General features: G+C 41.3%; 1 long non-coding RNA gene across 2 annotated transcripts; it reads right to left on the bottom strand.

Annotated features, from left to right (window-relative positions):
- Positions 1–19,317: 19,317 nt before the first annotated feature.
- On the bottom strand, positions 19,318–59,876 carry LOC142070882 (uncharacterized). Of its 2 annotated transcripts, none has more exons than XR_012666800.1 (3): positions 59,708–59,876; positions 59,514–59,575; positions 19,318–19,441 (listed from the first exon to the last, which is right to left on the bottom strand). It is a non-coding gene; the product is annotated as an uncharacterized LOC142070882 (long non-coding RNA). The 2 variants fall into 2 exon arrangements; XR_012666799.1 differs by having other exon boundaries at positions 19,335–19,664.
- Positions 59,877–72,089: the final 12,213 nt, after the last annotated feature.

Here is a 72,089-nt window from a genome sequence, read left to right as displayed (position 1 = left end):
GAAAATGGGTGGTGGTGGTGATGTGGGGAGATGTTTGGGCTGAGCCTAAATGACCTTAGGCTTTTTTGTTTGTTTTGGTCCTGAAGTGAATACAATGCTTAAGAAAGGTGCTGATTATAGCATAGAAAACTGACCTGCTCTGTTCACAAAACAGATAAATGGTGAGCAGTGTCAGAGCAAGCTTCCATTCGATGCTGCCTGCTCTGGAAAAAACAAGTTTAGCAATTAGATAGTGATAGAGTTGGTTGAACCGTGTGTGTGGAGCGGGGGACTGTAAACATCTAGTAAAAAAAAAAATTACAAAAGGGTTGGTCAAAACATTGATACATATTTTCCTGAAATTTTAAATTAGAATATCTGGTCCAGTTGTAAAATCCTCAGCTTCTCTATCAATACGGTAACAAGTATTTCAACAGCAATTTCCCAGGGTCTGGGGCGATTTAAAAGGGCCCGGGGAAAAGTTCCTGGTAAGCTGAGCGGCTGTGCAGCAGTCTATTTAGCGCTGCACAGGCACTTAGGGAACCCACCTGGGGCCCAGCCCCCAACCTGCTGCTGCCGGGGTGGTCCGGATCTGCCACTGTTGGGGTGACCGTCCCCCATCCACAACTCTGCTTTGGCCTGGATCTGCTGTGGCCAGGGAGCCCGAACCCAGCCATGTCTGGAGCCGCCCAGCCTGGCCCCCGGCCCAGCCCAGCCCCAAGTGAACCAGAGTGCCCGGAACCAGGTGCGGATGGGGCAGCCCAGCCCACGCCGGACCCAGGTGCGGCCTAGCCTGGACCAAGGTGTGGCCAGGGTGCTCCTCCCCCAGCCTGAACCCAGCCCCAGCCCGGACCTGCTGGGGCTTGGGGCAGGGACGCCTATCCTGCAGCCCCAGTCCCAGAGCAGCTGCAATGGGGAGAGGCGTCTCTCCCCCTCCCAGCCCAGATGCTGCTGTGGGGAGAGAGAGCTGGGGGGAGTCCTTTCTCCTCACCATAGCCCCAGAGCACTCGCCTGCACCCCAAACCTCTCAACTCCACCCCATCCCAGAGCTGCAGCCCCAGCCAGAGCCCTCAAACCCCTGCACCCCAACACTTTGCCCTAGCCCTGAGCCCCCTCCGACACGCTGAACTCCTCAGCCCCACCCCCACCACATGAATTTTGTTATGTACACCAATATGAAGGTGATGTGTCATACATCATCTCCATATTGGTGCACATAAAATTAATTCCGCACATGGGTGGGAAAAATTAGAGGGAACATGGCAGCGGCCGGGAGCCCCAGGTCTTTAAATTGCTCAGGTGGGCTGCAGGGCTCCTAGACGTGTGCAGGGTGGTACCAGCAGTGGTGGCAGCAGCAGCCGGGCGGTCATGTGGAAGCCCTGGCTGTGTTGGAAGAGCGTGCACACCAGTGCAGCTGGCAGCTCGCTGGGCACCAGCCAGTGCAGACGCAGCACCGCCCAAATGTCAGGCGGACCTTTCCAGGAGGCCCATTGACTGTTCTGCCCTGGGGCCCGGAATTGCTGCTGGCAGGCCTGAATCTCCCCAGCTATTATGAACAGAATTCTACTCGAGCATCTACACAATTGAGTGATGATATTCCACACCTCCTAAAAGAGAGGGTTCCAAGTAACTAACATCTCACCTCCAAACACCATACCCTTGGTACTGTTTGGACCCAGAACTGAATCTAAACATTCTTGCCTGTCTGTCTACACTTTTCATGCCTATAAATTTCCACTGACGTCAATGAGAGATCTGTGCATGGGGGATGAGAGGGAGTGCGGAGATGGAACTCCCAGCGTGGTCATTAAAAAGGGTTGTTGTTGTTTTTCCTGCCTCTATGGAGTGCAGTGGAGTTGTGACAGGCTAATGGCATCTTTAACTCCTTCTGGCTTCAAGGATTACGTAAAAAGATGAGTCTTTTCATTTATAAACTCTTTTTTCGCCATTTCCTTTCTGAAATCCTTTTTTCCCTTGTCCATAGTGCTACAGGTTCTATAGATTTTGCTTGTTTGTCATGGTCTTTCTATTGTGCTCACTGGCCTTACTGCCTTACTTACATTAAACAGTGTTGCTGAGCATGGGGGGGGGGGAGGTGCAGGGGCCAGTTGCCTTAATGGTAGTGACTCACAGGGGGAAGTTAATATTTGCATTATCACAGAAACTTTATAGAGGACCACATGCAGAATCCAGCTGATACCATACTTCCTGATGGAGGGCACTGCACTTAAATAGCCCGAATGCTTAAAATGCATGAAGTGAATACATAAAGTATTTGAAGGGAGATTATATTTTATCATGGGTCATATGGCGAAGGTCACTTCAGAGAACACGGTTTAAAAAAAGAATAGGCTTAAAGAACAATATATTTTATCTTTTTTAATAAGCTGTTTTTGACAAAACCTATGCAGCATGTGAAGGGAGAACCTGTTATCATTGCTAAGAAATGAGCCACAATCCTTGATATTCACTAATAAGACAAACTTGTCAGGCTGTCACAGAAGAAGCACGAGACTTTGCATACAGCCAGTTAGCCTCCTGTAAGCTCCTTAACTACCTTCTCTACAGTGCTGCACACTCAAGATTAATAATAGGCACAGGAAATGTAAATGGAAAATTTACCAATCGATTACAGTGCTGAGTGAATTATGCCATAAACAAAATGAAATTCTCTAAAGCTCCAAATTCCTGGAAGGCCTAAACTAAACCAGGGGAAAAAGAATGAAAACAAGTAGCAAAGAAAATAATTGCCTTCTGTCAAAAGCATTTTCTCAATCAACAGCACATTTAACGTTTTTTTCATGTTAACTGGAAATGTTAAAGGTGTTTCAAATGTGGGAGGGGATAAGAAAGGCAATATTGTTATTCCCTAAAACTGAAATTTAGAGCCTGCATCACTGTGTTATTCCAGATTTCAATGGATTTACTCAGTGATTAATCTGGTCCAAAGGTTCTTAAAAAACCTGGGGAAATGGTTGTAACTGGGATTGTTAATCATCTGTATATTTCATGGCCAGCTGAGACTCTATCATCTTTAGAGTATCCATCAACGGAACAAAAAAATATGACAGCACATTTGTGCCATGCAGTGAAAAGATATTTATAAATTCTAGAATATATGTGTGACACTTTCTTTCCAGCAAGAAAGAAGCTGATTTGCTTTTATGACACCTTCTTTTTGGACAGTCAGACTTTGTGTAAGGTGAAATTTACCTCTCACATAGGGGCAGTACAAACATCCAACTTACATCTAACTTAATTGGTTTGTAGGCCTTGTGCTGGCCCTCTCTTTGGGGGAATTCCACCCTTAGGACTGGGTGAAGTCAATGGGATTACTGATCTGCTTAAACCTAGGGTTAAGGTCTTTGCTGAATTTGGTACTAGTGAATAAAGTTGAAAACTCCTCCATAAATTAGAAGCATTTTTTTCCTTTTTGCATTTTCCAAAGTAGTGGAATTACTGATAGGGTTCCATGAGAATGTCTCAAGATGGCAAGGAATTTTTGAAATTCAGGGGGATGAAATCTCATACATTTTTGGCAAGGTTTCATGAGGCAAACCCCAGAATAATTGCACAGTTCCTCATATAATGAGAACAGCACATACAAATGGCACAAAGATTTTCATGTTGATGGGAATCTTTTGGCAGATAAAAGGCTATGAGTAAGACAGCCTGAAGGAATCGTCTCATTACTTACAAACAGAAGCATTGCTAAGAATCCTATGCAAAGTGGTGTTACCAGTTGCATCACAAACATTTACTATAGTTGCTTGTCCCTGCTGCCCTAGAGTATACTATAAATAATATCAAGAGATGATATGTCTTTTTATTCACTAATTTCATGAGCCATTTTTACACGCAATGTTAAATGTAATTTAAAACATGGAAACAAGTATTCATGGGAAAAAAATCACAAAGGAAAAATGATAAAAGATGATGTGTGCATTTTGGGTTGGTAATTGTCCAGGATATACCATCTTCCTCCTTTACGATCCCTAAACATTGTGGGCCAACATTATAGGCCAGTGAAAGTGGGATCTGTCCAAACAGACAGTTACCCTGGTTGGACTTGTAATGAAGTCCATGGAGTTCCAACCAGACTAGTCTCATGGGTTGATCCTTTTGCAAAATGGAAGGGCCACCTGTAAGAGTTCGCCACCTCAGTGGCACTACTTAGGTAGGACTGAGCTTGACCATGTCTTTGTGATGCAAGATTTCAACATGATGATAATTTGCTGACCCTGAAAGTTATTTTAGGACCTGCAATATCTTTAGCCCCACTGAAATCAGGATGATTGTGGAAATGGTTAGAGAAGCCATCAAAGTGTCAGCATGGTGCAAACTTACTTTATGAGTCCATCCAGAGGTAAGGATGGATAGATACCATGTGGGCAACCATGGACAAGCTATTGAAGTAACAAAATATGTTCCTGCTGCAGTCTTTTCATTGTTCAAACTGGTACCTATATAGGTGGCAATGCAAAGGTCTTACACCTTATTAATCCTACAGCCTAGCTGAAGAACCAGGAAAGAAACTCAGGATCAATTTTTTTTATTCAGAGATCTGTCTCCCATGTGGACGTTTGTTATCTTCCTATATACCTATATTCTATGTACCTCCATTGGCATCTGTGAAATTAGCCTTCATTTATCCTGCTGTAAGTGAGAAGAGATTCAAGCCTTCTATCTCTAAATAAGTGCATAGTCTGAGATGGTCACCCCACTGTCACATTTTATTAGTGTGTCAATGGCAAACCTGTATGTCTCACATTTTGTAGACTTTGTTTTTTTTAACCTAGATCAATACTTAACTCCAGATGTCTCATATCATTAGAGATATAAATAGAAAGACTCCTTTGTTGATTTAGTTGAAACTGGAAATCTAATTTTCAACTGCTTTGCATATTTTTTTAAAACCACTTTTCTATCCTAACCCATGATTAGTTCCTCTTCCACCTGGGAGATATATACTTTAATGAAATAAAATGAATATGAAAATCAATGTTCTATTTACTGCCTTTTTCCAAGGTAATCTACATTCCTTTAAATGGATACTCAATAAAACATTGAAACATCACTTTGTGTATACAAGTAGGCTTACAGTACTTACAAGTAAGCTTACTTACAAGTAAGCTTACAGCCTAGATACTGAAAATAGACTAGTACAGTGTGCTTATAACTAACATGTAATAGATGTACAGCAAGTAGAGTTTTCGTTTTCACTGGAGCTTTTCAGCATCTACTGTTTGTTATTATCTCTGAGTTCTCAAAGGTATACAATAGCACAGCTGCAGAGTTCTCAGATATGGAAAAAAAATCCTCCAGTTCCACATCCCAAGATCCAAGTCAATAAATATTTTAAATGGGCTATTATTAGTTTCCTAAATCTTGCCTATCATGTGCTGCCTCACTATGGGACCTCAGAATAAATGTCAGGAATAATTAACCGACATTTGGTGAAAATCCCCAAAGAAAGAAATTTTTGTTCTTTAAATCTCCCAGCAGGAATTTCAGAAATCTTTCATTATATTTCCCTTTTATTGCTCAGTAACAAGAATCTGATATGAGTCTGCCTAGAGCTGAGCCCTGTCTTTCTTTACAAAACATCAGGGGTGTAGAAATATAATTTTTTTATCATTTTCATTTATTTTGCTCTGATAATGGTCCAATTCCTGTTCCCATTGAATTCAGTGGAAAAAGGGAGCATGGGGTCCAAGGGAAGAAACATCAAGCTTTAGGATTATTAGGAAATGATCGTGTGTGTGTGTGTGTATGTGTGTCAAATATATATATATATACATATATCTACGTTATATATACACGTCTAAAAAGTGCATTGCACATTTTCCTTTCTCCAAGTATTTACTTGTGCTATTCCTACATCTGACTTGTCCAGTGCAATTTTTTTTGTCTGAAACCTTTTTCAGTGAAAAATGCAGATTATACAGCTGCAAAATATTTCACAAATATGTGTCATTGTTGCCAAATTGTTCATGTTGAAAAAATAGCAAAAAATTCTAAAGAAGTCTAAATATTTCAATTTGATTTTTTTTAATTAATTTAATTTAATTAATTAAAGTTTCAACTTTCTGGTTTGCCTAAAATTTTGATAAATTTTCATTTCAAGTCAACTTAAAACATTTTTTTCAGTTTTTTGGAACTGCCAGTAAATGACACAAAGACAAGCTGGATGAGGTAGTATCTTTTATTGGACCAGCTTCTGTTGGTGGGAGAGACAAGCTTTCAGGTTCTCTCTCACCAACAGAAGTTTGTCCACTAAAACATATTAGGTCATCCACCTTGTCTCTGTACTATCCTGAGACTGACACGGCTAGAACAACGCTGCACACAGTGAAATAATCAGTTACTCAGACATCTCTAGTCCATTGCATTTTGCTAATTTAAATTTGACAGTTTACCGTCATACTTGATAAATAAGGAAAAAAACTAAAGTCATGAAAATGAATTCAAATGAAGGAACGTTTCCCATAATTATATACATATTAGGCTTTCATTTGGGGAACCAACCAAAATTAGAACTACAATTGTTTAATAAATGTGAAATTTCCCTCCCTGCAAATGACCAGAACGAGATCTGGACATCACTTCAGCTCTGAGATTTAAGTGATGCCTATATTTTGTGTTGGCTCCTGCAGAGGGGTGAATTTAATCCACAGTGAATATAAAAACTTGAATCTCACAGAGAATGGTTCACAATCAGTAACTAGAGGTTAAAAACCATGTACATACATTCAGGAAAATTATTTTGAATAGTGAGTCCGTTCTAGGAGATGGTGATTTGGTTACAGAAAAAGATGCTAAATTTGTGTGATAAATTATCAGTCGCAAATTATTCACTTAGCTCTAATATTCATATTTTTACAATCAAAATTTAAAAAATTGAAACCCTGAGGGGCATATATATATATATATATATATATATATATAAACTACATAGTTGGGCCTTTAGCATATTTAGCAGCTCTGAAATCTGCCTTGCTCATGACATTCAGTATATGTTACATTCATCTGTAAAATAATTACACCCCTTGGAAACATGCATGCCTTTATAATGAGCTATGAATTCTTACTGCAAGGATATGAAAACACCCATCATGCATAAGGCAGCCAAAAACCTCATTCCCATTTCCATTCTGGGCATTAATGACTATCCCAAAACTAACTCTGTAAGGTGACCGGTTAGGCCCTGAAAGCCAGGGTACTATTTATGAATAATTTTCTGCCGACAATGTTTTTCCCTCTGTGCATTTCATGGCTTCTGAAACTGTGACTCTGGAGAAATTTCTTATTGGATAGTTATTTATTCACTTGTACAGCAGATAATGACCATCCTATGAAATAATTAAAAGGCGGCTAGGAAGAGAAACCATAGAATCATAGAATCATAGAATATAAGGGTTGGAAGGGACCCCAGAAGGTCATCTAGTCCAACCCCCTGCTCAAAGCAGGACCAATTCCCAGTTAAATCATCCCAGCCAGGGCTTTGTCAAGCCTGACCTTAAAAACCTCTAAGGAAGGAGATTCTACCACCTCCCTAGGTAACGCATTCCAGTGTTTCACCACCCTCATAGTGAAAAAGTTTTTCCTAATAGCCAATCTAAACCTCCCCCACTGTAACTTGAGACCATTACTCCTCGTTCTGTCATCTGATACCATTGAGAACAGTCTAGAGCCATCCTCTTTGGAACCCCCTTTCAGGTAGTTGAAAACAGCTATCAAATCCCCCCTCATTCTTCTCTTCTGCAGGCTAAACAATCCCAGCTCCCTCAGCCTCTCCTCATAACTCATATGTTCCAGACCCCTAATCATTTTTGTTGCCCTTCGCTGGACTCTCTCCAAATTATCCACATCCTTCTTGAAGTGTGGGGCCCAAAACTGGACACAGTACTCCAGATGAGGCCTCACCAATGTCGAATAGAGGGGAACGATCACGTCCCTCGATCTGCTCGCTATGCCCCTACTTATACATCCCAAAATGCCATTGGCCTTCTTGGCAACAAGGGCACACTGCTGACTCATATCCAGCTTCTCGTCCACTGTCACCCCTAGGTCCTTTTCCGCAGAACTGCTGCCTAGCCATTCGGTCCCTAGTCTGTAGCTGTGCATTGGGTTCTTCCGTCCTAAGTGCAGGACCCTGCACTTATCCTTATTGAACCTCATCAGATTTCTTTTGGCCCAATCCTCCAATTTGTCTAGGTCCTTCTGTATCCTATCCCTCCCCTCCAGCGTATCTACCACTCCTCCCAGTTTAGTATCATCCGCAAATTTGCTGAGAGTGCAATCCACACCATCCTCCAGATCATTTATGAAGATATTGAACAAAACCGGCCCCAGGACCGACCCTTGGGGCACTCCACTTGATACCGGCTGCCAACTAGACATGGAGCCATTGATCACTACCCGTTGAGCCCGACAATCTAGCCAGCTTTCTACCCACCTTGTAGTGCATTCATCCAGCCCATACTTCCTCAACTTGCTGACAAGAATACTGTGGGAGACTGTGTCAAAAGCTTTGCTAAAGTCAAGAAACAATACATCCATTGCTTTCCCTTCATCCACAGAACCAGTAATCTCATCATAGAAGGCGATTAGATTAGTCAGGCATGACCTTCCCTTGGTGAATCCATGCTGGCTGTTCCTGATCACTTTCCTCTCATGCAAGTGCTTCAGGATTGATTCTTTGAGGACCTGCTCCATGATTTTTCCAGGGACTGAAGTGAGGCTGACTGGCCTGTAGTTCCCAGGATCCTCCTTCTTCCCTTTTTTAAAGATTGGCACTACATTAGCCTTTTTCCAGTCATCCGGGACTTCCCCGGTTCGCCACGAGTTTTCAAAGATAATGGCCAATGGCTCTGCAATCACAGCCGCCAGTTCCTTCAGCACTCTCGGATGCAACTCGTCCGGCCCCATGGACTTGTGCACGTCCAGCTTTTCTAAAAAGTCCCTAACCACCTCTATCTCCACAGAGGGCTGGCCATGCAGGGTCTACAAACACACAAGAGAAACTATTCCATAGAAGCACTATGCACAACCTAGAATGGGCAATTTTTGCAGTCTGTGTTTCTTGAGAAGAGATTAAAACATTAGTCTTGCATTTATTTTAATCTGCCTCAGAAAGCTGCAGTGACCACATTTAGGATGACTAAACAGGTTTGTAGTAAATCTCTGTTAGCTACAGGATATGCATAGCTTGTACCTGGGGTATATATAACAAACTGTGCATTTCTTTTTTACACCCAGCACGTGCAAAACAGTGAAAATTAATCTCAAATATTTTTTCTCACCCTTTAAAAAAAATCAAAGCATTGAGGATATTGATATTTAAGGTGTGATCTATTCAGCATTATCATACTGTTCAAGCTCCCCACATAACTGTAAAGGAAACAGTGTGTGAAAACACAGTTCTCTTTAAAGTTGCTGTTTTTGCTTCATGTTCTCTTTTTTCTCAAGGGAACTGTGTCCTTTGCCCTACATTTTTTACCACCAACCTAGAGTAGTCTTCAAAATTCAAGCAAGACAAATATACCCAAACATAAGGAAGAGTGGGACAGGTTTAAAAAAAAAAAAAGGAAATGGCTCTTTTTCTTTTCTTGGCTCCAAGCTGATATTTCAGGATATAGGACAACTGTGAGAAAATAAGGGTGGTAGCTCTCTGTCTGGGATCAAATTTCACGCCGGGTCACAAGGTCATCCTAATGTGGAAATTGTATTTCGGTGCTGGGAGGATGTGCTGTTGCGAATGTGTCAAGGACATGACTTACCTTTACTCCACCAACTTTCAGGTATTAGGGATCATTTGAGGGTTGATAGTCGTCTCTGCACAGATGCAGAGGGGTCTCTTCACAGAGGCAGATCATGCTCCTTATGATCTTCTCTGCCTTGTGGATGATGCTGGTCACGATTGACCACTTAAGCTTCTCTGCTGCATTTTCTCTATCTTTCCTCATCTGCAGACTGGTGAGATGAACCAGAAAGTGACTCCTCTTCCCACCCCAAAACTTTAGGGAAGTTTGCATCTGCATACAGAACTGTATCTGACTGTCGTAGTTCAAGATTAGATGTATTACGATCCAACCCAAAGTCCCAAATCTAAGATCTTCTAAACCTCAGCTTTGGGAGCACTCAGATACAGTTGTGGCTGTGAACTTAACCCCTCAGGTCCATTTCTGTTTATTGTCACCCTTTCCTCTCTCAACTTTAATGCTTGGCCTCTCAGGGTCATATATAGCCCTCACACTCCTATTGTACAAGTTTCTTGTCTTTACTGACAGAAATATATTACACATCACAATCACAAATCCAAGAACAGGCAAGGTCTGCTGATGTGAAAATCATTCTCTGTTTTGATCCCCCTTGGGGAGGGGTGTGTGTGTGTGTGTGTGAGTGTGGAAATTTCCCTTCCAACTGGTGAGGCAACAGACCTGATTTTCAATCCATCCTGAACACAAACACTCATAAATGATTTGTCATTAAATCATGCACATTTTATGCTCATCCTTTGATATTTTTATTAGCCTATGAATATGATTATTAGATAATATTCATCGTAAGCCACAGATAGTATTATGGCATCTCATTTCCCCTTTTATCATAACCATTGACCTACTGTAAAAGATTTATAGCACAAATTTTAAAACACACTCTATTTTCTGTTCTCCTAAAATCTTTCTCTGCATAATTAACCCATAAACAATTTCAAAATCAAAGTCAAACATACATTGCAGTTATTTTTTAATTAAACACGTGAAATAAAATGAGTTAAACATTAATAGGTTTTGGATACTTTTTGCATTTAGTCATGTATGCTGAAAGTGCTTTGATTTCAAAGAGAAATTTTGCCAGGTAGTGATTCCATTTTAGGCCCTTTTAAGGAGGGACATTAAAGGGGGGAGAGGGAGAAAAAACATAATGCTGAATCCTAAGAACCTATTTATCTTTAAGAGCAAATAGATTGGAGAGTGATAACTTGCGTATGGTACAACCTATCAGAGAAAGAGTCCATCATTCTTTCCCATGATGTTTAAAACAAGGGAAATACTCCTACTCTTGATTTTTATTCAGTGAAGGTCTATGTGTTCAGTAAATCAGTCTGGCAACTGCCTTCTCCACTCCACCTGAATTGCCCTGACCCAGATCACTAATTAGCAGAGCTACAAAAAGAATATATGCAATGATTTGTTGGGAAAAAAATAACAACAATTTGCTTTGAAGGCATTCACCTCCCTTTTTATCAGCATATGGTGATGCAGGTGATATTTTCTTCACAGAAAAGTACACAGAAAACCCAAATTCTGGCAAATGCAAAATGGCCATGTGTCAAACCTAAAATCCCTTTGATTTCTCTCCTTTTTATAAAAGTTTCAGTCAACTGATCAGGCAGCAAAAACAATACTATGTGACTTAGGTGATCTATCACAAGACTAATGGCAGCAAGTAGTCAAAGTCAGAGCTGAAATGGATGGTTTGTGAACAACCCATAGGCTGAAGCCCATTGGCATAAAGTGTTCAGATAATGAAAACGTTTTTAGTGAAGGAATATAGAAACCGCAGTGAACATAGCCATTTACAAAATGCATGTTTATGTGAAGAAGGACAAAGCTCAGCTGTGTCTCTTAGCCATTGTTTTACTGTGTGCAGCTTCACCACCTCAGAGGGGATTCTAGGTGGGGATTGTGACAGGTTGGACCCCTTGGGAAGTCACCTGACGTGCTGAGACACCACTGAGTATACCTGTTCTGCCAGCATGGGCCCCCTTTAACCTGTCTTGCTGAGCCAGACTTTTAAAACCTCCTCTAACACACACAGGCAGGGCCACACCAAGCTACAGATCATCTCTGGGAAGTCTCAGTTTAAGGGACTTGCTCCAGCACTCAGTTTACCGGACTTGCTCCAGTGCTCCCTTGGAGTACATACCCAAAGATATGTTATATTCGCCTCTTCACTCAATGTGGAAGAGGGTATGCACAATTTTTCCCCCACCTCCACCACTCCCCAGTTAGAAATCACATAAACTGGGTTGTATTATAAAACAGAAATAAATTTATTAACTATAACAGGTGTATTTTAAGTAGTTAAGGAGGTAGCAGACAGAACAAGGCTGATTACTAAGAAAATAAAACAGAGCACGCAAACTAAGCTTAATACACTAAAGAATCTGGTTACATGCTGCATCCGGTGAAGTGAGCTGAAGCTCACAAAAGCTTATGCTCAAATAAATTTGTTAGTCTCTAAGGTGCCACAAGTACTCCTGTTCTTTTTGTGGTTACTTGTGAGTTCTTACCCTAAATGTGGTTCTAATAATCTTCTACACAAGCCAGACACCCTTCCAGCCTGGGTCCAGTTCTTTCCCCCTGTTCAGTCTAAGTTGTTTCCAGCAATCATCTTGGGTTGGGTAGCAGAGGAGAACTGATGACCTGGGTTAGCTCACTCCCCCTCCGTTGAAAAGGATTTGCATAAGGCGGGAGTCCTTTGTTTCCTAGTTTGACCCCCCGCTTCCCTTACAGTGGAAAGTCCCAGGTAATGTTTTAGTATCAGGAGAACAAGACCACCTGACTCTGTAGGGCCCCTGTAGCCATTCTTCACAGGCTGACCCCAGGTTCACAGGAAGATTAAGCTCTTTTATAAAAAGAAAAGGAGTACTTGTGGCACCTTAGGGACTAACCAATTTATTTGAGCATAAGCTTTCGTGAGCTACAGCTCACTTCATCGGATGCTGTAGCTCACGAAAGCTTATGCTCAAATAAATTGGTTAGTCTCTAAGGTGCCACAAGTACTCCTTTTCTTTTTGCAAATACAGACTAACACGGCTGTTACTCTGAAACCTGTAAGCTCTTTTACAGTCAATTGTCTCTTGCTGATGGGCCATCAGCACTGTCGGACTTTTTCATTGTTGTACCTGAAGTGTTAGCGGGGGGGGGGGGTCACTCAAAGTTTCATAGTTGAAATACAGATACATAGTCAATATTCCTAGCTTCAGATACAGAAGTGGTACAGGCATACAAACTGGATAATCATATTCAGTAAATTATAACTTTTCCAATGATACTTTACAAGAGTTATCTTGCATAAAGCATATCTTAGTTATGTCATATTCCTACCACAAGCATATTTTCATAAAGAATATGGAGTATAATGTCACAGGGTTGTTCTTCAGGGAAATACTATCCTTCCTAGAGCTCCTAGAATAACAAGGAGAGCACAGCACCTATGGTGGTGAAGCATCCTCCTACTGCTCTATTCTACATAGGTTCTTATACTGATCACCATACCACAGTATCTCTTCCCACTACCCAATAGTTATGCTGCCTGGCATGTAGGTCCCAGGAAGAAATTGTGTAGACTGCATTTGTGGAGGTTTCCCCCTCCTTTGCACACTCACCCAGTAGCCAGTCACATTCTGGACCAGCTCTCAGTTTGGAAAGACAAAAAAATCTGTGATGTTCCAGCTAGGATCTGAATTGAGGAGCAAGATGTGGGTTGTGTATGTGTGTGGGTTAGAAAGAGAGAGTGAAAGGGAGAGTACGTGTCTCTGTGTGTGTGTGCATGGAGGAAGGAATGATACCTTTAAAAAGGGGGGCAGTATTTGCTCTGATCAGGCAATTAATTCTACAGTTCTCTGTAACATATATAGCCATATTATGACCCTTTTATTCCCTACTTCAGTGGAACTCCTTGGGTGTGAGTAACTGCTGACTAGTGTGAATATTAGTGTCACAATCTGGCACTCAGGCTGGGATTGAGCCTAAGCGAATTAGGAATCCTTTGAACCAAACTGACTCCCTCAGGATCCCGTGGAAATCCCAGCCTTAATCTTTTGTTTTACTTACTATTTCATTCTTTAATCATCTCTATGCTATTTTAAACTTGGCTCATGAGTAACAGGGAGACTTGTGTCCCTTTTTGTATTCAGGAGAAGTGTCAATACCCAATTCCTGCTGGAATAAAAATTGTTCTGAAGCTCACCTTCTGGCAGCCCTGATCATTCTGAGCACTGTGTACACCAAAGTGACTGCTGTCACTGAGTGTCATTTGCGTTGGAGAAATACTGATATTACATGTAAACACTTAACAGTCAAAGCTTAACAGGTACTTAGCTGTGGATCCTTTTTTGCTCTGGCAGAGCTGATGTGGTTTGTTTATGACTAACAGCTACATTATTATGGTTATTGAACAAAACGGCTGCAAAAATTAATGTTCTCCTGCTTCCCATTGGCTTGCTGTAGATCAGATGGCATCAAATTACAAGTTCTGTTGCTTCTATCTGAGGCTAAGAATGTTCTGAATTTTTAATCCCATAATTATTTTTAAGCCTTCCCCTTGTTCCATTATACAGTAGATGAAAGATGGGATCTGGGATACAGCAGATTGTTCACAGATATGCAAATTAAATCTCTACAGTATGTTGGTGCAATTTTTTGTATTTTGTACTACAAGCCTAAAAATGTGAGACTGGGTTTTGGCTTTTGGTTTTACAGAGGTGTACTACAGGGACTGGTGGAACGGGAGAAGGCAAAGCTATAGTGTGAGAGCAGATGTTCTCTGACTCTGAGACGTACTGACTGCATGACCAGAAAGAATGGTTCAAAGTTACCTGAAGCAGGGCATGGAGCAATTTTATTTATGGCTGGTCCAAAAGAGATCAGCATGCATTGTCTCCTGCTGCCCGCTTCTGAGCACCAGCGGGAGTGTAAGACTGATGAAATCCTAGCCATGCCCCTAAATCAGGGATCAGCAACCTTTGGCACATGGCCCATCAGGGAAATACGTTGGCAGGCCCGAATAGTTTGTTTACCTCCAGTGTCTGCAGGTTTGGCTGATCGCAGCTCCCACTGGTCGCGGTTCGCCATTCCAGGCCAATGGAGGCTGCGGGAAGCAGCGGCCAGCACATCCCTCGTCCCGCGCCACTTCCCGCAGCCCCAATTGGCCTGGAACAGTGAACTGCAGTCAGTGGGAGCTGCGATCGGATGAACCTGTGGATGCTACAGGTAAACATACTGTCCCAGCTCCCCAGAAGATTTCCCTGGTGGGCCACATGCCAAAGGTTGCTGATACCTGCTCTAAATCATCTGACCACACTGACTTGTGGCCACACAATACAATTTGGTGTGTTAGCCAGGTTCCATCCACCAGCAGTCACTGGGGTGTAAGTCACCTCTCTGCCTTGATTCTGCATCAAATGTAAGTCCTATGGGGAAAGAACCATATTTTTGTTACTTGAGGCCTCTGGGTCAAGTGCCAATAATTAATAAAAAATAATAATAAGGGTTTTATGGGTGGTGAAAGGATATTCCCTCTATGACCTCTCCCTGCACCTTTCATTCCCTCCCATATATCTTATGGACCCATACAAGTCAAGCTAGTGTTTAGCCCATGTTTTTCATTCAAGGATTTAGAGCTTGGTCATTTCATCCACTCACATTTTCTGCAAAGTTGTGCTAATGAGTTTGGCCATTCTTCGCATAGAGGGGTGTCAGAAAGATGTAGTTGTGATGGGTTTTCCCAGGATGTAATCTGAAAGGTGAGATCATTGAGCCCTCTGTCCCACCAACCTGGGGTATCCCTCTCACACTGTGATGCTGTTGGCAAGCTAGAAACCTCTGGCAGGTACTGCATTTACACAGACATCCAAAGGCACACCCAACTGAGTTATATGAATGCTTCTCCCAGCCACTCATGAACCAACAATACAGAGGTTCTAGCTAATTTCCTCCAGCTCCTGAGCCTTGTATCCCCAGAATATACTGTCTTGCCCTGGTCAGAAGCCTGACCAGTGTACGTTCATTACCCAGTCCACCCCTCTCTTGATGTGGAGAGGACATACACTAGCCTTTGTAAACTGAGCTGAGATTTCCCAAGCACTTCAACCAAAACACACTGTCTGAGGTAATATATAAAACAGATTTATTAAGTATAGAAAGATAGATTTTAAGTGATTATAAGTAGAAAGTATAGAGATCATAGTTGGTTACCTAAGAAATAAAATAAATCCACAGTCTAAGGTCTATAAACTAAACTGGATTTGAATCAAGCAGTGTCTCACCCTGACAGACGACATAGTTCAATACACAGCCTGGATCACCCTCTCCTGGTTCAAAATCTTTGTCTTCCAGATATACTTCCAGATGTTGAGTTGTGGGGGGAGTGAGGCCAAGTCATGATGTCACTTCCCTGCTTTATAGTTTCTTCCAGCTTGCTGGAAAGATCTATGCTTGTGACTGCCCACATTGGTCAAGTATTCTCCATAGTCCATATGTGCTCTCTCTGAGAAGTCTCCACTGTATACAGTTCCTGGGATGGTGGATTCTCTTTAATGGGCCATCAGCTACTCCATGGTTGTACCTGAAAGGTTGGTTGTGCATGTTCCCAACCTCACAACATATTTCAGTAACACACACATAGCAAAACTTCATAACTTTGCACACAATGATAGCACATACAATTAATGTTCAACAGATCAAGACTTTTAAAATGGTATCTCACAAGGCATAAGTTGTACAAAACATTTAATAATTATGACAGTGGTGAATATGTGGGTTCTAGGGTGTTGCTTTGGGGTACAGAGTGCCAGAGTGGTTTGGAAGATTTACTGGCTTTTATGAGCCCCGCATGTTACAAACATCATATCTCAGCTAAAATATTGAAGATAGTTAGCCATTTCTGTGCTATGGTGCCTTTTAAAACGTTGCTTTATGGAAATTTGACAATGATTGAAAACGTAACAAGCCCTACATGAATGATGGACAATTTTTTGGTTATCGTGTAGTCACGGGTAAAACCCCAATCCTGGGCCTCAGGCATGCTCCAGTGGAGCTAATTGCAGGCTTAGGCCCTAAAAAGTTATGGTGAAACCATCCTGGAAACACTGGGGAAAATCCTGACCCTATTGAAGTCAATAACAAAACTCTCATTATGGAGTTCTAAAGGCTCAGCATTTCCGCCCCAGTTTCTAAGATTCAGCGGAATAGGGATTCCATAGTTTAAATCATTTTGCTGCTAGCATCGTTGCACTCTTGTATTATGGAAAGGTCCTTATGGAAGGTTTCAAAACATCTTAATTTATTTTCATGAATAAAATCAGCTCTGTGGCTGCAATCTTGTCATTACCGGCTGTTGATTTCTTGTCTGTATCACAGTAGAAGTGGGGCTTCTTGGATTCATTCAGGGAAAGTGTTCACTGCATAAACTTTCACTTTTTCCTTTGGAAGTGTAGCATTTTATTCTGTTACTTTGGGATCCATTGGAGACTTGGAAAAAATGCTTACTATATTTAAACAGGCTAAGAGTAAATGACTAGCATGCTCCAGTGGTTTAGAGACCTTTATGATAACTCTGCCTGCTGCTGTGACCTTTAAGTCCTGAATAGTTCCTTTTCAATCACACACCCGATCTGAAACATTTTTATACTACTGCCATGCACACTGACCCAGTGGATAATTATTATAATCACCTCACATTTGCAAATGCTCTTTTGGGACTTGAACCCAAGTCTCAATCTCCCACCGTAGTGAAGAGCAAATAGATGGAGCAACTCCCTTAGGTCACAGGGGCATCAGCAATGACTCAGAGTCATTAACCTGAACCTTCAATTATGTGTAGAAAATCTGCAAATCCCCCCATTAAGATTTTTTCCCCTTGAGACTTTTTCTACATTTTTAATAGTTTTATTGAAATTCTAAAAACAGTAAGAGGGAAGATTATTTGTGTTAATAATTAGAAAGCTGAATGCTAGCATCTCCCCCCATGGGAGCTACCTCAAAGTAATTTCTCTCACAGTTAATAGGGGTTTAAGTCTGTGCATAAAGAACTATAAAAAACCCAGCCTACATGCTCTTTGATCAGAATTTTGTTAGAAGTAATTGAAAAGTTATTAAGTTAAAAGTGAAGAGCTGAATTGTGTCTGTCTTTGTGCTTTTCACTATAGAAGGAAAGAATGTAGAGGCAATATAAAACTTCTATTCCCTTAAGTTCTAGAGTTTTTGAATAAATGCACCCAATTGCTCTCTTTAGGCCAGTGTTTCCCAAACTTGGGATGCCACTTGTTCAGGGAAAGCCCCTGGCGGCCCCGGATGGTTTGTTTACCTGCTGCGTCTGCAGGTTTGGCCAACTGCAGCTCTCACTGGCCGTGATTCACTGTGCCCGGCCAATGGGGGCTGCAGGAATTGGCGCGGGCCAAGGGACGTACTGGCCGCCACTACCTGCAGCCTCCATTGGCCAGGCACGGCGAACCGTGGCCAATGGGAGCCACAGTCGGCCAAACCTGCAGATGTGGCAAGTAAACAAACTGGCCGGGCTTGCCAGGGGTTTTCCCTGAACAAGCAGCGTCCCAAGTTTGGGAAACACTGCTTTAGGCCATAAAGAGCATAGCCCATTGTATTAGGATGACGGCCATGGCTATGACCCTCTCTTCCCCTGTGTGCCTAATGGCAACTGCAGGCAGAAGATGATCTGGTGATCCCTTCTGGCCATAAACTCCAGGGTATGTCTACACAGCAAAGAAAAACACACAGCTGGACCATGCCAGCCAACTTGGGCTTGCAGGATTGAGGCTGTAGGGTTGTTTCATTGCTGTGTAAGCTTCCAGGCTTGGGCCAGAGCCCGGGGTCTAGGACCCCATGGAGTGAGAGGGTCTACACAGCAATGAAACAGCCCTGCAGCCTGAGGCCTGCGAGCCTGAATCAGATGGCATGGGCCAGCCGCGGGATTTTCATTGCTGTGTAGATATATGCTATGACCCTATGTGACCCTACTGCACAGCATGTGCCTCCCTTCCAGCAATCTCTGAGTTATTCTGCCTATGTCTGCCTATCACAGAGAAAATAATTCAGAGCACCACAGATTGGATGATAATACAGACGAGGCCAGAGATCATCCTGATTTCTTCTGGTAAGGAGTTTCTCATCCAGCTTCCATTCACTAAGACCTTTGTCACTTCTCCTGTCAGCTTTAGCCTAAATGCTTTCAGCTTCACTGTCCCTGGTGACTCTCATGTTCTTATCAATCTAGAAGAAACCATGGCCAGGTCTGCATGTGAGAGGTCTGGGTGCGACCTTCTTGCCATTTGGAGGTGAAAAAAGTTGCTTCTCACCACTACTGCAATGTGAGCCTGGTCATCTAGCCAATGTGGGCAGAGAGCTTGGTGAGGTACGTCTCCGCAATTGCACCTCCCTGACCACCGAGGAACAGACTCCTTCAATAGAGGAAACAGTCATGCTTTCCGCAGGTTTTTTTAAATTCACCCCCACCCCCACCCCCACACACACACACTCACACACTTACCAGTATCATTTCCCTTGGTACTTGGGATTAAGCTTGAGATAGATGTTCAAATCCAGATTCTTATTTCTTTCGGATATTGGAGTAGGTATGTGGTGGAGCTATCTTCTCTGGGGAGGAGATACTTACAACTCCATGTCATCCACATTTTGTTGACTCATGAGGCCATCTAACAAGCATGTTGAAAAGCAAAGCAGAAAGGATTAAGCCAACAGAAGTCCATAGTTGAGAGTTCACAGTGAGAAGAAACACCAGTCCATCAAAACTCTGTAAAAGCTGCCCAAGAGGAATGAACAGAGTCACCGTTGTCTCCTGGTAAGTCGCACAGCTAGTCACACAGTACTTCACTGTAGACTGAAACTGATAAAGCAGCTGGAAAGAGGATGGAAGTCCTACAACAAGAATAAGGAGATCATCATCCAGTGTGACCTGTGGTGTCTCTGTACCACTGCCACGATGAATGTGGAAGGGGTTCAGTTGAAAAAATAGTGTCTTATCATGTAATTAAAGAATGTACCATTGTACATGTGTACAAAGGGGCAGAATTAAGTCTGCACAAGCAAGCTCAAGTCTGGCATGCTGTGACTTTTCAGTGCTTGACTTCACAAGCTAGATAACACTTTTTTACAGTAGGGTTGTTGTGTTCATTTGCTTGGCTTTTATTGTGTGCATGCATAATTCCAAGGAGCTTTTTAAAAGGGGAAAACAAATTCAGTTATGTGCAACCCCCCCCTCCCAGACCCACAACATGCAACACCAATGGCATCTGAACCCTGGAACATGAGCATTGCACCAAAGACTTTTACTATTTAAGCTACAGTAGGACATAAGATATAGCAAGAGAAGATTTGTATCCCAGAGGATGGATCCAGGTGGGATGACCAGGGTGCAGCCCAATCCAGCTCAATACTTAACTCTCTTTCTGTCTCTTTTTGCTCTCCCAACCCACTGGAGTTGGGAAAGCTCCTTTCCCGTGTGGTATCTTAGGGACTGTGTGTTTAGGGATGGAACCAGATGCTGGGACTGGAAGGAGAGTTTAATTGGGAAGGAAGCTCAGTCCACCCAAACTCTGTCTCTCTTCCTGCCCCAAGTGGTTCCTCCAGAGTGGGGTATGGATCACTAGGACTGTCTACTAGGTTCAGGAGCAAGAGTTGCCCACATCGCCAGCTGTAGGTGCTCCAGAAGCTCCCACTTGCTCCCAGGACAGTGGGTGCTGCTGCTGCTGCTTTGACGGTGACAGGAGTTGGGCCAAGGCCATCCTTAGACATATACAGCATACGCAGCTGCATAGGGCACCTGAAAATTTGGGGCACCACTGCATCTTAGTGTCCACACTCCCGCCTCTTCCTATCCCTGTTCTGACCCTTCCTGCAGGCTCCCATTGCTAGCTGCAGCCTGGTGAGTCTTCCTCTGGAGGGGAATCTAGTAAATTAAAAGTGAAAAAGCCTTCCAGACCTTTTAGCACAAGTCTGAAACTGATAAAGAGCCATTCAAGTGATAATGAAGCCATTTAACAGGTATTTGCCAACCCCCGGGGAAAAAACTATCAGTTTCTGAATTTATTGACAAAAACAGTTGTGCATTACTGTAATATTTACTCAGAACATGTTCATCTACAGGACCTTAGTTTAAATTGCTTTAAAAATATTTCATTAGTGTGTTGCTGAAGATTATAAAATCACATCTCTAAAAAATCCTTGCATAGAATTTTAGATGCACAATCTGAGTATTCATCTTTAGTCTTAAATGCTTGGATCTTCAGACATATAGTTTTTTAAAATAAATCCTTCAAAAGACCACCCTTCTCTAAAATACACATTTTAGTTTTAATTACTCTCGTACAAAAAACTTGCTTTCAAAGTATTCCTGTCCTTTTTGTCCATCCTTTTCTCCCTTTGCCCTCTCCCTGCCCCCTTGAAGAGAGCCCTTCAAGAGGCAACACCCCTTTCCTTCTAGATAGCTGGACAAACCTTTAGTTCTATTTGATGAACTAATTTTAAGAGAGCCCTCCAGCAAAATCAGTACCTTAGTAAGATATAAAATCCTTTGTTATGTCTAAAATCTTTGGAAACTTTTTTTTTAAAGTTGGTGAAATTTCATAAACAGGTCTATTGTTATGACAGGTTTCAGAGTAACAGCCGTGTTAGTCTGTATTCACAAAAAGAAAAGGAGTACTTGTGGCACCTTAGAGACTAACCAATTTATTTGAGCATAAGCTTTCGTGAGCTACAGCTCACTTCATTGGATGCATCCGATGAAGTGAGCTGTAGCTCACGAAAGCTTATGCTCAAATAAATTGGTTAGTCTCTAAGGTGCCACAAGTACTCCTTTTCTATTGTTATGGAGCTCACACAAAGTACATTAGTGTTCCCTTTTTCTAAAAGCAATGCACATTGTTATGAACACACTAAACCTCTGTGACTGATTAATTTAAAATAATGTCTTTGTTTCAGTGAGTTAAATATGTAGTAATCTGGAATGACTACTTCATGAAGGCTTAAGAGTACATTTAAAATATAAAATCAGCTTAGAAATACTAAGAAAATGTAAAACAGAGAAGTGCTGCATCATGTATTCCATAATATTTAACCTTGTGTTCAGCAGGACAGCTGACTTGCCCTGACTACAAAGTTTTTGCAAATAAATCTCTGATAAACTTCAGGGTATATAAAAAAACACACGACTGACATTTTTTATTCCCAAATTTAGTGCTTTTAATTAGCTACCTTCTACATGTCCAATCTTTACCTTCTGGCATGCAGCGGAAAACATGCTCCATTTTCTTTAGAAAGAAATTGCAGAAGAGTGTTTTTTCAAATGTTATTTGCTTCAGTTGGGTTCAGGGATTTGGCCGGAAGGGGGTGAGCAGGGGGAGCAGGAGGGGAGAGGGCAGAGCAGGGGTGGCCTGTGGCAGAGCAGGGGTGGAATGTGGGCGGGGCCACAGGCAGAAGAGGTGGGCGGGCGAGCTAGCCTCACCAAGTGGCAGGTTCACCCACCATCCGTGACAGCAGGTAAGAGCGGGTCAACTCCCGCACAGCCAGTGCACGCTGCAGTCTCCTTAGGTAGTGGCCATATTCACAGAGTTGAACGCATCGGCGCTGCAAATTCTGAGTGAGGGAGAGGGTACGGAGGTCTCTGCAGGGAACTGTGACTCTCTGCTGCTGTGAGGTGGGCCAGGCAGCTCAGTATCCTTTGCTGCCTTGTCCCTCCTGCCTGGGCTGCCATCAGGCATAGGGGCACCAGTTTAATTATACTGTGTAGGGCCCCGTGAATGCTAAGGATGGCCCTGAGTTGGGCCTTACAATGTTCATACATTTAGTAAGGCTGAGTAAAGTGAAATGGTGATTTTATCAATTTTATAGCTCAGCAAAAGCTGAACAGAATTTATCTGGACAAAGAAAAGGCACTTCTGTAGCCTGAGGACATTTCCCTCTGCTGAATAGCAAAGTCCAGCTGCAAACAACGGTGGTGTGAATACTTCTCAAAAAGAAGTTCATCAGAATCTTTTATAAAGAAAAGATGTTAGACAACCTAAATATAGGGGCAGCTATGAGATACCCCTGCAATACAAGAGGTGCTGTTATCAGGAAGATAATTAAAGTGGAGTTTAATATAATAGGCCAGTAAGTTATGGCAGACTTATATCAGAGCTCACATGTATACAGAATGCATGAATATTTAGCAGCCACCATACTATTTAAAATGTAGCCAAACTGATCATTATGATTTAGCCTCATCAAATATAATTGTACATGATCATCTCTGTCAATTCATTGCAAGTTAATATCTCATATTAGCAGTTAATCACATACTTTAAACAGGTCAGGATGCATTTTTGTGAACCCTTTAATGTGCATTGGTAAAGAATGTAAAGAACAAGAAAGGTGGAATGTAAACAAAAGCTTGTAAGCAGTTCATTTCAGAGTAAAAACCTGAAAAGCTGAAAGTAGATAGAAAAGGAGTAATTGTGGCACCTTAGAGACTAACCAATTTATTTGAGCATGAGCTTTCATGGCTAAAGCTCACTTCATCGGATGCTCAAATAAATTGGTTAGTCTCTAAGGTGCCACAAGTCCTCCTTTTCTTTTTGAGAATACAGACTAACATGGCTGCTACTCTGAAACCTGAAAGTAGATAGGGATTTTAAACAGTGCTTCCCACCGCAACACACTTTTGTTCTTAGGCAGGTCTGAAGCACAATGCAAAGCAATGGTGCTCCAAAAGCTGCCAACATAGCTGGGAAGCCCAAAGTTATCTGGAAATCGCTTACAGCTAGCAATCCTTTAGGTTCCTCATAAAGAACACTGAATTATTTCTTACGCCATGGTCAGTAACGTCTCTAGGTGGTTATTACACTATGATTGTTTTTTCAGTCCACTGTAGTTAAAGTTCCAACTGCAATTTTGCCATTGACTTCAATGGGAGCAGAATGGGGATCACTATGTCAGGAAATAGAAATAACAGTGACACAGATGTATGGACAATTATTGTTTCCTCATTGTGCAAATGGCTAAAATTATGGCCAGGTTGCTGCAGTCTGTAGTACTGATTCAGGAACTGAAAGTTACTTTGGTCTCTATTATGTAAAACAGAAGTATGAATTGTGGGTAAAGTAAAAAAATCAAACCATTTACATGTAGATGGGTGCACTTTCTAGTGATAGGTTTCAGAGTAGCAGCTGTGTTAGTCTGTATTCGCAAAAAGAAAAGGAGTACTTGTGGCACCTTAGAGACTAACACATTTATCTGAGCATAAGCTTTCGTGATGCATCCGATGAAGTGAGCTGGCGCTCACGAAAGCTTATGCTCAGATAAATGTGTTAGTCTCTAAGGTGCCACAAGTCCTCTCTTTCTAGTGATGTGATCATTCAAGGTGTCCATACCTAGGAGCAAATCTTGCTCATTTTAGTTAAACCAGCAGCCTCATTATAATCAATGAGACTACTCATATGAACAAGTTGATCAGAATGGGACCCTTATGGAGAAGGAGGAAGAGATTATAACTGGGCCATAGGGATTCTTAAACTTTTTCATAGAGTGAACTACATTTTAATTCAGAAGTTGTCTCATGGACCATCTCCACTTCTAATCAGTCATTTTCATCACCTTTCCTCTGAACCATGAATGTGCGTATCTCCACCACTCTGATTTGCAAGCGCATCACATCCCTGTGGCAACTACAGCAATCAGCAACTTCAGCAACGACAGCAATTTTGTGGAAAAGTAATATAGAGAAAGTATATCATATATTTTTAGTTGTCTTTCAATAGCACTTAGCAGCTGAAAACTAGGAGGAGAACCACAGCATATCACCACCCAGGTCTCCGTCATCAGCGAAGGCTCTTTAGACCACAAGGTGGTCCTTGGGCCAGTTTGGGAATCCCTGTCCTAAGGAAAATCTTCAGCATTCACATCTCTGTCATTCTGTTCATTTCTCTGCCATATTTTTTTCCATATCCGTAGTAGAGCTGGTGGGAAAACATTGAACATGTTCATTAGAAATATTCAAAAAGAAAAAAGAACAATTTCATATTTTTTCATCACATTGTTTTTCAACAAAAAAAAATTGTTCAGGTTCATTTTTTTATTGAAAAACTGAAATATGACCATTTTAGTTTAGAAAAAAAAGTATGGACATTTTTTCCCTACTAGCTCTGCTTCATGATATAGCAGATTAACAATTGAGATCTACATAAAATCCATATTATCCCAGTAGCTGGAATTGGAGAATGTTGAATAAACTTCTCCACATCAGTGTTCAGGCTTAGGGCCACAAATAATCCAACCCCAATTAGAGAAGATTGGCTGTGTGCATTAGAAAATCTAAGCAGCAGTCTTACGTGGTGCACAGCATATAATGACAAGTGTAAAGGATTTTCTTGCATTAAAGAAGGCTTCAATAATGGATATTATCATGAGCCGCGTTTAGAGAATCAGATGATTGGAGCGAGTTAGACTTCTGTTCAGCATTTCAGTCATGCCTGATTTATGAACAGTAAATAGTGGGTCCAAAGCCATTTTAGCAGCCAGGGGTTCTTGTGAGGCTGCAAATATCATGAATTTCAAACTGTTCAAAGATCTTTGAAATCTGCATGCAACTACTTTAGTAGTTACTTGAGCCTTTAAAACACATATTTCCTGAAAGAGAAGTGAGCAGGAGTAATTACTATTCATTTTTCCCTCCAACTTAGAGAGTTAAATTGCACTCAACAGTTATTTCTCCCCAGTGCATGATAGAGCGCAAATCCTTCCAGAACGAATGCACTGCACTCACACAGTTGGCTTCAGCAGCAGCGGCACTAAAAAAAAAGTAATGCAGCTTAATGAATGGATGATGTAGATACACTTTGTCAGCACTGTTCACTACAGGGATCTCTTTAAACTCTGGAATTGGGGACTTACCCTGGAAGGCCTGTTTACTTATCCTGTGGTAGGTAAAAAGGATCCGTACGTTTTAAGTGTTTTTATTTCTATAGTTTCAGAAAGATTGTTGTTTTCTTTTTAAACATTCAAAGGATGGATCTATTGAATAATAAAACCTAAGTGTCAAAAGACTTAGTCAGCAAGAAGCCTGTGATGTTTTTGTCCAGCACCATCCCACACATTCATCTGTCTTTAATAAAAGACCATATTAACTGATTTGCTATGCTTGCCTCTCAGTATGTATCATTTATTATTTTTTTCTGTGGGAGGGGTTTCAAGATTTATGGGTGTGCTGAGAAAACATGGGAGGAATCTGCCAGAGGGCAGTTTCTCTGTGGAGTGAAAAATGTACTCAATGAAGTGCACTTATACAAACTGTCCTTGGCTCACAACGTTACTTTCCAAGGGTATGCCTCACCCGGCCTCCTGAGAAACAACTTAGTTAGTAGTTTTCCTCTCCATGTGGTTTGCTAACATATGGGAACAGAAATGTTGAGGCTTGTAGAAACACGAGTCATCTTGTTAATGAAAGTTCTTCTGAAACTGCAAGATTGTGGGAAAAGATAGAGGTCCTGAAGTTGCGAAACCAGTACCACATCTTGATAGGTCGCAGAATGAAACTGGTGGATTATAAAAGAGTTCCATGGTTTTATACGGTAAATTATGGGAGATTACAAAATTGCACTCGGAAAAAGCTCTGAATAAATAGGCATAAAGAATGTTTTCCTTATTTACAGTGCTCCTGATCTGATTTATTCTGAGATTGTTGCTGTTTGTTGGCTTTTTTAGGAACACAGACGACACCATCCCATTCGTCTGTCTAATGCTGATATCCTTTCTTCAGTAGTAACCAATGGCTGATATCACAGCAGAAGGCAAAAATTCCATATGAGATGTGGGTCAAATGATGGAAAAAATTAGTGAAACAATATATATTTAAACAAAGGAAATCATTACAAATGTTCATCAAATATTATTCAGTCGCTTTACTTCCCACTTTGTAATGCACTTTCCCTAACGTATAACGTTGCACCTGAGTCAAAATTCCATCCTTATACCCCTCTTTCCCAATTGGTAATCTTCTGTCTTGAAGTAAAAGATTTGATCCACATTATTGTTTTTAGGCTCCAGTTCTCCAAATATGTACATGTACTTGTCTGATTAACCCTATTGTTTTCAGAGGGTCATGAATAAAGTTAAGCACATGCATAAGTGTTAGGACCTCAGACTGTAAAAGTATAAATGTTACTAATGGGCATAGAAATTTGAGACATATTAAAAGGACTGGATAGTTTTATTTTTAACTTTCCAAAGTAGAAATCTTCTCTCTTGCCAATGTTTTCTAATAGAGACATATATTTCACATGTCCTCATATATATATAATTTGATGAGACATGCAGTATACATAACACAGGCATGGCAGCAAGTTAAATAGATACAGGATATTATAAAAAATAGTCTGACTTTGTGCTAAAGAAAGTAGATGGTATAAGACAATTACTTTGAAATTAATTAGCCATTAAACTGGAAATAATACATAATAGGACAAGTTCATTTCAGGGTACAGGCTTGCCCCTGGGAGGGGACAGGGGATCAAATCCTCTAGGAGTGAGGTGGAGAAATTCAAATTTCTCAAATTCAAATTCAAAGCAGAAATTAAAATAACTTTTCTCCAGCATAACCCACTAGGCAGGGCTGGTAGTGATGGAAACATGACCTGTGTTCCCCCTGGGTTGAATCCCCACAGGGTGTATTGGTCTTTACTGTAGGCCTGATCCAAAACTCATTGGAGTAATTAGACTCCCAATGACTTCAATGGATTTTGGATCAGGCCCAGGAGGCTTTTGATTAAGCCACAAGCTAAAGCTAAAGCCTTGCTGAACTGGGGCCTAATTTATGTATTAGTGCACCTGAATGTGGTGAATCTAGCCCAGTGTATGCTACTGTACCAGATCACACAATTTTTGATGATTTAAAATATTTAATAGAAAGTATCTCAGATTTTGTGTACCCTGTATATATGTTAATGAACACCTTTCCTTTTATATGAGTCAGCAAAGAAAAACAAACTGGACTGTTACAGCAACTGCAACAAACTCCCTTCGCTACCCAAATGAGCCATTTTTCTTCCTTCATTTCTTCCTTCTTTTCCACATATATATGATACACATAGTTGTCCTCTAACCCTGCTTACCTACTTTTTAGTGGGCCGCTCATGACTAACACGCCAATCTAGAGCGTTAATGTATTGGATTGCTGCCTGTGTTGTAATTAGACAGCACATGGGAAAAACTCATCAGCGATAAAGTATGCAGCAGTGAGGGTGCTGCACCTGTTTTGATTAAACTCAGCCTTTTCAAATAGATGAGTTATTAACCATAATGGCTTAAGCACCTCTTCCACTACAATTACTACTAAATAAAGAAGCTTTGAGAAGCATGTAAAAGCTAGATCTTTATGGAGAAAGGTGCAACTAAGAGTTTTTATGCTCTGAAATTAATTTTCAGTGTTGATCAAAGGGGAGTCCATTAATTTAAGCTGTGTTTAGGACAACTGAAGAAGAAATGACCTGCTAGTTCAATTTCTGTAAAACATAAAAGAGTCAGAATTAGAGCTGGGTGAACTACTAGGATGAAAACTGAAGCTTGCCCACAGCAGCTGCATCAGCATCCACTGACTGAACCCAAAATAGTGAATGGGTTCTGCTATGCTTATTCTTGTTGAGTAGTAATTTACTCTTTAAGTAATGCCAGTTAAGTGAATAGGCCTATGAACAGGGTGAGGTAATACTCATGTGAGTGCAGGACAGCAAACTTGGCCCAATGCGTGTACAAGTTGCAGGAGACAGAGGTCCTTCAAGAAAAGAATCTTTACGAAACAATGCAAACATCGTCCTATCATGAGGGCTCTACCACATTCACAGCTGTGAAGAATGCATCACGGACCGTGAAATCTGGTCTCCTCCCGTGGAATCTGGTCTTTTGTGTACTTTTACCCTATACTATACAGATTTCACGGGGGGGGGGGGGGGGGAAGACCAGCATTTCTCAGATTGGGGGTCCTGACCCTTAAGGGAGTTGCAGGGCAGTCACAAGGCTATTTTAGGGGGTCACGGTATTGCCAGCCTTACTTCTGTGCTGACTTCAGAACGGGGTGACCTACCATACCATGCTACCATTACTTCTGCCCTGCTGCTGGCAGCAGCTCTGCCTTCAGAGCTGGGGTCCCAGCCAGCAGCAACCACACTCCAGCTGCCCAGCTCTGAAGGCAGCACCGCCGCCAGCAGCAGCACAGAAATAAGGATAGCAGTACCACAACCTCCCTACAATAAGCTTGCGACCCCCCCGCCCCAACTCCTTTTTGTGTCAGGACCCCTACAATTACAACACCATAAAATTTCAGATTTAAAGAGCTGAAATCATGAGATTTACCATTTTAAAAATCCTATGACTGTGAAATTGACCAAAATGGACCGTGAATTTGGTAGGGCCCTACCTATTATGCAACAGCATTAAGTGTCTGACCAAGAAGAATCCTGCACCATGGGCATGGACTCCCAAGGGGCAGATGGCATTAAAAAACCAGCAGCTTTCAGGAAGGGTCCACGATCTCAGACTCCATCTACAAAGTCTGAGCTGGCTTCATGGGGAAGCTGATAGCCAAGTAGAATCCTGAAGAAGCCAGATACCAGAATGCAGGAAGGCAGCTTAATATTCTCCTCAGATTGGCTCCGAAAAGCCCAATAATAGCTTCTACTCACTATCCTTCTAGTTCTGTGTTTCTGTAAGTACTAATAGTGATTACCGGTCTACGGTGCTAGCACTGTTCTAGCCACATTTTTATTCTGAAGATCCTTGGCTGAGCTACATTTGCCTGAGTTTGATTTTTACAGTGAGGTTTTTCCATAAGAGTATATGACTGATACTAAAAGATCCGTAGGTCACACTGAGAAATAAGTTCAGAGGATAGGTTGCACCAAGGTTAACTGGCACACCCAACCTGTTCTGCCACATGTCAAACAAGTGTAGGTTGAGTTTTGCCTCCATGAATATCAAAAAGGATCACACCCCATACTGACAGGCTAAGAAGTGACTAAGAGGAAATATAGATGCCAGGTACACAACCGTAGGCCGAAGTTCAAGACTTTGGTCAGCAGTCACAGGTCCATGGCAAAGTAGAGGAAGTCAGCAAGCTTTAGTACTCAGGATGATAGAACAGACAGTGACTACATCCTCAGCTGGCTTAGCATTAGCATTCCCTTAAGCCAATGGCTACACAGAGTGGCGTCAGCTGGAAACACAGGCTTTCACGTTTTACTTTAGCCAGAGGGAGGTTGATGAAAGATGGGTGCCTGAGCTGAGGTGAAAAAGGGAAAGGAGAAAGATAAAAATAAACACCATCTACCAATTATTCTGCTTTACAGGCGAAAATTTTGATGGCCAGGTTTATATTGGCTCAAAATCACAAGGAACAATTAAAGCCACAATAATCCAAATCCATAGCTGGTAAGGGTGTGTTTTTAAATAGGGCTTGGTATGCACATTTTGAGTATTTTATTTGAGTCTGTTTTGAAAAACTGAAAATCCCTAGGAGTGACTGGTGCACTTAATATGTCTAGTTACAAACTGGAGGGCTAATCTCTTTGGATGCCTGATACAGGATAAATTCAGTTCTGAGACCATTCACACCAAGAAAACGAAGAATGCTCCTATATTATTATTTTAATTATTTGTATTACAATAGCACCAAAAGTCCCTGATGTAATCCTGGCCCCATTGTGCTGTACAGGAACTTACTAAGGGTATGTCTACACTACGGAATAAGGTCGAATTTATAGAAGTCGTTTTTTTAGAAATCGGTTTTATATATTCGAGTGTGTGTGTCCCCACAGAAAATGCTCTAAGTGCATTAAGTGCATTAACTCGGCGGAGCGCTTCCACAGTACCGAGGCTAGAGTCGACTTCCGGAGCGTTGCACTGTGGGTAGCTATCCCACAGTTCCCGCAGTCTCCGCTGCCCATTGGAATTCTGGGTTGAGATCCCAATGCCTGATGGGGCTAAAACATTGTCGCGGGTGGTTCTGGGTACATATCGTCAGGCCCCCGTTCCCTCCCTCCCTCCGTGAAAGCAAGGGCAGACAATCATTTCGCGCCTTTTTTCCTGAGTTACCTGTGCAGACGCCATACCACTGCAAGCATGGAGCCCGCTCAGGTAACCGTCACCCTATGTCTCCTGGGTGCTGGCAGACGCGGTACGGCATTGCTACACAGTAGCAGCAACCCCTTGCCTTGTGGCAGCAGACGGTACAGTACGACTGGTAGCCGTCATCGTCATGTCCGAGGTGCTCCTGGTCGCCTCTGTGAGGTCGATCAGGAGCGCCTGGGCAGACATGGGCGCAGGGACTAAATTTGGAGTGACTTGACCAGGTCATTCTCTTTAGTCCTGCAGTCAGTCCTATTGAACCGTCTTATGGTGAGCGGGCAGGCGATACGGACTGCTAGCAGTCGTACTGTACCATCTTCTGCCGAGCAGCCATGAGATGTGGATGGCATGCAGTCCTTCTGCACCGTCTGCTGCCAGCCAAAGATGTAAAAGATAGATGGAGTGGATCAAAACAAGAAATAGACCAGATTTGTTTTGTACTCATTTGCTTCCCCCCCTCCCCTGTCTAGGGGACTCATTCTTCTAGATCACACTGCAGTCACTCACAGAGAAGGTGCAGCGAGGTAAATCTAGCCATGTATCAATCAGAGGCCAGGCTAACCTTCTTGTTCCAATAAGGACAATAACTTAGGTGCACCATTTCTTATTGGAACCCTCCGTGCAGTCCTGCCTGAAATACTCCTTGATGTAAAGCCACCCCCTTTGTTGATTTTAGCTCCCTGAAGCCAACCCTGTAAGCGCCCCTCCCGGCGTCAGAGCAACGGCAAACAATCGGGCATCTGAGAGTGCTGTCCAGAGCAGTCACAATGGAGCACTCTGATGGGGCTAAAACATTGTCGCGGGTGGTTCTGGGTACGTATCATCAGGCCCCCGTTCCCTCCCTCCCTCCCTCCGTGAAAGCAAGGGCAGACAATCATTTCGCGCCTTTTTTCCTGAGTTACCTGTGCAGACGCCATACCATGGCAAGCATGGAGCCCGCTCAGGTAACCATCACCCCATGTCTCCTGGGTGCTGGCAGACGCAGTACGGCTTTGCTGCACAGTAGCAGCAACCCATTGCCTTCTGGCAGCAGACGGTGCAATACGACTGGTAGTTGTCCTCGTAGTGTCCGAGGTGCTCCTGGCCACGTCGGCTGGGAGCGCCTGGGCAGACATGGGCGCAGGGACTAAATTTGGAGTGACTTGACCAGGTCATTCTCTTTAGTCCTGCAGTCAGTCCTATTGAACCGTCTTATGGTGAGCGGGCAGGCGATACGGACTGCTAGCAGTCGTACTGTACCATCTTCTGCCAGGCAGGCAAGAGATGAGGATTGTTAGCAGTCGTATTGTACCATCTTCTGCCAGGCAGGCAAGAGATGAAGATGGCTAGCAGTCGTACTGTACCATCTTCTGCCGAGCAGCCATGAGATGTGGATGGCATGCAGTCCTTCTGCACCGTCTGCTGCCAGCCAAAGATGTAAAAGATAGATGGAGAGGGTCAGAACAAGAAATAGACCAGATTTGTTTTGTACTCATTTGCCTCCTCCCCTGTCTAGGGGACTCATTCCTCTAGATCACACTGCAGTCACTCACAGAGAAGGTGCAGCGAGGTAAATCTAGCCATGTATCAATCAGAGGCCAGGCTAACCTCCTTGTTCCAATAAGAACGATAACTTAGGTGCACCATTTCTTATTGGAACCCTCCGTGCAGTCCTGCCTGAAATACTCCTTGATGTACAGGCACCCCCTTTGTTGATTTTAGCTCCCTGAAGCCAACCATGTAAGCCGTGTCATCAGTCGCCCCTCCCTCCGTCAGAGCAACGGCAGACAATCGTTCCGCGCCTTTTTTCTGTGCGGACGCCATACCAAGGCAAGCATGGAGGCCGCTCAGCTCACTTTGGCAATTAGGAGCACATTAAACACCACACGCATTATCCAGCAGTATATGCAGCACCAGAACCTGGCAAAGCGATACCGGGCGAGGAGGCGACGTCAGCGTGGTCACGTGAGTGATCAGGACATGGACACAGATTTCTCTGAAAGCATGGGCCCTGACAATGCATGCATCATGGTGCTAATGGGGCAGGTTCATGCTGTGGAACGCCGATTCTGGGCTCGGGAAACAAGCACAGACTGGTGGGACCGCATAGTGTTGCAGGTCTGGGACGATTCCCAGGGGCTGCGAAACTTTCGCATGCGTAAGGGCACTTTCATGGAACTTTGTGACTTGCTTTCCCCTGCCCTGAGGCGCATGAATACCAAGATGAGAGCAGCCCTCACAGTTGAGAAGCGAGTGGCGATAGCCCTGTGGAAGCTTGCAATGCCAGACAGCTACCGGTCAGTTGGGAATCAATTTGGAGTGGGCAAATCTACTGTGGGGGCTGCTGTGATGCAAGTAGCCCACGCAATCAAAGATCTGCTGATATCAAGGGTAGTGACCCTGGGAAATGTGCAGGTCATAGTGGATGGCTTTGCTGCAATGGGATTCCCTAACTGTGGTGGGGCTATAGACGGAACCCATATCCCTATCTTGGCACCGGAGCAGCAAGCCGCCGAGTACATAAACCGCAAGGGGTACTTTTCGATAGTGCTGCAAGCTCTGGTGGATCACAAGGGACGTTTCACCAACATCAACGTGGGATGGCCGGGAAAGGTGCATGATGCTCGCATCTTCAGGAACTCTGGTCTGTTTCAAAAGCTGCAGGAAGGGACTTTATTCCCAGACCAGAAAATAACTGTTGGGGATGTTGAAATGCCTATATGTATCCTTGGGGACCCAGCCTACCCCTTAATGCAATGGCTCATGAAGCCGTACACAGGCAGCCTGGACAGTAGTCAGGAGCTGTTCAACTACAGGCTGAGCAAGTGCAGAATGGTGGTAGAATGTGCATTTGGACGTTTAAAGGCGCGCTGGCGCAGTTTACTGACTCGCTTAGACCTCAGTGAAACCAATATTCCCACTGTTATTACTGCTTGCTGTGTGCTCCACAATATCTGTGAGAGTAAGGGGGAGACGTTTATGGTGGGGTGGGAGGTTGAGGCAAATCGCCTGGCTGCTGGTTATGCGCAGCCAGACACCAGGGCGGTTAGAAGAGCACAGGAGGGCGCGGTACACATCAGAGAAGCTTTGAAAACCAGTTTCATGACTGGCCAGGCTATGGTGTGAAAGTTCTGTTTGTTTCTCCTTGATTAAGCCCCCCGCCCCTTGGTTCACTCTACTTCCCTGTAAGCTAACCACCCACCCCTCCTCCCTTCAATCACCGCTTGCAGAGGCAATAAAGTCATTGTTGCTTCACATTCATGCATTCTTTATTCATTCATCACACAAATAGGGGGATGACTACCAAGGTAGCCCAGGAGGGGTGGTGGAGGAGGGAAGGAAAATGCCACACAGCACTTTAAGCACAGCACTTTAAAAGTTTACAACTTTAAAATTTATTGAATGACAGCTTTCTTTTTTTTGGGCAATCCTCTGTGGTGGAGTGGCTGGTTGGCCGGAGGCCCCCCCACCGTGTTCTTGGGTGTCTGGGTGTGGAGGCTATGGAACTTGGGGAGGAGGGCGGTTGGTTACAGAGGGGCAGCAGTGGCAGTCTGTGCTCCAGCTGCCTTTGCTGCAGCTCAACCATACACTGGAGCATACTGGTTTGGTCCTGCAGCAGCCTCAGCATTGAATCCTGCCTCCTCTCATCACGCTGCCGCCACATTTGAGCTTCAGCCCTGTCTTCAGCCCGCCACTTACTCTCTTCAGCCCGCCACCTCTCCTCCCGGTCATTTTGTGCTTTCCTGCACTCTGACATTATTTGCCTCCACGCATTCGTCTGTGCTCTGTCAGTGTGGGAGGACAGCATGAGCTCGGAGAACATTTCATCGTGAGTGCGTTTTTTTTCTTTCTAAGCTTCACTAGCCTCTGGGAAGGAGAAGATCCTGTGATCACTGAAACACATGCAGCTGGTGGAGAAAAAAAAGGGACAGCGGTATTTAAAAAGACACATTTTATAAAACAGTGGCTACACTCTTTCAGGGTAAACCTTGCTGTTAACATTACATATATAGCACATGTGCTTTCGTTACAAGGTCGCATTTTGCCTCCTCCCACCGCGTGACTACCCCCTCAACCTTCCCCCCTCCCTGTGGCTAACAGCGGGGAACATTTCTGTTTAGCCACAGGCAAACAGCCCAGCAGGAATGGGCTCCTCTGAGTGTCCCCTGAAGAAAAGCACTCTATTTCAACCAGGTGACCATGAATTATATCTCACTCTCCTGAGGATAACACAGAGAGATAAAGAACGGATGTTGTTTGAATGCCAGCAAACATACACTGCAATGCTGTGTTCTACAATGTTTCCCGAGTACGTGTTACTGGCCTGGAGTGGTAAAGTGTCCTACCATGAAGGACGCAATAAGGCTGCCCTCCCCAGAAACCTTTTGCAAAGGCTTTAGGACTACATCTAGGAGAACCGCAAATGCCAGGGCAAAGTAATCCTTTCACATGCTTGCTTTTAAACCATGTATAGTATTTTAAAAGGTACACTCACCAGAGGTCCCTTCTCCGCCTGCTGGGTCCAGGAGGCAGCCTTGGGTGGGTTCGGGAGGTACTGGCTCCAGGTCTAGGGTGAGAAACAGTTCCTGGCTGTCGGGAAAACCGGTTTCTCCGCTTGCTTGCTGTGAGCTATCTACAACCTCCTCCTCATCATCATCTTCTTCATCCCCAAAACCTGCTTCCATATTGCCTCCATCTCCATTGAAGGAGTCAAACAACACGGCTGGGGTAGTGGTGGCTGAACCCCCTAAAATGGCATGCAGCTCATCATAGAAGCGGCATGTTTGGGGCTCTGACCCAGAGCGGCTGTTCGCCTCTCTGGTTTTCTGTAGGCTTGCCTCAGCTCCTTCAGTTTCACGCGGCACTGCTTCGGGTCCCTGTTATGGCCTCTGTCCTTCATGCCCTGGGAGATTTTCACAAAGGTTTTGGCATTTTGAAAACTGGAACGGAGTTCTGATAGCATGGATTCCTCTCCCCAAACAGCGATCAGATCCCGTACCTCCCGTTCGGTCCATGCTGGAGCTCTTTTGCGATTCTGGGACTCCATCATGGTCACCTGTGCTGATGAGCTCTGCATGGTCACCTGCAGCTTGCCACGCTGGCCAAACAGGAAATGAGATTCAAAAGTTCGCGGTTCTTTTCCTGTCTACCTGGCCAGTGCATCTGAGTTGAGAGTGCTGTCCAGAGCGGTCAGAATGGAGCACTCTGGGATAGCTCCCGGAGGCCAATACCATTGAATTGTGTCCACAGTACCCCAAATTCGAGCCGGCAACGTCGATTTAAGCGCTAATCCACTTGTCAGGGGTGGAGTAAGGAAATCGATTTTAAGAGCCCTTTAAGTTGAAATAAAGGGCTTCATTGTGTGGACGGGTGCAGGTTTACATCGATTTAAGGCTGCTAAATTCGACCTAAAGTCCTAGTGTAGATCAGGGCTAAGAGACAGTCCTTGCTCCAAAGAGCTTACAATCTAAACAGACTAAAGTAGGAGCAAAGAATTATTATGATAATCACAAATACTGTATTCATAGTTTCAAAGATTCCAAGACCAGAAGGGACCATTAGATCATCTTGTCCAACCTCCTGTATAACAGAATTTCACTCAGTTACCCCAACATCTTAGATGTTTAATTAAAGCTTATCTTCCAGAAAGACTTCCAGTCTTGCTTTGAAGACTTCCAGTCTTGCTTTGAAGACCTGGAGATGGATAATTATCACTTCCCTTGTTCAATTATTCTTATAGATTCCAAAGCCAGAAGTGAACAATTGTGATCATCTCATCTGGCATCCTGCATAACACAGGACATAACATTTCCTCCAAATAATTCCTAGAGCAGAACTTTTAGAAGAAATATCGTATCTGGACTTAAAAATGGTGAGTAATGGAGATTCCACCAGGACCCTTGGTAATATGTTCCAATGATGAATTATTCTTTCAGGTAAAAAAATTATGCCTTATTTCTAGTCTGAATTTGTCTAGCTTCAACTTCCAGCCATTGGATCATATTTTATTCTTCTGTGCTAGTTTGAAGAGTCCATTATTAAATATTTGTTCCCCATGTAGGTACTTATAGACTAATCAAGTCACGCTTTAACCTTCTCATTTAAAGGACTTTTCAGAGTACAAGCGAATACAGACGGAGAATAAAAATTTCATCTTACTGAAGGATTAAAATAATAAAACAGCTTTAATTTATGATTAATTCCCTAATGCAGGGGTCAGTAACATTTTTCACGGTGAGGGCTAATGCAGGCAGGTTTCTTGACTAATCACTTTTTAAAGTGCACTTTAAAAAGTACTTCTTGCACTTTTTAAAGTACAAGGGAGTTGCTAATTTGTTTCACCAAGCAGGATACACACATTGCCACAGATGTACCTGATCTGAAGACCATTGCAGTTAAAGGATTCTCCTTGACTTCTTTGGGGTTTGGTTCAGGCCCTGTCTTCAGAAGTAGCTGCTAAGCATGCATGCATAACCACAGTAGCAGGCTTTTTAAAGACATACAGAGAACATAGAGGGCAGGATCAATCTTTCAGTGTGCACTCTCTGTTCTCAAGCATCTTTGCAATTAAATATGCCAGGTCAAATTCTGTAGAAGGTGGGTTCATTAGTAGACGGTATTGTTGCACACTTAATGTGTGTTTACAATTAAACACCAGGGGCTGGCCCGGGTCAGCTGACTCTGGCTAATGGGGCTCAGGCTGTGGCGCTGTAAAATTGCTGTGTGGATGTTGGTCTGGGGCTGGAGCGTGAGCTCTGGGACCACATGAGGGGAAGGGTTCCAGAACCCAGGGTCCAGGCCAAGCCTGAATGTTTATACTGCAGTAATTAGCCTTGCAGCCAAAGGCCCATAAGCCAGCATCAGCTGAGCCAGGCCAACCATAACCATGCCACAGCTCTTTTATTTCAGTATAGATGTACCTTTAGTTGATATTGTTCACATAAGATTATTTCACTTTGAAATTTCAGGGGGTAAAGAAAAATATGGATGATTACCATGGATGATTATTTTTCTGATGGGAGATCTCCTTACTGAACATCATACCCATTTCATATTTGCAGCATATGCATTTTTTTTCCTTAGAGAAAGTACGCACCATCTTCATGGTGAATACTTGGGGAAGGAGTAAGATCCCACCGTGTTGACATTTACATCCAAATGTCTCAAGGTAAAGCATGAGAACAGCTGTCACTAAGAATTAGTTCCACATTTCATGCTGACGATGTTACCTTTGCAGAGTTTAGGTCTGCCTTTTTTTTTTTTAAGCAGTGTCCAGTCTCACTCTCCCTTTTAATGTTACAGAGTGGCTACAATATTTTATACATGACAAGCTTGAGGGAAGAACCCTTATTATCATTCTCCCTGGTAACATGATGAAACGTGAATTAATCTGAGGGAAATATTCATCCATTGCATGAGGATGCCTGAAACATTGCTGCCAAATTCCACGGCTGTCATTTATTACTGGTATTAAGAACTTTTTTTTTTTTACACACTTTTGAAAGAGCTTTCCCAAACCACTGAAGTTTATGAATTGCTTTCAAATTTACAGCTGATAAAAGTGGAATTTTCTCTACCTTTTCAGATTCTTGTTGCTAAACTCAGTGTTTTTGGAGCTAACTTTCCTTACATTTCAATTGCCTTACATGGCAATTTAGCCTTACCCACAATGTTTTATACATTCAGTGCTGTTTTACCAGTTCTATTATTACAGTGGGGAGTTTGGTCAGTATAAAAATACACTTCAGAAACACTTCAGCATCAGGGGAAAATACTATCTGCAGTTCAGCAATGTTTCTAAATTCCTATCGCAAGAGGAACACATAAATGCACTGTGTAATGTTAACACACTTGACAACATAATATAGGAGAAAGCTTGTTGGGTTGTAATATTATATGTTAAGGGCCAGATTGTAAATGCCTTATTCACAGCACGGTTTCATCTTCCAACATACTGAGGAATCTCTAAGGGGGCCGAGCACTTTCTCAATGGAGTAAATGGGAATTAATGGTCTTCTGTATCTCTAGGTTGTTGCTCTGCACTCTATAGGATCAAGTCCGCTAAGGGATAGTTGCTTGAGGAAGGGAACTATAGCTTAGCCCTACGATATCTGCAGAGCAAAGAATGTCTCATATGTTTGTCCATATTGTGTCTGGGTTAAAATGAGTAAATATGCATATTAAGAAAATAATAATTAAGCAAATATGCATATTAAGAAAATAGATATGCTTAATCCTAATTTTAATGCAGATTAATTCCCAAAGAGGTTGGATGTGCTTTGTTCTTTGGGCACATATAGCTGCTGAGCTGTTGCTCTCTTTAGGGACAGATTCTGAACTCAATTACAGCAGCATAAACCCATAGTACTTCTACTATATGATGAATGAGTTTCACTGGATGTACAACAGAGTAGTCCAGAACACAGTCATGCCCTTCAGTTGTAAATTTTGCAGAACAGACATCTGTCCTTGTACAGTTTTTAAAGTGCCTAGTCAAATTTTGAGTAATGTGGGTAAAATTTTCAAAAGCACCTAAATGATTTAGGAGCACAGTGTCATGAGGATCCCATTTTGGGAATAGAATTTAGGCTCCTAAATCATGTAGTCATTTTATAATTATCCATCATCATCATCATCATCAATAAAGTGGTTAGTTTAATATAGGGGAACCAATTATCATTGCATTGACATGTTTCTCTCTATCAGTTTCTCTCTTTTTACTTTAGAAATCGTGAGAATCCTTACTGACCTTCTCAGTTAATTTCTAGACCAACTATCGAACCTTATTCCTTACTGCTCTTATTTCTGGTTTGCATTTTTGAATCACAAAATGGTTTTGATTGATAGTCCAAGAACATGAAGACCTATTTCAATCCACAAAAGACACCAGAAGCATTGCAAGTTTCCCACATTGCTCAATGAAGGGGAAAAACAATACCAGAAAATGTGGAAATGGCAGATGTGCTAAACGTCTCTTTTGTTTTTGTTTTACCGAAAAGGTTAGCCATGATCAGATGTCTAACATAGCAAAAATGAGGAAGGATCTGAGGCTAAAATAGGGAAAGAACAAGTTAAAAATGACTTAGACAAGTTAGATGATTTCAAGTCGGCAGGGCCTGATGAAATACATCCCAGAATACTCAAGGACCTGACTGAGGAGATATCTGAGCCATTAGTGATTATCTTTGAAAAGTCATGGAAGATGGGAGAGGTTCCAAAGGACTGGAAAAGGGAAAATATAAAATCTATAAAAAGGGAAATAAGGACAATCCGGGGAATTACAGACCAGTCAGCTTAACTTCTGTATCCGGAAAGATAATGGAGCAAATAATTAAGCAATCAATTTGCAGACATCTAGAAGGCAATAAGGTGATAAGTAATAGTCAGCATGGATTTCTCAAGAACAAATCATGTCAAACCAACCTGATAGCTTTCTTTGACAAGGTAACAAGCCTTGTGAATAGGGGGAAAGTGGTAGATGTGGTATATCTAGCCTTTAGTAAAGCTTTTGATACTGTCTCGCATGACCTTCTCATAAACAAACTAGGTAAATGCAACCTAGATGGAGCTACTAAAAAGTGGGCTCAAAACTGGTTGGAAAACCATTCCCAGAGAATAGTTATCAGTGGTTCACACTCATGCTGAAGGGCATAATGAGTGGGGTCCCACAGGGATCAGTTCTGGGTCTGGTCTGTTCAATATCTTCATATCAATATCAATGGTATTATTGATATGCCATTATTCTATGCCATTAGAATATTATTAATAATAATATTCTAATGGCATAGAATAATATAATATAGAATAATATGCCATTATTCTATGCCATGTATTATTCTATGCCATTATTTAAACCATTGATATTGAACCAATATCAATGGTTCAATATCAATGGTTTAAATAATGGCATAGAAAGTACACTTATGAAGTTTGTGGATAATACCAAGCTGGGAGTGGTTGCATGTGCTTTGGAGGATAGGATTAAAATTCAAAATGATCTGGACAAACTGGAGAAATGGTCTGAAGTAAATAGGACGAAATTCAATAAGGACAAATGCAAAATACTCCACTTAGGAAGGAACAATCAGTTGTACACATACAAAATGGGAAATGACTGCCTTGGAAGGAGTACTGCAGAAAGGGATCTGGGGGTCATAGTGGAGCACAAGCTAAATATGAGTCAGCAGTGTAACACTGTTGCAAAAAAAACCCAAACTTCATTCTGGGATGTATTAGCAGGAGTGTTGTAAGCAAGACATGAGAAGTAATTCTTCCGTCTACTCCAGGCAAATTAGGCTTCAACTGTAATACTGTGTCCAGTTCTGGGCACCACATTTCAGGAAAGATGTGGACAAATTGGAGAAAGTCCAGAGAAGAGCAATAAAAATGATTAAAGGTCTAGAAAACATGACCTATGAGAGAAGATTGAAACAATTGGGTTTGTTTAGTCTGGAAAAGAGAAGATTGAAAGGGGACATGATAACAGTCAAGTACATAAAAGGTTGTTACAAGGAGGAGGAGGGAGAATAATTGTTCTTCTGAACCTCTGATGACAGGACAAGAAGCAATGGGCTTCAATTGCAGCAAGGGAGGTTTAGGTTGGACATTAGGAAAAATTTCTTAACTGTCAGGGTGGTTAAGCACTGGAATAAATTGCCTAGGGAGGTTGTGGAGTCTCCATCATTGGAGATTTTTAAGAGCAAGTTAGACAAACACCTGTCAGGAATGGTCTAGATAATATTTAGTCCTGCATTGATTGCAGGGGAATGGAATAGATGACTTAATGAGATCCCTTCCAGTCCTACACTTCTAATGTTCTATGATTGCCCTACCAGTGATCTTGAACAAAAGGCACTTTATCTACAGGGGTGAAAATGTAGTTAATTTTCAATGACTCTTTCAGTCCCGGACCTCTCTCTTCTGAGCCTGATTTTAATAATAAACATCACTTACTGCCAGCTGCAATGATGGTTAGTAATGTGAACATTTCTTCATAAGAAACTGGAATAAGAACTGATTTCACATAGGATAGGCTACTGAACATCCATCAGACTTACAACTTCCAGTTGTTACAAGCATGGGATGTTTTGATCCAGGTGACCTAGAGCTAAAAGCCTTCATGGTCTGTTCCTAGTATCCTCAGTCAGACACACAGAAAGACACATATCAACTCCAGAGGTAGTTTTGCACAGATATCTGAGGGCAGAATTTGGCCCTATGAGCTCCCCTGATAAGTTTTGTGTACACCCATACCTACCAGTCATGACACTGGTTCTGCAGACCTCTAATCCTGGGCTTTATTAACTTTCTTAAACTCAGCTGAATTTAAGTCAGTCCTTTAGGCTTATCCCTTTGCTAGCTACATAGACTGCTGATTAACAACACCATTATAGATAAATAAATCCATTTAGTGTCACACATGCTTAACAACTTTTTCTGGCATCAGAGTCACAAATGTTAACCTGCTCTGTTAAAACACATCTCCCTATATCCTATCAATAGACAGAAGACATGTTCTAGGCCCTGCAAGTTCTGGAGTGTTTCTAAGTTTTCATCTTCAAAGAGAAAAATAGGGTTGTTGTTTTTTCCCTCATGGGATAACTAACATGTGTTAGCTATCCTGCTGTAAAAACACAGTGGAGGCAAGGAACTGAGGTAAACTAGGTGAGGTCAAGAACAGGTGGGAGGTACAGTACTGACCTCACTTAGCTACCTACGAGATAAAAACTACAGATGCTTTGTCTCCATTTAGGATTTTACACTGAGATAACTATCAAGCATTTGTTATCTCAAACTAAAAAATACCACCTTTGTGTCAGTGAAGACAAAGCCTAAGAGAGAAACTACTGTGTGGGCAAGTGTACTTTAAAAAAAAAAAAAAAAAAAGGAAAGTGGTTTCAGTCTTTCTGGATTAAGAGGCCCAGGCAGGTAACTCTACTGCATCAGTCATTCAAATAACCTGTGCAGATAGGTCTAACAGATAGGTACTACAATCCTCTTTGTTTCACTGGGTCTCCTGCTGCCTTTGTATCACACAGGATTACTTCCACTCAGTGAGGAATTTCAGTATGCTCAGATTAAAAAAAAACAAACACAACACAAATGCTGTTCCTGGGTTATCCACTTGGTTTCAGTAAAACAAAATATGGTGTCAGGTAATCAGGCAAATGAGAGAAAAATACAGAGAGAGAAATTTGAAAAAAAAATCCCAAAACCAAACAATAGGGGAAATGTTCAACCTGCAATCTTTCCTTTTTTCCCTTTCCCTAAGCACTGAATTAAGAAATGTGACTAGGGGCTTTCCTGTCTGTTTTGTGGATACATATATCCTAGATAGTTACTATAAAACCAGAACTGTATGGATTTTTGTACAATGTGATTAAGTGGCTTTTCTTTCCTTTTTTTTTTTTCTTCTTTCTGGATTTTCTGAGGCTGTGAAACTGTGCACCATCTGTGACCTTTTCACACATCTCTCTCTCTCTCTCTCTCTCTCTCTCTCACACACACACACACACACACACACACACACACACACTGCGGTGTTTCTCAGTAAACCCCCTGGAATTATTTTATTGTCTCTACAATATATCTGCCACATTTGGCAACTCCTCCATCTCAATTGTTTCAACTTGCTCTCCAATTTCCTCATTTCTCTATAATTGATGCCATATGAAAAAATGTCTTTGAAATTGATTTCCCCTTTCCCTCCCACCCCTCACATTTTCTCATCTCTCCTTATACCCCTTCCCTATTTTCAGCTCAAAGCTTTTTCCTTACTAACAGCTGCTTGCTGGCACACTTGTATTCCTATTATGTATTGCAATTTTTTTTCTGACAGTGCTTGAATTGGAAGCGGGTGGACAAGGTACATGGGGAGTGGGGAATGCTGATTTTGCTTTAACTTTTTCTCAGCTTTTGTTTGCTCTTTAGTCATAAAATCCCTCTTTTGATCAGCAACAGTGATATGGATCTGTGGCTGTAACCCCCCAAACCATCCAACTCAAGAACTGGGGCCTCAATTCAGCAAAACACTTAGGCACATACACAGTCACGTTGCTTAACACACTTAAAATGTTTTGTTGAATTGAAGTCTGGATTCTGATGCTGAACATGAGAAAGCTTGTTAGGATTTATCGGTCCATGAGAATTCTGCTATTTTGCAGATTTTTACATATTTATTTTTAATTTTATCTGATTCAGCAAAGCATTTAAAATCATGCTTAATGTCAGGCACATGCGTAAATGCTGAATGGGGGATGGACTTCAGTGTGTGCTTAAAGTTAAGCATGTGCTTAAATGCTTTGCTGAATTGGGACATATGTGACTCATTTTGCAATTTGATTATTTTGTATATCATACTTGGATCTGCTGCAGAGAAGCAAAATGTAAAACATTCACTTTGAGGGTATTGTACAGTTTCCATTAGGAACTGTGAAGCTTGCTTGGTTCAGGTTTTGTTATGTACCAAGGGGCTGATCCAAAGCCCATTGAACCAAAGGAGTTTTTTTATGGACTTCAGTGGACTTTGGATGAAGTCCAAAGTGCCTGGTCTTTCAAGGCTAGGAGCTTTACGGGAGGTGAGGATGCTTAGCTGTTTGTAGATTCAGGCTCTAAAAAAAAACAGCCAAGGTTTGCTGCAAGATTTACTAACAATTCAGAACACTTTTAAGAAAACTTGAACATAGTTTCCAGCAAACCTACGCCAGTTCCTGGACCTGGATGGAACCACATTTTGGTTGAACCCAAAACTCTGAGCAAAACACACATGAATTAAAATGGAAGAAATATTCACAGGATATCCTATAATTTACTGTACTTCACCCAACTGTATTTTTCTTGTTAAAGGCAATATCCTTCCGATTAATATTTAAACACATAAGAAATATTATTTTAAACACACTTTTTAACCCCCCCCCCATTTTTCCCATTGTGAGCTATTGGTTTTTTAAGCAAAAGTGATGTTTATAAACTGCAATTGGAAAATGAAATGAACTGTAAACATATCTTTACTGAGTGCAGCATAGGCAAAATTTGTACAGTGACTCCTGATAAAGATACATATCAACACATAGTTTAAAATCACTGTGGCTTCAAATATTTAAGTAACCCTCTGGGAAAGGTCATGATACTTAGAAATCCTAATCCAGAACTCACTGTCACACACAAAGTAAGAGTGAAGATTCTCTAATATTTTTTTCCATGTTAACAATTTGCAAGAAATTGGATAACCCCATGTATAGTGTGGTATCCTTCATGTTTTTCCAGTTTGCCATAATCATATGACTTAAAAATGTGAAATCCAGTTCTTAGTGCTTTTTGTATCCAGCATGTTTAGTGCCAGGTAATATTGGAGTCGAAAGATACACACAGCTCTGATCCTGAGAACTGTTGGCTTGGGTCGGGGGTTTGTGGGGCTTTTCAAAGGACTAGGATGCAGTAAGGATATAATACATCATGTTGATATAGATCCCAGTGTGCTGCCAAAGGTACATAGACTATGTAAAACTCCATTTCTACTGAGAAATAAAGTAAAAGTTGAACTAGACTGAATGGTAAAATTGGATGTTATTGAGCGAATACACCAACTGGGATCAGGAAATAGACTTCAGTCTCTCTTAACAGCACTACTGGGTGGAACACTCTTACTAGATGACAGGTTTCAGAGTAACAGCCGTGTTAGTCTGTATTCGCAAAAAGAAAAGGAGTACTTGTGGCTCCTTAGAGACTAACCAATTTATTTGAGCATGAGCTTTCGTGAGCTACAGCTCACTTCATCGGATGCATACCGTGGAAACTGCAGCAGACTTTATATACACACAGAGAATATGAAACAATACCTCCTCCCACCCCACTGTCCTGCTGGTAATAGCTTATCTAAAGTGATCATCAGGTTGGGCCATTTCCAGCACAAATCCAGGTTTTCTCACCCTCCACCCCCCCCACACAAACGTTTGTGTGGGGGGGTGGAGGGTGAGAAAACCTGGATTTGTGCTGGAAATGGCCCAACCTGATGATCACTTTAGATAAGCTATTACCAGCAGGACAGTGGGGTGGGAGGAGGTATTGTTTCATATTCTCTGTGTGTATATAAAGTCTGCTGCAGTTTCCACGGTATGCATCCGATGAAGTGAGCTGTAGCTCACGAAAGCTCATGCTCAAATAAATTGGTTAGTCTCTAAGGTGCCACAAGTACTCCTTTTCTTACTAGATGAGCTGTTTCCCCTCCCTGCTCCCTTTGGTTTGATTACTACTGTTGCTGGCACTAGTTTCACTCAGCCCTTGCACTTCCTAGTCTGTGCCTGGCCCCTACAAAGGGGTGCAGGGGAAGGAGTCTTCATGCATCCTGAACCTCCCCCACACACCATCCTCACAGGGCTAGACTTTTTATTTAACATTTAGGACCATCTTTTTCAGTGTGTTTGCTAAAAGCTGGTGTGAGAAGAGGATGGTTAGCTACACTAGCAGCCTACAGATTCTCCTCAGTAGTCTAAAGAAGGTGGACATTAGTCTCGATGTTCTTTAGGCCTCTGAAGAGTAATAATGATCAAGAGCAAGTATTGATCCAAAGGGGAAGTTTTACTTATAATCATGAGTCTCAGAGAGGATTATTACAGCCCCTGTAGTGTGTATATCACCTCAGGAACCAAGAGGAGTTCAGAGGATAGAGATACTAGGCCAGATTTTCACACATTAGCCTTTGTTCTTGCACCCAAGATTTCCACTTTAATCATTTCATCTTATTTGAACCTGTAAAATTGCAAGGATAAAAACCAGTGTGAAATTATTTGGCCAGCTCTAGTTATAAATTTTAAAAGAGTATTTTCACCAGTGTAAAATATATTGAAACAGTCCATTGTCTTCAGGTTCTTTTCCCATGATGATTAGCTTATAATATGGAAGATAACCCATGTCTCAGGTGGGTTAGGGGTAATAAACAAAATCATGCAGTATCTAAGAAGCTAAATAGCAATAGTTTGAAATACTGTGAATTTGGTGTCATGTTGGTTGTGAGTGGAGGACCTTTTTTACATGAAATCAGCGATCCATTTTCCATTGGCTATCCTTTTGCCCATTCAATGAGACTCCAGTGTAAAGTTCCAAAATAGTTGCATCTGTGTAATGGGGGGTGATTTACAGTTGATTAGCTCATCTTGGCGCACTCACTTCGTAATGAGATTTCATAGAGAATCATTCAGATAATAACCTCCCTTAAAGCCAAAAGACTTGGCATCTAAGGATCTTGTTGACCACCAGATTGGATTTCTTGCTAGTTTTCTTCCTGGCTTTCAGAAGGGACTTCCAGAAGAACTGAAATCTGGAACTGCTTCACCTCTTAGTATCTGAGTCCTCAAAATAAAAAGGCATCTGTTTATGGCATATCTCTTTACACATTTTTGGCTATCATAACATTTAAATTTCAAGTCCAATGATCATCAGCTCTAGTTTACAGATATTTGACAGGCCAAACTCACCTTTCTCTCTCTCTTTTTTTTTTTTTTTTTTTTTGAGCTTGAATTTTATTGCTTTAACAACATTTTGCTTTGGGGTTTCTTCTTTCATGGAGGTACCATAACACTGACTGAGTCTTAAAAGCTGCACAAATAAACTTTGAAGGCCTTTTTTTTTGTACAGGCTCCATGAAGTTACTTACACATTTTCCACTATGAGCTCCTGTCTACTCAAGTATCTTTTTGTTGTGGTGATGCAGCACGTGACTAAAGGATGAGACTGAAAGTTTGGCAAGTGCAGTATTTTCTCTTTCAGGGATTATGATTTCAGGTAATCACACAGCCTTCAGCAGATGCTATGTATTTTCCTTTCTAGAGCCATTACAATGCAACCAACATGAGGGGAAAAAAAGCATACACAGGAAAGTGTGAGTGACTGCAAGGTTTTTTTTTTTTTTTTTTTTTGATGGCTATTTATAAATAAAGCAGGAGAAGGCCCATTTCATATTAATATTATGTGCCAGTTACTGGACTAGAAAGAATGATTAGGCAAACTTGAATTCCAGGTTGAGGACAAGATTGCAATATTTACTTTGGTCCCATACTACTGTATATGAGCTCTCAATCTCTCTCTCTCTCTTTGTGTGAGTGTATATATATATATATATATATATAAACATGGAATAAATACATGTTATTGATTTCATTACATCCCATCCCCCACACTCTCATTATATGGATGCTTTTTAGAGCCAAATTTCATCTGTATCTTTTTCATACGACCAGTCTCAGGAGTAAGGACCCACAAGTTGCCTGCTTACCTGCTATGTTAACCCTCAGGCAGCCTAATGAGTGCAGCTGGGCCCCAACTGGTTTTTCTCACAGTTTAAAAAGTTGTATTTCAAACCAAAGAGAACTTTAAGAGCATTTCAACAAGCAGGATTGGAGCATGCAAATGAACAAAGTCAGCTGCAAAAATATTGACCTTTTTCCCTATCCACCATTTGAAGGTTTCACAATTATTTTCTTTTTCTCCATTGTGCACAAATTACTTCTTGCTTTACTTGTTGTTTTGCAAATGAATTACATCTTGGGAAAGTGGCTTTGTAGGTAATGGACCAGATCCTCAGATAGTGTAAAACACTGTTGTTCCATTGACTTTGATTTATACCACCTGAGAATTGGGTCAAAATCTGCCTATCAATGTAAATGAAGGTGTAACTAAGGACAGAATACACCCCAATGGTATTTAGCAAAATAAAATAAAAAATACCTTACATGACAGTGTTCCTGTGCTTTGTTTTATCTCATGTCCTCTCTTTTTTGATCCTGCAATGGGCCTTGGTAAGCTGAAAGTTATGGCTGTGGGATTGCTTCCTGTTCCACTTGTCTCCTGCCACATCACCACATTTATACGTACTCCCTGTATGGTACATTGTAGCTTGCAGAGTTTGATATATATATATAATTGTGTTATGGTATTATCTTAACCATCACAAACCCAAACTGTCTTCTTTGAAGGGCTAGTGACTTTTTTCTGAAAAAAAAAAAAGTTTTTTTCTGATGAAAAATGGCCTTTTTTCAAATGGAACTTTTTGTGAACAACTGTTGATGTCATCTACATTTCTTGTATTTCATGAATGTTTACACAATGTTTTTGATCAGTTTTTATTTAAAACATTATCAAGTGCATTTTTTAGTACATGGAATTGTTCAGCATAGTTTAAAATACATTTGATAAGAATTTCTATTTAAAAATTGATAGACGTGAAAACTTTTGATAAAGAAACAGAACTTGCTCAGTTTTGAGCCTTGCACTATAGAAACAATCTTGAAATTTCTTACAACAGATTTTTTTCTGTATTCAACCAGCTCTACTACTTTGCTACTTGTCTGCACAGAGTCCAGCAGAATGGGACCCTGATATTTGATTGGGGTTGCTGGGTACTATTTTACTCCAATAACAATATGTTCATAACTATATTAAAATAAACATGACGATTTTCATCTATTTTTCTTCCTCAAAAATATTCCTCTTGAAATAAGCATTCCTGAATGCAGTGGGTCATTCTATATTTTGATGATTTTAATCAAATTTGATTTTGCCTTTCAATTATGTACATCCAAAATATAAAACATATATAAAATAGAAATCATGAAAATCCTGATTGAGATTAAAGCTCTTGGTATAGGTTTAGAAGGGTGTTTTCCCTGTATAATACTCTCTCTGATATAAACTCAAATATCACATACATTTATGTTGTTTCATACCAGATCCATTACATAATTCCATTCTCAGAAGCATTTACTGCAACTCATCCCATAATTTAGTATCTCTGTCTATTGTATTTTAAGCAGCAGACTTATATCATGATCTCTCCTACTTACATAAGCTGATAAACTGCAACTTCCAGGGGACAAACTCATTTTCATATATATGCATCCCACGACCAAAGCCTCCCCTCCTCTCAGGTATTCAAAACTCTCTTTGAAGTCAATTGAGGCCTGATCCTACACCCTTAAAATCAGTGGGAGTTTTGCCTTTGACTTCAATGTAGGATAGAGACCTGGGAGAATAGGGGACTGCAGGAACAGGTCCTCCTTGACTGCAATAGAAACTGTGTGGAGAAGCTGAGGCATAGATGTGTACTCTATGACAGACTCGTTCCCCTTGTAACTATTATAACTTAGCTGATATTCGCAAAAAGAAAAGGAGTACTTTTGGCACCTTAGAGACTAACCAATTTATTTGAGTATAAGCTTTCGTGAGCTACAGCTCACTTCATCAGATGCATACAATGTATGTATGTGTATAATATGTATATGATATATGTATGTGTATGTATATGTATAAATGTCTAAAATGATTCCCCTTAAGCAATAAGTAAACATTTCTGAGTGATAAATAGCATGCCTTGGACTATTTTATAATGTATTAGCTCTAAGACATGATGATGATCAAACAATATGGTAATTATGCTTTGAAATAGGAGCTCTGGGGTGCCTGACTGACTTTGAGGTCGATGAGTGAAGATAGGGTGATCAGATGTCCCGATTTTATAGGGACAGTCCTGATATTTGGGGCTTTTTCTTACATAGGCTCCTATTACCTCCCACGCCCATCCTGATTTTTCACACTTGCTCTCTGGTCACCCTAGGTGAAGATCTCAATGTGAAGTCAATAGAAGTTTTGGTATTGACTTCAATGGAGCCAGGATTTCACCCCAGATCTCCACTGCTTTATAGACACCAAGCCTAATCACACTAGATGAAGATTTGGCCCACTATTTTTTAAAATAACTTCTCAATACAAAACTTGGTTCCTTAAATTCAGTGGGAAAGTGCCATTCATGCTGTTCTTCACAAAATTATGAATGACTTTCTGAGATACAAAACCCCCCCACACAAAGGCATATCAGAGAAATCATTAGACGCCTGCAACTTGAGCACCTTTGGCCGTATTTCATCAACTGTCACCAGTTAAGAAAGGTTGGGCATAACCAGTTCTTGGTAGGCCTCCAAAGAAAACGTGGGTGATGCAGGAAACAGCGTTACTATCTACTAAATTGCACTTCTCCCCATAAGCCTGAATTGAACAAATGCTGCAGCATAGTGTTTGGGAGTTCTCTGTTACAAGAGCTGTTGCTCTTGGATAAGGAATAAAATCAAGGTCCTGGCTAAAGCTGCATTCATTAAGGTTCCCCTGGGCCACTTCACAAAAATGTGGATGTTAACCTGGATGTTTGGCTGAATTCCAATGTGAAAACCTATATAAAAAATTCTCCTGCAATTTCAATTTGATAAAGCATCATTCAGTTCCTGTCCTAAAATGTCCTAGGATGTTGTTGTGCTCTGTTGCATTGTTGTTTATAATGCTTTGGTGCGCCTTCTGGATAAAAGGCGCTATATAAATGTAAGCCATTATCACTGAATGCAGAGCTGAGGCTCAGCTCTGCTTTTATTTAACAAATTACTGTGTCTCTAACTTTGCAGCTCTTTTGTGTTCAAGTTTCACTCTTCTCACCTCTCCTAGTTTTTAACTCATGGATGAACCCTTTCTGGCAGCCACTTTATCTTCCTTCCAGCTGGCAGATCAAATAAACACCTTCTTTGGGAACTGATGCTAATACACAAGTAGATCAGAAGAAGTGAATGTTATTTAGCAATGCAGCCAGCCTCACTTCCCTTGCTCCCCACCCTCATAGATGCTGATTATAACTACATTCCTAAAGAAGGCTGGACTGGTAACTCAACCTTGAATCTCTTGTGTGGCAACAGACTGTAATGTTCTGTGCCAGACAATGTTGTGATGTTTACAACGAACACTTAGGTACCCAGGGTGTTGATACCTCTGATCAAACATCTGAGTCCCACAATGCCTGCGTCAAATGACTTGCCCTCCCAGTGGCTGGAAGGTCATTTTATAAGACTTTTGTTTTCAGTTAAATTGCAAACTCTACTCTTTGCAATTCAAAGACTCAGTGGTGTCTATGAGACACAGCCCTTCCTTGGGAGGTGGAGTGAAATTGCATTCTTCCTGGAGGTGCCCCGGGAGGCTGCCCTAGAGCTCCTAGGTGTGCAAAGGCAATGGGCCCATTGCTAACCCTTCATGGGGTGCACATTACTCTCCCTTCTTGACTGTCCATCTCTGATGTCATATGTGTAAAATGGACAGAGCTATGGTTTCCCATCAATCCATGTCCCTTTGGGGGCACTGTGTGCTCCTTGGGGGAGTAGGGAGAGAGTACTATCCAGGCTCCCCAGAGCTCAGGGACTACAGTTGTTGTTGGCCTTTATGCAGGCTGGGTTAGGGGGAAAAGCAGACTCTTAGCACACTCTGCCCTTGCACACCATCATGCTCAGCATTGCAGTACCTAACTTTTAGGCGCACTGAAAACCACTTAGATCCACAAAGCCTGCATTAGGCACCTAGTCTCCCTGTACAACAAATGGGAAGAGACAGGCCTCTGAGAGAGGCATCCACAGAAGCTAGCACACAAGACAGGAGCCACCTATGCTAGCCAACAGGATATGTTGATGAGATGGGTGTCAGGTGGCTTAGGAGCCTAATCCATTTCTTGTGCGAATGACTTAGGTAGGTGCCTAACTCCTCACCAAATGGCTGGTGAGGCAGAGGAGGAGGAAGAGGATTCCTTATAACCTTTAACCCCGGGGGGCAAGGGACCTGGGATGTGGGAGACCCTGCTTCAATTTCCCTTTCTGCCTGATGAGGGAAAGGAATTTTAATAGAGGTCTTCCACCTTTCAGGTGAGTGCCTTAACTACTGGACTATAGAGTGATTCTTGCTCTGGCCCAATTAATATTTAATTAAAGCAGAATGGCTATCAGGAGGTCCTTGCCACTCCGCCCACTGGCCAGCCATTTGGTGTGGAGTTAGGCAGGCTCATAACATGACTACTGTGTCAGGCCCTGCAGCTGATATGGGTGGAGGAAAGCCTATCTTCCCCTGGTTTGAAGAATGCATTGGGGCTTAGGTGGGAGATAGGCATCTGGACACCTGGAGTGAGGCAGCAGCATACATGCCCAGAAGCAGAAACATACAAAATTTACAGTGGAAATCTAGTCACTAAGTGAATTTAGGTGTTTACAGGGTTAAGCAGCTATCAGGCAGGGATTTTGTGGATCAAACTGGTCCCTAAAACTGGGATTTAGGCACTTAAATCTGTGCTTTACATACTTAAGAGCTTTACATACTTTACATACTTATGCTTTACATACATACTTTATGGATGTGGCCCTTAAATATGTGTAATAAGATATTTCTTAGCAAGATTATCATTTTTTGTATGTTTGATAAACAGTGGTTTATGTCAATATAATGCAGGTATTTTCAGCATTGCCAGGAAGGTGGGAAATTGCTTTTACTAGAAGCAACACAAAGAAATTCTAGCAAGACCCACATAAATCATATGTAATGATTCTTAACATTCTGATGGTAATACTGTGTTATTGTAGTACATTGAATACAAAGTGCAGAACTGCAGTGTGCTTTGCTTTAGAATCTGATCTACTCAAAATACAGTACAAATATATATATTTTTAAAAACCATGAGGAATAGGTGGTAAATATGCCAGCACAGAAATGTCCTTAGCTAAATTGTAATTGTAGCTAAATGCAACCCTGTGTTTAGGTTGCCTAACACTTTTTGACTATAAAAGATTCTCTTCTTGCAACCTCTTTTTGAGAAGCTCTAGCATATCCATTGTTTGCAAGCCTTTGAAATGCATTAGGAGGAAATCTGTTGCCTTTCTTTATCCCATGAACTTCTATTCAGATTTTACTGAGGTTTGCTCATGTTTGTCAGGAAAATGTTGGCAACCTGACAAAATAATAACTAAACATGAGTACACTTAAGTGCTGGGCTCATGTCTCTGCCAAAGTAGCTGCAGCAGTGTCAACAGTACACATTGTCCTGGGAAGCCTGAGAGCTGCTGTAGGGTGGGGGTTGGAACAGATAGCCAGTCCAGGCTCCTTGCACCCCAAGCACTTCCTGACTGGTGAGTCCCCTTCTGGGATAACAGCCTGTTGCCAGCTAATGTAGCTAGTCCTGTAGCTCAAATGATAACAGTCTATGCTGATGTTTCTGTAAGTAAACCCTGATGCTGCATGATGGGGATGTAGAATTTGTTTTTACCTCTTTTTCCTTTAAAAAAATCCTTGGATACTACATAAGGAGGGTGAAAAAGCACCCTAAATTAAAAGAACATTATTCAGGTTTGTCAAACACTCAAATGTTAGAAAATATCAGATTTATAGTTGCCTCTGCAACCTTAACTCAAATCACCCATGTATATGAATTATGGTACCGTTTTTAATGACATGATCACATGGTATTCTCTCAGCAGGACCCCTGACTCTTTCTGTGCACAGGACGGGTACACAAAGGGGCAGAATAAAGTTTACATAGGTAACTGGAAATGTCATATTTACAATCTTTCAGGAGCTTGACTTAATAGCGTAAATAACATTAGTTTAATGTGGCTTTTCATGTAATCCTATTAACACCCATCTTGCTGAGTAAGTGTACTCAAGAAAAATAAGTTTTGGAAAACATCCAATAATGTATACAAATCTAACAATGCACATTGTTTTTATTTAAATTTAAGTACTAATGATTTAAACAGCTTACTACATTTGCACCAAACAGAAAGATAGGGCTCGTATTTCTTACAAGCAAGGAAAGGTCCTCCTGGACACTGAAGGTAAATGCACATCTTTCAGAGAGGGCTGATTATTTTTTTAATCTGTCTTCTGAGGAATACCCTTAGGCCAACAATTTGACCTACTGTACATTGTTTCTTCTAAAGCACTTTGCCAATTTCTTGCATTTTAATTTGGAAGCTAATGTCTGTCAATGCTCTTTATAATGAAACTAGCTCAGCACTAATGAACCAGCATTCAGGCCAAGAGACAATGAAAGAGCTCTGTTACAGGCCAAACAAATGATTTACTAATGCCTTGACAGTGTCAGTTTTAATGGGAAAGGTTATTTTTTTAAATGGTAAAATATTGACCCCTGTGCAATGATAGACATGCCTTTAAAGGGCTGTTTTCAGACTTGATTGACAATGCACATTTTAAAAGGTTTCAGAGTAACAGCCGTGTTCGTCTGTATTCGCAAAAAGAAAAGGAGGACTTGTGGCACCTTAGAGACTAACCAATTTATTTGAGCATGAGCTTTCGTGAGCTACAGCTCACTTCATCGGATGCATACTGTGGAAAGCGTAGAAGATCTTTTTATACACACAAAGCATGAAAAAATGGGTGTTTACCACTACAAAAGGTTTTCTCTCCCCCCACCCCACTCTCCTGCTGGTAATAGCTTATCTAAAGTGATCACTGTCCTTACAATGTGTCTGATAATCAAGGTGGGCCATTTCCAGCACAAATCCAGGGTTTAACAAGAACGTCTGAGGGGGTGGGGGGGGGAGTTTAGGAAAAAACAAGGGGAAATAGGTTACCTTGCATAATGAGTTAGCCACTCCCAGTCTCTACTCAAGCCTAAGTTAATTGTATCCAATTTGCAAATGAATTCCAATTCAACAGTCTCTCGCTGGAAGTTTTTTTGTTGTAATATCACAACTTTCATGTCTGTAATCGCGTGACCAGAGAGATTGAAGTGTTCTTTGACCTTTTGTAGTGGTAAACACCCATTTTTTCATCCTTTGTGTGTATAAAAAGATCTTCTACACTTTCCACAGTATGCATCCGATGAAGTGAGCTGTAGCCCACGAAAGCTTATGCTCAAATAAATTGGTTAGTCTCTAAGGTGCCACTTTTCTTTTCACATTTTAAAAGATATCCTTAATATTTACATTTTAGAAGAAAAAACTGATTTAGCTTAATTCCCTGTGAGACCTGAAGGGTTAACTCACCTGTTCCTTTCAGACATAAGGAAACAGTGGTATAGTCTATCCATTCAGATATGATTTGTTTGACGCAGCTGATTGGCCATGAGTGCCCTTGGCCTTTCCTGTTTCTTTGTTTATTGAGGGCCTGGTTCAGCCACCTGTCTCATGATGTATGTTACTCACAAGTAGCCCCATTTGGCTCAATTGTGCTGTCTACTCTAGGCATCGCCCTGCATTGCTTGCTGTGCGGTCTTGAGCAGCCCTAGAGAAGCATTGTGACTCACTCTCTTAGAATTCTGAGGTGTGGCGGGCGTAACCCACCAGAAAAAAAGACTTTCCCCCTTCGGATGAGGGAGGGGATCATAAATCACATAATTATTTGGAACAGCAAGTGGATAAAACAGGAACAGGGGTGAAGGTTAAATATACAACAGAGGGGAACTAGAAAGGGATACTGAGTGGAGAAACCCAGCCAATGCCCACTGCCGCATGATGGACTCTGAGTCAACTGTCCCAGAGAAAAAGAGAAAACCTATGTTCTTCCAGAAGCTGGCTGATAGAGTGGAGGAGAGGAAGGACTGGCTATTAGTATCCTTTAGCACATCATTCTGAAAATGGGAGCAGCCTGAGGCCAGATGAAATGCAGGTTCTTCTAACTTGGGCAGGAGCAGGGGAAATGCTGCTGCTAAGGGAAACAGCAATGGAGAGGGACATGCGTAAAGGCTGTGTGTGCAGGTCAAAGTTTGTTGGCAGAGTGAAGAGAGGCAGCACCTTGGAAGAAGATACTGGGTTGGGGACTATGGGCACAGAGACTGTGGCTGGCTGCCTTAAAAAAACTATGGACTCCTCAGAAGGGAAAAGTCTTCGGGCACACTGAGCTCTGAAAACTTATGGGAAAATGAGAATGAATGCCAAATACTTTTTGGGGAACTGTTCCAATCTCTGCCTTCCTTTTTCCTACCACGTCTGTGATGAGCACATCAGGAAGTACCTGCTGACAGCCTCCCACAGTTCTTGTATAGCCAGATGTTGTGTGCCCACTACTATACTTCTTTATTAATATAGACAGCTCCATTAGCCAGTGCAGATGGTGATCTAGAGACTTCTTCTCCTGGCCCATCCTCACCCCTGTTTAAGTGTAATGCTACGGTAGGATAGTAACTATGGGGAAACCTCCTCTGAATGCAGATACTAGAGCTGGGTGAACTTTTTCACGCAAATGAAGATTCAGGTTGACGGAAAGGTTTTGTGATTTCAGGTTGAAATTGCCAAATTAGGGTATTTTTGTTTTTATATATATAAATGTTTAGTTTTGCCATTTTAAAAACAATGTTCAAAATGTTTCACTTTTTTATTTGAAATGCCTTTTTTTCTGAATTTTACTGCAATTTTGTTTTTAAAAAGGTTTAAAAACTTGAACATGAAACACAATGTTTTGTTTGATCCAAATGAAATGAAATCTCTTTGATTCTTTTGGTTTGCTTAAAATGTGAACACATTTCCTTTTGGGTGGACCCATAATGAAGCTATATTTTTGGTTAGGCCAATGGACTGGAAAAAAACCAGTTATTTGCAAAACAGCAGCCACCATCTGCACTCTCTCCCTTCACCTCAGCAACTAGGATAAGGACCAGGAAGAATTTAGCCAACTGATTTCAATAGGACTATTTTCAGATTTACTCAACATATAGAAAGAGGGAAGGGGAAGAAACTGGAGATGATGCCTCAGTTCTTTCCACCTACATTTGAAAATGTTGCTGGTACACACACAGAGGTAACATCAAGCTCTTTTATTAAACCTCACTATAACTTTATTCTTTTTATGGGATAACTGAGTGGTGCATTGCCATGGTGGGGAATGGGGGCGGGGAGGTACTGCTGTCATTTCTTTTTATACTCCATTATCTGTCTGATTAATCTGACTTTCATTCCGCCATAGTTTAACAGCTCATTTGTCTGATGTGTTATTAGTAAATACATTTTATTATCTGGCATATTAACTGCCAAAGCTCCAGAGACCATGACACAAACCTATGAACTGAAGCATGATGTCTCCCCAGACCATTGCTAAGCAGCTCCATAAGAGAAGGACATAATGGACAGGCTGAATATACTCTCTTCTTTTCCAATCAAAGTCAAAGCATGTGTATTTGGAAGTGGGTAGATTTAAATCATTTACAATACACTGTAGTCTTCATATTCCCTGTTTGTTCATATGACCCTCTATGTTCACCTTCAGACCTCACACTATCTGAGTAATAAAAACTGATCCCCTTTCTGGTTAACATCCATTTATTCTCTCATTTATGTCTAACCATAACATTGTCATGTTTTCTAACAATGAGATTTCTCAGTATAGTGTAAGTGGCCCAGAAAATAAGACAGAAGATTGCATTTTCTCATGGGAAGTGAGCGTAGATTTCATTTAACCCCTTTAGGCTTGCTCCTGTGCCCTCTGGAGCCTAGCAAAACACCCATTGCGTCAGTGATGCAGAAGCAAGATTCTTGTGGTTAAAGGCCTGTTCTTGCACCGCTGAACTCAATGGACATTTTACCATTGTCTTCAGTGGGACCAGGATTGGACTTTTAGTAGGCAGGGAGGAAGTATGGTGCCATGGGTAGAGCTTGGGAGGGGAAGCAAGGAGAGGACTAAGTAGTTAGTGTTTTTATAGCATTTTGATTAAGAAGCAATGAGCAATAAGAAAATACTATACTAAATAGTAGTATTTAAACTGGGAAATGATGCATTTTCCAACTCTCATTCACCTGGATTAGTGGTGGGCAACCTGCAGCCTGCGGGCCACATGTGGCTCACCAGGGTAAGCTGATTGCAGGTCGCGAGACATTTTGCGGACGTTGAGTGTCTGCAGGCATGACCCCCCACAGGTCCCAGTGGCCTCGGTTCGCTGTTCCCGGCCAATGGGAGCTACAGGAAGTGGCGGGCCGCAGGGATGTGCTGGCCGCCACTTCCTGTAGTTCCCATTGGCCGGGAACTGTGAACTGTGGCCACTGGGCATTGCGGGGGCCCGTGCCTGCAGATGGTCAATGTCAGCAAAATGTCTCGTGGCCTGCAATCAACTTACTTTGATGGGCTGCAGGTGGCCCGCGGGCCACAGGTTGCGAACCACTGATCTGGATAGCTAAATGATTACATTTTAGCTTCCTTTGTGTTTGCTTTCTTATGCACATTACTGATATCAAGTTTCAGTAACAAAAAGTGAATTTCAAACTCATTTGCAAGTACTTATGGGACCTGAATTTTAAATTCCAAGACGTAAGTATTTGTGCTGGAAATATTTATCTACTCAGAGAACAGAAAAAATACCATGTGACTTAAGAGATCAATTTAAGCAATGCTACTCAAATTCTGACTAAACGGTTGATTAATTTAAAATTTGAAAATATTTGAGTGAAATTAAACAATGAATAAACTCCAGAAATATATTCAGCACATGTTCTGCAAACAGTCCACATTCGTCATCTGAAATATTGCTTCTGAATTATTCACTCGACTCTGACCATTAAGAAGTTAAATGTATTGCAATTTGCTCAGTTACATGAATTGTTCTCTTGTAGTTGCATGTATATACCTATTACTGACATTAATAGGAGTTACACACAGGATTGGATTGAGAGTGAGGAGAGTGAAAAACCAAATGCAGAGAAACTGCGAGGAAAAAGGATGAAAGAAATTTGAATGAAAAAATACACACAATGAGTCAGATCCTCAGCTGATGTAAATCAGTGTACATCCATCAATTTCAGTCCAGTGGAGGCTCTGGTCCAATATTAGCTACACATTATATGGAACACCTACCTGTTCCAGTTCAGCTTTTGGGAGATGTAGGTCTTCAATGCATAGCACAGACTTCCCTTAAGCTAGAAAAAAGCAATTAAAAAAATTAAGCACTGTAGAAGTAAAATAGATTTAAAAAAACAGGGTAAAAATTGAATACATTTTAACTCATTTTGACCCCCCCCCCAATAATAAGAGTTTTACAAAACCACAACCTTCATCAGCTTCACTCCTCTCTATTTCGATTCTTACATGTCATTCCAATTAAAAAGATTGGCTGTGTTCTACCAGCATGTTAGAGATTGTCTTAGAAGATCATATGAATTTTCTGCTGGGAGTGACAGAGTTAAATCATTTTTGTCAAATACGTATATGCTACAGAGAAATGGGAACATGAAAGGGAATTAGAGGAGAAGGAAACAGATAAAATGCTAAACATTTACTCAGCATCTGTCTTTATAAATGAAGATTGAATTTTATCCAAACCAGGAATCAGATTTCCAGGGGAAGCAGATGAAAAATTAGAGTGGCGCAGAATGCAGCAGAAAAATGGTTGTTAAAAGGTTACAGCCTTTTAAATTTGACAAGGTTCCTTGGCCAGATTACATATACCCGGGAGTGCTGGAGGAAGTGGGAGTGGAAACTGGAGCAGCATTTTCACAAGTTCACTCAAATTTTATTCACTTCAAGACTCAGAGAGAGATCTGAAGATTGAGAAAATGCGTCACGTAATTTTGTCACTTCAACAACAAAACAAAGGAGGGAAGGGGTCTGTGGATGTAAGAAACCTGGTTCAATCTGTTTGTTAGTGTTGTGGGAAGAGACTGCAGAAGTGTAAAAAAGGGGGAAGAGACTCATAGTACGATGAAGGATGAAATGTCAAACAGTGCACCACCAGTTAAGGACATCCAGCCTTTCTCTGTGTGAGAGGGATTCTGTATAATGTGTTCAGGTTCATTGAGGATGTTACTATTGTGCTAGACAGGGAAGATCAAACAATAAGAATCCACACATGCCCCGCTAATTTCTTCACATGAAATTTAAGTGTACCACAGACGCTTCTTTTAGACCATTCCATGTTGCTCTTCTAGAGACAAACAAGACACTAGAAAAAAATGTCTAGTATGGATTTCTTCATCAAATTCAAACAGGCCACACACTGAAATAAAACACTATTCCAAGATGTATATATACTTTTACTTTTGAAATTTATCCTGGCTCAGAACTATATTACCAATGTCATATCCAGTTAACTACAGTTACGCTAACTCACAAGTAGCAATGTAGAACTGCTTCAAATGTTCTGGCTAGAAATTCTTACTTGACAGCTACATTTGCCACATGTTTTAAGGAAGGTTTGTATTCTACTTGGAGGTCATGATACTGTCCAAGAGCTGGTTAAATTCTAATTCCACAAGGTTGCAGTATTTATTGTCCAAGCGTTGTCATTCAGTGATGCACAGTAGTAATGTTTCTGAATTGCTTAAAATTCAATAGTGGGTAGTCTGGTGCTGCCCGAATATATAAGAGTGGGGTGGAGGGAAGGGTGTGTGTAAAATTGGTGGAGCAGTTCAAGCAAAGAAGGTTATATGTATCCTATATGCAGCCAGAATTTGGGTAGAATCAGATTGGCACAGTTGGATGCAGCCATCACAGCATGGAATCTGTAGCTGCCTGTTAGAAGAGCTCAAACAGAACCATCTGTGTTTCCCTACAATAAGCTGCTGCAGAAATGTTGCCTCTGTCTAATGTGCAGACCTCATGGTTCATTCTCAGCATGCTCTGTTTACTGTGACATCATCTTTGCTAGCTACCTTCTGCAACAGGCAATCTGGGGCAGTGTGACTGTATGCTGACTGATAGCCATGGGGTGTAGCCACAGGCCACATTGGAAGTTTTATGGAGCAGGGTACAAATATATCAGGTTCTTGAATCAGTGCTTGTCTTCAGAACTGTGGGAACGACAAAGAAGTATTGTGGACCAAACTCTGAAATTTTTGAATGCACAGAGCCCATCATTACTTCTTCAAATACATTTGAGAATGTTATGTAACTGATGAAGAACCGTGGCCAGGAAGATAGTTAATAAAAAAGATTAGATGAGAGGCTACAGTGATACAGATTAGAATATAACTAACCAATGTTCCAGTGTAGGGCAAGGTTTCAATGTACTTGTTAAGTGTCTCTTCTTCAATACGTTCTTCATGGAACAAATACTTGAAATAGGTGAAAAAATACTGCTTCCGTGTAGATGTGAAAACTAGACAGAATAGGGAGAAAAGGAGATGGGGACAGAGAGACAACAAAAATGTGCTAGGTTGTTCTATTCCCTTCACCAAATGGTTTTGATCCTGTTGTGTGCTGAAGAGTCACAGGAAACCTTTTGGATATCCTTAATAAATTGCTGCACTTCTGGTAAATAACAAAAGCCAGATCTTAAGAATGGCCATACTGGGTCAGGCCATATGTTCATCTAGCCCAGGATCCTGTCTTCCAACAGTGGCCAATGCCAGGTGCCCCAGCAGGAATGAACAGAACAGGTAATCATCAAGTGATCCATCCCATTGCACGTTCCCAGTTTCTGGCAAACAGAGGCCAGGGACACCATCCCTGCCCATCCTGGCTAATAGCCATTGATGGACCTATCCTCCATGAATTTATCTAGTTCTTTTTTGAGCCCTGTTATAGTCTTGGCCTTCACAACATCCTCTGTCAAAGAGTTCCACAAGTTTACTGTGCATTGTGTAGATCAGTGTAGCACCGTTGAAGTCAATCATGTTACACCAATTTACACCAGCTGATGATCTGGCCCAGAAAAGTGCTTCCAAAGTAACAAAAGTATCATCAATCTTACCTGCTTAGAAGCCACTACTATTTCCTGGAGCTCATCCAAATTTAATATATATTTACATATAGAGTTGAATATATAGCAGGTGCCAGACATTGGTTGCAACTTTTAGACTGTTCCCACGCTCTTCTAAACAAAAACAACTCACATGGACTCCAATTTAATAGAGTTATGGGCTTCATGAATACTGTGGAAATTCCATGACCTGTGTTATGCAGGCAATCAGATTAGATAGTCATAATGGTCCCTTCTGGGCTTAGTTCTATCAGAACTAAAGAATCCTTTAATTACTAAATTAATATATAACCCTGTGCACAGCAATATATCTACTCTAAAAATTGTACTTCTTGCTCCCAAGCCTGATTTGATGCCAAAGACTGCATGGTGTGAATGTCTTACATTTATATAGCAACTTTCATGCAGAGCTATCCCAACATGCTTCACAAGTAGTTCCACGGATGGGGCTACTCCTATAATAAGGTGCTATGGGCTTTAAAAATTTTCATGAATAATATCTGTTTATTTTCAAGCATTTCTTTTTCTTTTTATAGATTTACATTTTTACAGTTGTGTGAAATCGGGGGGGGGGGGCAAAGTGTGGGGGGGAATTAGGCAATAGATGCTGAAATTCAAAAAGTTAAAGCTTTATAACCATTAAAAATAAATTGTCCATACCCCTTATCAAAATATACAAAGTAAATATCTTTACATCAAACTCTAATAAGTTCTCAGACTGCATTTTTCTTACTTTGCCTATCTGTAAATGTTAATCATTGATGAAAATATTTTTTCTTTGGCTTGTGTGTTTAATGGTGAAATTGATGTTTACCAACATGTACCCAATAAAGTCTAATCCTTCCAAACCTAATATGAGCAAGGCTGTTAGAAACTGTCCCTTAAAAACCTTAAGAGTCACTTTAGCTACCTTTGAGGCAAAACATGGCAACTATTTAACAGTGCACAGCAACTTTAGATGATAGTCCAGGACAGGAAGTGATTATGCCTTACCTGCCTGAATCTGGGTTTCAAATATTTTAGGCAGTCAGAATTGATACTGTAGTGGGTCTAAAACTCCAAGTGTTTTAGGAAATTGCACTTGGGAGTAGGAATTATAGCTAATTATTATTTAGACTGGAGTAACACCCACCATGTGACAGCTGCTTTCTACACACAGAGGAAGACACAAAGATGGATGAAAAGGATGAAAAAAGGAACACAACATACCAAACAAGTGATCATTCAAGAAGGGAGCAAAGCCACACTAAGGAAAACTGGAAAAGAGTTTGCGCAAATCCCTACACACGGAAACTGTTGAGGATAGCACACCTTAGGCTAAAGAGCCCATTTCCAGGATGAGAAGACAGGTCTGGATCTACATGTGTACATTTTCTGCCAGGAAGAGCCAGCTGTGCATTTTATAGCATGATCTTCTATCCAATGGTTACACAAGGAGTCAATTAACTTAAATCATGTACCTCCTGTGCTTCCTATGATGATGATAGTTTAGTCGCTACTGCCTAGAGCTGTGCAAATAACTGATTTTTTTGATTTACTGTCAGTTCAGAAAAAAAAAATTGATGACCCAAAATGATTTTCTTTTTCAGCACGTCGAAAGTAAAAAAAAATGCATTTCAGGTTGAATGAAATGTTTTAGTTGACCTCCAAATGAAACATTTTGTTTTGATTTTTTAACTTTTTAAACTTTTAAAAATTAAAGGACATTTCTAAACAAAGAGTCATTTTGAATCAAAGAATCAAAATGTTTTATTTCAAAAATGCCAAAATTAAACATTTTTGAGAGATTTTTATTGCAGCAACAACAATTTGATGAAATCAACACAAATCATAAAACGTTGGGGTTGACCCTATCTGCATATTTTTTTTTCCGAAAAAGAGTTTCATCAGAAAAATGGCACCCAGTTCTGCTACTGACCTGCCCAAAATTTAACAATGGTGTAAAGGAAACCATTTCATAACCCATTATAAACCTCTCTGCCCTCCAACCATTACTACTTTGCCAGCATAAGTGCATTCTCATCTGTACTTTGTACTCATCTGTACTTACTGTCGGGAGCACATCTGGCTCCCAGCCTGGTCACTAGGCACCAGCGAGCTCAGCTGGGCCCAGCAAGCCTTTTCCAAATGGTCATGCTTCCTGTTTGGGAAGGGGAGCCCAGCAGCCTGCTACTTGAGCCTTTCAGTGGCAACAGCTCAGCAGCTGCTCAGTGCATGCCACACATGCAGCTGAGCCTGCCCTCCTCTCACTTCTTCTTCCCGGTCCATCTCTTGCTCAAGTCCTGCTCCCGCCTTGACTCCTGCCTGCTTTAGTCTAGTGCTTGTCTCTCTTCTCTGATTCTGACTCAGATGCTGACCATTGGCTTACCCTTCGGCCTGGTGTTCCCAATCCTAACTCCGCTTCTGACCTTTTGGCTTGGCTCGTCGACCCTGTCTCTGGCTTCACCCTTGAACTGGTAGCTTGTCATTGCTCCAAACTGCCACCACAACCACCACGCAAGGTAGGCTGCCCACATCCTGGCAGCTTACGTTTCCAGCTGCTCCTTGCAATTTGCCCATATGCTGTCCTAAACCATTATTTTTAATAACCCCATTATGGGGACAAGTAAAAAGCAATAAATATAATCTTGAGCATTTAACCTAGAACTGTCAATCTCTGTTATTTCCTAAGGGACTAAACTGAAGCAAAGCTAGGAAGCATGTGCTGATTATTATACAACATGGGTTTTGTGCAAGTACAAATCCAGTCTGGAACACTCATAGTCTTCCTGTCTTTTCCACTTTGGATTAGAGCTATATCTTTCCATTTCCTTATTCCCAGTGAAATATTTCTTTTTTCATAGCACCTTAAGACCACTCAATGACTCCATTATGGCAACATGAAGACATTTGAAAAATATTTTAGAGGTCTGATGAATCTCTTTCAACACTTTGGCAAGATAAAATAAAGAATGTTGATGGTATAATAACTAGCAACTTTGGAGCTAATTAAAGAAACAGATGCAGGTCACTCTCAACTTCAGATATCAATGAAAGGAAAAGAGATTTCTCTTTTCAAGACTGTCATGATACCCTTGTTTTCACATGTTGCATTTATGAATTTTTAATAGTATATGAAAACAATTAATGGTTAATATATTTGTAAAGTTATGACACATGCACTTGACACAATCCTTTCTGGGAGAAAATGTTTAACTATAGTCTGTTGGTTTGATCCTGAAACCTTTTCTCTTGTGAATAGTCTTCATGAAGTCAACAGTACAACTGATGTCAGTTTGGGTACAACATGAGTAAGTCAATATTTTGGAAAGTTAGACACCTAAATCAACATCTTAGTAACACAATAAAAGTGGAGTCTTTTTTTTTTCAGAGGCACTGAATGGTGTGATATACAGAAACACAGTCTATTTTAAACAGGAAGCATTTATTAAAGTAACCAGCTACAAACTACAGATACAAATAAATATTCTTCCACACAGCTTGAGTTCCAGTTTTGTGTCCTTTCTTTATCAAAGACCCCACCCTCTCTGCAACTCTCAGAGACATCTGCTGATTGAATAATAATTGTATAATTATACTGCCAATAATTGTATAATTCCACTGAATACCCACAGCTCCCACTGACACTTCTCCAGACCCATGGAGGGTCTGTGCAGGATAATAGTCTACTGCTCTTTTGAGAACTGGTATAGAGCCCAGCTAAATCACCAGTGATGGTTTATAGCTTCAAGGAAATATTGTCAGCTGGCATAGGGCCAGAGCCAGACCATGCTCTCGGTTGTGTGATGCCATCCAGTAGCTTGTGCTCGAGGAAAGTATTATAAACTAGCCCAAGTTTACAAGCAACTCAGCCTCTGCATGATGAAAAGGAGGACTTGTGGCACCTTTGAGACTAACCAATTTATTTGAGCATAAGCTTTCGTGAACTACAGCTCACTTTGGTTAGTCTCTAAGGTGCCACAAGTCCTCCTTTTCTTTTTGCGAATACAGACTAACACGGCTGTTTCTCTGAAACCTGCATGATGAAAGTTTTACAAACCTTTGGCAAGCCTAGCTCAAGTTTGGGCTTGTCATGAAACCCCAAATCAGGCAATAGCTTTTGTTACAGCAATCTCCCCAGCACTAATTAAAACCCCTAATGCCTTTCTCACATATAATGAACAACACTCTAGGGCTCTTTCCTCCATGGAAATTTCCTTAATGGAAGTTTACATGCAGAACACACAGAGAGAAATACCCCTTTACTTATCTAGTTTTATCCTATAATACATATACTGGCAATAAACTGTTCCAACTGTACTTCCCAGCACACACTTGCACTAAGTTAGGGAAAGTCTATTTTTTTTTCCTTTTAGATTTTGTCTTACTGATAGACAGTATTTCTTTACATTGCATTTTAACCAGCAATTTAATTTTACTAGTGCACATTGCGAGAATTATGCACATATTTAAAAGGGCTACATTGTTTCTGAATCCAAGAGACAATGTGAATCAGAGAGGAAAAAGGTAAATTGTTTCCTTGTGAAGTCCATAGTATTGTGTTGCTCTGATTTTTTTTTTTTTGCCATATTCAATTAGCATTTCCATCATACATGACTTATTGTAAATTTTAGTCATGGACTTCCCAAAGGCCAATTTCCTTGAGTAGTGTTTCCACTTGGAATTCTGAATTTTAGCTGAAAGTTTTGCAGCCAATCTCGAGATAATCTTGTGGTAAAAAAGGGACACTGTCAACTAAAAGTCTTTTTTTTTTTTTTTTTGGCAAACAAACACATGTCTTTATCTATTTTATTACTAATGCCTTAACCTTAAGAATTTTTTAAAAATCAATTTACCTGTCAGTATTTATTCTGTTTATTTTGGCATTTATCTTAGGCTGCCCAATGAAAACTGATGAGAGAGTTACTTATTTGGATGTACATAAAATGCTAAAAAAGACACTTACGCATGTGCTCTAGGCACGCTTGAGAATACTTTAAAATGCTATGAAACTAATGATGGTACATATCTAAAGTACATCAGCACAATGTAATATAACCCTACCAGCAAACCAGGCAATTCAGAAGTTTAAATCCCTCTCCAGCAATTCCTTACCATTACAATTATATTCCCATCAACTCCATAACCATTCCTTTTCCAAGGCCGGTAAAAACAGATAAGCTATTCAGTATCTCATTAGTATTACCTACACTAAGCTTTCAAAAATCACCCTGCCTCCAAATCATGAGATTGTCTTAAACTCATTACATCTTAAAAATAATAAAAGGTGGGTTATATTTATATAGCTTTTGGTTTCTAAGCCTTTAAGGTTCACATTTTCAAGATTTTCTACACAACCACTTGGGTTAGTAAATTTATTTAGTTAGTTATTTTTATTAATGAAAGCTGAGATTCTTGGTAATCATTTGACTCCAGGAGCAGGGATTAAAAAAAATCATGATTTATCGTGAGACATGATAACATCGTGAGAGTTGGCAACGTTCAGTGTGCCCTGAAAGTTCATGCTTCTACCAAGTGGGGAGCAAATTCTAATATTGGAAGGTCCCTCACAGAGAACACCCAACCATTGTGTGCATCAATGGGATTTCAGCATTCTTTTGAGCTCTACTGTGCTACTTTTAGTATGCCAATGTTTGGCTTTTAAAAATTAAGAGATATTTATTTAGGAACATATGTTTTTATTTTTCCCCTTCTTTTTTGGAAACACTTTTATTGGCCTTTATATTTTAAAAAATAAAATTTAAAATTTGGGCCAAATTTAAATTGACAGTTTCCTTTCAAGACAACCTCCCCCCTCTCCCCACCCCCAAAACAAACAAACCATAATATTGTGAGGTTAGATAAAATTACAGCAATATGGATATAGTTATTGTTTGGATATCAGTTATACATTCCTCTGTCACCTTCTGTCTGCACTGCAGCAATGCAGCAATGCAATATACCTACGAAGCTATGAACCCGGTCACTTGGGTTTGATTACAGCATCTTGGGGAAGACAGTATGGGGAAGATGCTGTAATCAAACCCAAGTGACCGGGCTCAGTGCAGGGGTACCAGTGGCAGTCTCTGGCCTGGACCATACAGCAGTTCAGACTAGATGATCTGCTATTACCAGCAGGAGAGTGGGGTGGCAGGAGGTATTGTTTCATGGTCTCTGTGTATATAATGTCTTCTGCAGTTTCCACAGTATGCATCCGATGAAGTGAGCTGTAGCTCACGAAAGCTCATGCTCAAATAAATTGGTTAGTCTCTAAGGTGCCACAAGTACTCCTTTTCTTTTTGCGAATACAGACTAATACGGCTGTTACTCTGAAAGGTGACAAGTAACAGTCAGCATGGATTTGTCAAGAACAAATCATATCAAACAAATCTAATAGCTTTCTTTGACAGGATAACAAGCCTTGTGGATAGCAGGGAAGCAGTAGATGTGGTATATCTTGACTTTAGTAAAGCTTTTGATACTGTCTTGCATGACCTTCTCATAAACAAAATGGGAAAATGCAACCTAGATAGAGCTACTATAAGGCGGGTGTATAACTGGTTGGAAAACAGTTCCCAGAGAGTAGGAAGGGCATATCGAGTAGGGTCCTGCAAGGATAAGTTCTGGGTCTGGTTCTGTTCAATATCTTCATCAATAATTTAGATAATAGCATAGAGAGACTACCCTTATGCAGTTTGCGGATGTACCAAGCTGGGAGGGGTTGCAAATGTTTTGAAGGATAGGACTGAAAGTCAAAATGATTTGGACAAACTGGAGAAATGGTCTGAAATAAATAGGATGAAATTCAATTAGGAGAAATGCAAAGTACTCCACTTAGGAAGGAACAATCAGTTGCACATACACAAAATGGGAAATGACTGACTAGGAAGGAGTACTGCAGAAAGGGATCTGGGGGTTATAGTGGACAACAAGCTAAATATGAGTCAACCGTGTAACGCTGTTGCAAAAAAAACAAAGGTCGGACAGATAGTTATGTGCTAACTACTTATGCTAAGATATCTGTTCGACCTTGTGTTTCGCTATGACACTCTGAGTGCCTTTCTCAGTCCTGAGGAGGAGCTCTGTGTAGCTTGAGAGCTTGTCTCTCTCACCAACAAAAGTTGGTCCAATAAAAGATATTACCACACCCACCTTCATGGGGGGCACATGAACTGCCTATTTGGGGAGCTAGCCCCTGTCCCTGCTGCCTGGGGCCCCACCCCTCCTCTGCCCATTCTGCCCCCCACCTCCAGCACCCCCAACCCTGGAGTGCTGGGCAGCCCCAAAGGCTCCAGCCAGCCCAGAGTCCTGGGCTGCCTGCAGGCCCATCCCAGCCCCAGCCCCTGCCCCTGCCTGCTTCAGGGAAGAGGAGCAGCCTGGGCTGGGGCCATGGGGGGATAGTGGGGGCCTAGGGGTGGAGTGTGGGCAGGGCCATGCCTGGCTGTTTGGGGAGGCTTACCCTCCTCTGGCCTGTGATACTCACCACCCATGCCCATGTTGTCACTCTAATTGCTTTATTCTGATACTCAACCAGCACAAAATTCAACCATGGTGTGGTAACTTGGCACTCCATTGCACTTAAGCTGAGCACAGGGGCTGCGTGTGGGACCGGCGTCTGAGCAGCCATACGTACGTTGGAACTTGTCCCTGTTATGCCAGTGGTGCTCTGGAGCAGTAGTTGTGGGAGGGAGAAGAGGGCTGCACAGTAGCGCAGCAGGTGAATTTACCTCCCCGTGCCCACCCATATAGACCCTGAATACTCAGGCTTTATGCAGTTGGACTGAATGTAAAACAGGATGAAATCTCCCTGGGCCTTGGAAGATCCAAAATTCAGGACTGTGGTTCTGTTTCACATGAGGGCAAGATGTCACCTGGCTACCTAGGCACTCTATGCCCTACCCACAGGTTGGTAGGAGGATTGCTCCCCCTTGCCCCGGGTTAGTCTCGTGTGACAGCCTGGTTCCAAAGCTTTGTTCCTGGGCTAGGTTTTCGCAATTAGATGATGAGAATGGCAGACTTCACTCAAAAAGAAAAGAAGTACTTGTGGCACCTTAGAGACTTAGGGTTAGTCTCTAAGGTGCCACAAGTACTCCTTTTCTTTTTGCAAATACAGACTAACACGGCTGTTACTCTGAAACCTGACTTCACTCATTGACTCCCCAACTGCAAAACCTGTAGGCATAAATGAGGCAGCTACTTCTTTAAGTAATTTTCAGGGCACTTGTTTTGGAAATGGGAGACCTGAGTTTTAAACCTCCCCTTATTCATGTGGTTAATTGTGTCCTATGAGCCTGACTATTGAACTGTGGATGTGTATTTTATTATTGTGCTTTGGAGACTAAAATGCAGAGACTACCAGAGGGCAGTAAAAGACACCTGGGAACGTAAAATATATCTGAGAGCTTTTCAATTCCTTATAACAAAAAAGGGAACATGTGCAATAATTTATCACTTTCCAGAAGGCTTTTTTACACTCTAACTAAGGATCAGACCCACATACTATAAACAACTTCTTGGCCCACTCAAAATCTGCAAATCCAAAAGCAGAAATCCAAACGGTGGACTTCTGCCAGTTGTCTCACAATGGGGCAAATTGCTTTGTCAGTATCAGGCTGGCGGCAATGGGGAACTTCTGCCAGAGTTTAATACAAAAGGTTTCCTGAGCCAGGAAGATAGGCCAGTCTATGAAAGCTTGAATCAACATTGTGGTAGCCTCATGTTACTGGGATGCTTTTGTGATACTATGCATCTGCTTTAGTCATTTCCCAATTCCCAACTTCGTTTTTCTAAATCCTTTCTGATCAGATTACATGCAATTAAATTACTTCACTGAACAAATCATGTTCATAAATTTGCCTTATTGATTGTCCAGAACAGTGCTTCATGAGTCCAGCATTCTGCATGGCTCCTGCAAAACTCTGCAATACAATAAGATGATTTATTTTAATGGACGATCTATTTATGATGGAAAAATAAATCTAATTTCAATTACAGGTCTAATGAGAGTGACTCATGAAAACTGGACCTTACATTTGTGTAGATCAAAGAAACAATGAAGAATGATTATTATTTGTAATGCATTCCCATTCTATTTATTATTTCCTAATAAAACAATTAATTTTATTCAGCATTTGCTGCAGATATATTTGCAAAGAAGAAAGGATAAATAAGCTACTCTTGCTGGTATTATATGAGACATCTACATAAAAGAAATCACTAACATGGCTGATAGATGATGTGGGCAGTGACCCTAATCAATGATATGAGGAAGAAAAAGATATCCTGGTAAATTAGATCTACATTTACTCAGAGGACTTTTCACAGCTCTATTTCTGTTAGGAATTTATATTTTAGTAAAGACCAAATGGGAGGCAGAAATGAATTCTGAAAGATGTATGCTTGCTGAAATGGACAAGTGTGGACCCCTGTGCCCAGGAGAGGCCCCACTGATCTAAATGTTGAGGGCCTCATGAAAACAGTGTTGGTCATGGGATGTGGGGACTCCTACTGTAATGAGGAATGGGGTATCTGCTGACTTGTTAATATTACAATCACTGTATCTTACCAGTGAGGATACTGCTAGAAAACATACAAAACTGATCACGATGTCTCACTCCCTAACAAAAAGAGGTTTCAGAGTGGTAGTCATGTTAGTCTGTATCAGCAAAAAGAACGAGAAGTCCTTGTGGCACCTTAGAGACTAACAAATGTATGTGAGCATAAGCTTTCGTGGGCCACGAAAGCTTATGCTCAAA

Source organism: Caretta caretta, chromosome 2 (genome assembly GCF_965140235.1).
Source record: "Caretta caretta isolate rCarCar2 chromosome 2, rCarCar1.hap1, whole genome shotgun sequence".
Classification (NCBI taxonomy): Eukaryota; Metazoa; Chordata; order Testudines; family Cheloniidae; genus Caretta; species Caretta caretta.
The sequence above is the reverse complement of the archived record's forward strand: the minus strand, read 5'-3'. Positions and strand labels throughout refer to the sequence as shown.